This window comes from Thalia democratica, unplaced genomic scaffold (assembly GCF_965202585.1).
Source record: "Thalia democratica unplaced genomic scaffold, ktThaDemo2.hap1.1 HAP1_SCAFFOLD_127, whole genome shotgun sequence".
NCBI classification, from domain to species: domain Eukaryota; kingdom Metazoa; phylum Chordata; class Thaliacea; order Salpida; family Salpidae; genus Thalia; species Thalia democratica.
This window is the reverse complement of record NW_028139281.1, coordinates 385-72,473: the sequence shown is the minus strand read 5'-3', so window position 1 is coordinate 72,473 and position 72,089 is coordinate 385. Positions and strand designations below refer to the sequence as shown.

Here is a 72,089-nt window from a genome sequence, read left to right as displayed (position 1 = left end):
ATTACAGTTAAGATTTATATTATAATTAAGTTAGTTAAGATTAATATATAATTTATATTACAATTAAATTACAAATCATATAAAACAAAGTGAGAACTTATGTAATAACAAACCTTGAAAAAGATGGTGGAAATGAACTTTTCCTACTGCAGCACTGGTGGGGGATGTTCTGATGAAAGTTATAACATTATAAAACATGATCAAGATTAATTATAAATAAAAAAAATTTGTAAATTAGTTTGATACAAATCAATCTATCTATCAAGTTGCAATTAAGCAGTACAAATAAAACTAACCATGTCTGGATGGTATGGTGTTGTGGTTTTAAATCAAGTGTCCATCATGATTGTTGAATCATAAATAATTTAACTATGTACTGTACAATAATGTGTAAAAATAAAAAATAAAATTATATGTGATCATATTATTATATTTCATTATTTTATGTTTGTCTTAAAGCTAAGATATAACTTAATACATTCTAAGCGTTCATAACAAAAATTTATTTTGGGTTAAATATTTACTATAAATTATAATTAGTCCAGTATTGTTGAACACTATTCTAGATTTTAGGGACAAGTTAATCCCAACAGGCTTTTTACAAATTTCATCATAGTTTTATGATTTCTTCCAGTTTTATCTATTAGCAAACTTTCTTGTGTCATTTAACTTAAATACAATTAATACTACTTAAAGTATACTTGACAACAAATTAAATTATTTTGTATTAATATATTTATCAAATGTCACAACTATCTACAACCAAAACTTTATCTGAATTGACTAAGATTCTATGTTGTTACTCAAATTTAAGGGTTAACTTTGGTTTTAATTTGCTAAATCAAGTTTAAAAAGTGGGTCATGAGCTGCAAAGAGGCCATGTGGTGGGATGAGGCAATAAGGGGGTTCTTGGGCCAAACATTGAAATTGGACATTTGTTCAAATTCAATGTTTTCCTGTATTCTGGGTAAAATATACATTACTAAACTACTCAAAATTAAATAGACAGGGTAACACATAAAAATGTAATTGTAGACATAAATAACAATGTGAGCTTTTGTTTTTGCTTTTCCAGAAGCATTAGTTCAGATTCAACATACATCATACTGTAGGTTACCATAAAAAAAAGTAATGTACAGGACTATCTGATCAGGGCTTTGAAGTTTTATTAGTCAAAAAATCTTACTTATGTAAGTATTTTAGAGGTATTTATTGCAAATAAAAAAATTTTTATTATTAAAAATAAAATTTTATAAAACTTTTAATTATATTAGTATAAAAATGACTGAAAAACTTCAGTCTAATCTAATCCACAACAATTTTAAAACTATTTTCGTTAATTTTTACTGTTATTTGAATAACTTGTTTTCATTATTTCGTTCTAAATTGAAACGTTCGTTTGTTTTATTCCTTTCCATTTTTTATTAAAAAAAAAAAAACTTATTAATGACTAAAACTACTTATTAATGACTAAAACAAACTTAATGTTTTAACTCAAGCTTTAAATTTAAATTTTTATTTTTGCTTTTTAAATAGACAAAAAGATATATTCTTACAACCAAGAGTATATCTAAACTTAACACTTACAGCTGCTAAATTTTATAATTAATAATTCTTAAAGTATTTGAACTTTTATATTAAAATTTCTAATAGGATAAAGAAAATAATTCTTAAAATACAACATATTACTTCTATAATCTCTTCAAGAGCGTAAAACTAGAAAAATATTCATGAAATAAATAAAAAAGACAAACATATGTAATACATAAAAAGTTTTTCAATGCTCATAACATAAGATAAATGATAATACTATTAAGGTGTTATAAATAAAAGTTTTTTTAACATGTTAAGCTTAACAAAAAGATATAAAATATTATGTTGTCATTTTGAGTTTTAGTCAAAAAGTTTAAGTAATTATCAAAAAAATTAAGTATTTGAACTAAAACTGCAAAAATAAATGTTACAAAATAAAACCAATTAAAGTTTTTTTTATTTCCTTTGAAACATTTAACTTTTTTTCATTTAAAGTGTGTTTAAAAATAAAGAGTTACAAAAATTTGATATTATAATAAAATAGAAATAAATTGAAGAATTTTTTTGTTATATGATTAAAATATGATAGTATAAATTTTGAACTGGTATAAACCAGTACATATTTTACAATGAAATTAAAATATAAGCTTTGTTATAACCGAGTGTTGTATATAAATTTGTAAAAGTATCTTATATAGTTTGGTATGTAAAAAATCAAAATGCACTTAACATTGGTTCAATTTATATAAACGTTTGATATAAAAAATATTCATTAAATAATGTTTTATCAAAAAGCTCATTATTTTATTTCAAACTTCTAAAAACTTAAAGCTTAAATTATTTTCATTTTTAGTAAATAATAATGATGATAATTATAGTTAAAATTTAGGTGTCTGCAGTTTTTTGTAAGTAAAGATTTACTAACAAAAAACCTTTATTTTTATTGTAGCTTTAAGGATTATACTCAAAGTTTTTAATTCTACTAAACTTTTTAAATATTTTATAATACTAAACAAGAAAAAAAAATGCTAGTAGCTCTTTGCTATTTGTATTTATAAAGATACAAAAAAAGTTTGATTTTTTAACACAAAAAAACTTAGATTGACAATCAGGTTCTAAATTATAAAATATAAATGTTGGTAAGTTGCATTTATATTTATCAAATAAAATTTCGAAATAAACTTAGTAAGTTTATGTTTGTGTTATGAAGCTATTTTAAATCAATTTTTAAATCAAGTTTCTTTTAAATATAAATATTTATGCTAATAAAATTATATTTATTATTTCAAGACTTTATTATGCAAAATAATGTTCGGTCAAAGTCTAAATGCAAAAATAAAATTTAGATTTGCAAAAACTTTAATATTTCAAAAAGTTTTATTTCTAATTTTATATTTTACAGCAGATACACTTGGTTTTTCACTTAAAAATTTAGTCATTTTATGTGTAGTTTTAAAAAATGTTCATTAATTCAAATGTTATTCAGAAGATGTTTCCGCATAAAGCAATATAAGATTTAAAAGAAGTTTTTTTAGTATTGTCATTTGGGGTTACAGAAATAGATTTTGAATATTTTTTTATTATAAATAAAGAAAAAAAGTTTGTTTCAGTATTGCGAGTTTTAAATTTATAAATAAAGTTGAGAAATTGTGGTCCAATTTTTACTCACAGAAACTTTTGACAAAATTGCCTATATCAATAAAATCAATTTAACTTTGTAGCTCTTAAACTTTGAATTTTAAAACGAATAAAGTTGTTGATAAAAGGAATAATCAAATTCAATTACCTTTATTTGCGATTCCTTATGCTAAACATTATAATTTATTGACATAAACTTAGCTCAAAACTATATGGTAAACTATTTCTTGTAAAATACCTATTAAAAAGTTTAAAAAATTTTAAATTTCAAAGTAGTTTTTGAATTTAGTTTGTCTTAGTTGTTATTTGTGTAATTCTGAATTATAAATGTTATTTGCTCAGTAAACCATAAAAACTTGTCCATTCTTGCATAAAAAAAATTCATTTCTAGCAAGACAACCACTACCTCTAAGGTAAGTAGAATATATATAGTAAAACTCCTGGTTTAATGCTTAATGTTTAATATAAGTGAAAAAAATCCTATATAAACCAGTAATAGATAGTGGTCTGGGTCATTTTAGCCACAGCCTACCGCAGGAAGCATGTTATTCCAAAATAGACATTTTATATGTTTAATTTTGTTGTGAACGATTATTTTTTAATGTTACTTCTTTAAGAAATTAATTTTATAATTTAAGGAGTTATTACTCATTTCAACTTTAAAATTCTCAAAGTAAAAATAAAACACTCAAAGTAAATTATAAGCATAAAGTGTTTTATTTTTACATCGTCCTTAATAGTTGTTAGTGTTTGAAACTGTTCTTTATACAATATGTAAATTCATTGTCATGCCTAGTTTTATATAGAGTAGCCCTAAGTAGTATTCAATGTTAGTATTAGTACAAATTAGGTTTAATTTGAAACGGGTTTTAGTTTTGTTGTGTACCTAAGTATGACCTTGGAAAGTAATAAATTTATTAAATTTTCTTAGTTTAATTCTATATAGTTATTTGCCTTAACTAAAAAAGAATGCTCAATTTACTGGGATGTAAAGAGCTTATATAAATAGATTTATGCAAATTTTATATTTTATTCGCGACCGGTTTCGGTGGCAAGAGATTGCGACCTTTTCAAGCAAAAACAAAATATGAAACTGCATGTAACAATGTTAGTTAATTATACTGTTGTTTAAAAACTTATTCATGCGTGAAGAATATAAACAAAAACAAAAATGTTGCATATTCGAAAATTCAAGCATATCAGAGTATATTTAGGTAAAATTGGTACTAGTTGTTAAAAAAAAGATTGAATTAATATTAATATAATGAGTCAAATAAAAAAACTGAATCCAGAGCTTTTCTTAAAAAAAATAATAATAATAAGATATTTATACCTTTTCTTAAAAAAAAAAAAAAAAAAAATAATAAAATGTTTATACCTTGAAATTTATCTAAATGAAATTAAATATTGTCTAGAATTGTGGTTTTAAGCCAAGAGTCAACAAAACATTAATAAAACTCAAAGTCGCTGAAGGTTTCAAAATCTAATTTGTGCTAAGTTAACATAACAGTCAAAATTTAAACGGATTTGATAACTATCTAAAAAAAAAAAATTCTAAAAATTTATCTAAGTTGAATTAAGAACTGTTTAAAAAAAACTTTTTTTTTTTTTTTTTTTTTTTTTTTTTTTTTTCCAAATTAAGTCAAATGTCAACAAAAACTCAATGAAAAAATCAAGAAAAATGACCTATTTTTTACTATAATTATGATTTGGTTTAAGTTTTGTCTGCTTTCCAGTTTATTAGTAAAAATCTGTTTCTGTGTCTGCATGAGTTCATTAATTCCGTTCTTTTGTTGATGCAATTTTTACCGGATTCAAGGATTAGTAAAGCTTCTTTTAAGCACAACCTGCATGTCATAATTCCTGGTTTTGTTTTTTTCTCCCTTTGTAATATTTTCCAATTTATTTTGTATTTCTTATTTTCATTTTTTAATTTATGGGTTAATTTTGAGAGTTCAGTTGCTTGTTTATACTGGAGGTAGTTTTTGTCATTTGGATTGCTTTTTATTGTTGTGTTGTGTGTAGATATGCGTTTTTTTAGTTGATTACCACTTAGTCCAATGTATATTTTTGTTGAATTATCTGTTTCTATTGTTGCCTGGTAGATTACATTTTCTGCCCTACATTCTCCTCCTTCAAGGGGGCAAGTTTCTTTCTTTCTGCAGTTGCATGATTCATCTTTGTTTACATTATTGTTGTTTATTACTTTTTTGTTGTGGTTTTTTATTATTGTTTCAATGTTTGACATGCAGCTGTAGCTTAATTTTATATTGTTTTTGTTTAAATATTTTTTTAACTTACTATTTTCTCCAAAGTGCTTGTTAACTATTTTTAGAAACTTTTTACCTATGTTTGTTTTTACTGATTTGCAATATGGGGGATTGAACCATATAATTTTTCTTTTCCTGTTTCTTTTTTTATCTTTAAATTCTTCTGTATAGTTGATTTCATAATTGTATCCGTTTACCTTTAAAGCATCATTATAGTCTTTTTTTATGTTGTTGAATAGGTTTTTGTTAGTTGAATTATTAGAAAGTCTGGTCTCTACCATTTTTGGGATTTGTTTAAGTATGGTTGGTGGATGGTTTGATTTTGAATTTATGTAACTTATTTTGTTGTTGTCTTTTCTATATGGGTAGAATGTATGGTTCAGTAGGTTGAAATTTAGGTCTAAGTAGTCAATCTTCCAAGAGGGGTTTTCTATAATTATATTTATGCCTATGCTTTTAGTGAATTTGTGTAATTTTTTCTTAATTTTTTCTATTTCTACATTGCTCAATTTTTTTTCTACAGCTATAAGTCCATCATCTCTATATAATCCAATTATTAAGTTTGGTAAAATGTCTTTTAATCCCTGCAAAATGTATAGCCCAATTAATTCACAAATTTCTGCCCCATGCTTTCCACCCATTGTGATGTCAAAAAGTTTGTTTTCATCTTTGTTATTTTTTCTTTTTATCCATGTTTCTTCTTGGTTATATAAGACAGATTTTGTTGCATTAAAGATTATCTTTTTTTCTTGTGTTGTAATTTGTGTGGTTTTGTTAGCAAAATTTAGAGCATCTTTTAATAATTTTTCTGTTATTGATGGGTAAAAATTTTCTATATCAAATTTCATTAATTTGTATTTGTGCATTTCTAGGTTTTTGTACCATTTGATTACTTCTTGTGTACTTTTCCATTGGTTGCATTGGTTTGTTTTTCTTAAGTTGTTGTTGATTTTGTCTATGATAATTTTACTTATTTGTCCTATGTCAGAATAACATGGATTTATTAGTCTGGTTTTTGGGTTATTGTTAAAGTCTACTTTGTGGTCTTTCAAAGTTATGTCGCATGAATAAGTTTTTAAACAACAGTATAATTAACTAACATTGTTACATGCAGTTTCATATTTTGTTTTTGCTTGAAAAGGTCGCAATCTCTTGCCACCGAAACCGGTCGCGAATAAAATATAAAATTTGCATAAATCTATTTAGTTTAATTCTAATAATAAACAGTTCTATTGTATAGTTTTTTCATGTTGTGTAAAAATGTTAATTTTAATTTATTTATGCTTAACAAACCTAAATAAATATTTTAATTCATACAATAAGACTTTTTAACTATTAAACGGAACATATCCAGAAAATTTAAGGTTTGTTTATCAAATATTTAAGCGAAAGAAGAATTTCTAAAGGTTTATTTAAAATTCAAATACCACAATAAAAATTTCGGAAATTTTCTACAAAACTGACTACATGTCAAAAATTATATATATTTTTATTCATAATAAAGCAGCTTACAGTATACAACTATAGATTTTAGGCAAGAGTTTATGTTATATGTTCTAAAATTAAATGTTGGACTTCTTTGTAGTATTAATTAACTCACTAAAAACTTTGAATTTTAAAACGACCAAAGTCGTTGATGAAAGGAATAATCAAATTTAATCACCTTGCTTCCTTATGCTAAACATTATAGTTTATTGACGTAAACTTAGCTCGAAACTATATGGTAATTTATTTCTTGTACAATACCTATTGAAAAGTTTAAGATTTTTTAAGTTTTAAAGTTGATGTTGAATTTAGTTTTTCTTAGTTGTTATTTGTGTAATTCTGAATTATTAATGTTATGTGCTCAGTGAACCTTAAAAACTTGTCCATTCTTGCATAAAAAAAACTTTATTTCCAGCAAGTCAACCAATACCTCTAAGGTAAGGAGAATATAAACAGTCAAATTCTTGATTTAATGTTGAATGTTGAATGTAAGTGAAAAAAATCTATATAAACCAGTAATAGATAGTGGTCTGGGTCATTTTAGCTACAGCCTGCTGCAGGAAGCATGTTATTTCAAAATACACATTTATATTATTTGATTTGGTTGTGTACAATTTTTTTAATGTTTCTTCATTAAGAAATTAATTTTATAATTTAAGCAGTTATCACTTATTTCAACTTTAAAATTCTTAGTGTAAAAACAAAAACACTCAAAGTAAATTATGAGCATAAAGTGTTTTATTTTTACATGGTCCTTAATAGTTATTAGTGTTTGAAACTGTTCTTGAATACAATATGTAAAATCATTATGATGTCTAGTTTTATTTAGAGTAGTTCTAAGTACTACATAATATTAATATTAGTGTAGTTTAGATTATAACTAACTATGGTTTTAAGTGTGGTTGTATACCTAAGTATGACCTTGCAAGGTTATAAAATTTAGTATTTAAGGAGTTTTACTATATAGTTTTTTTATAATTTATTTGACTAGTTTGTATGTATTATATTAATTTTTTTTAAGCTAACACACAATTAGTGTAAATCTACATGTAACATAACCTTTGTACTTACTACCTTCATAATATTTATAATATATTATAATACTATGATTTAGCTTGCTGATGTTCAAAAAAAATTATAACAGTGATAGGCAATACTTTGCGAGTAGGGAAACTATTAGAAGAAATCTTTCGCATATTGGATTGTTAAAAAAGGCTACAGGTCACTTAATTTTGTATATTTTAACACAAAACTTGTAGAAACTCATTAAAAGCAAGTTTGTAACGGATAAACAGTATAATAAGTGCCAGTGTGTAATAAAAATTAAACGTTAAGTACATATCTAAGTGTTTTCATTATCTAAAGCTCAAAATTAATAAAACCACCACGAGATACTTTAACGAAAAAAAACTTTGCCATATGAAAAGTTTTTGTAAAAGTCATACGTCGCCCAATCGGAATTTATAATCTAACTTTAGTAAAGATGTTTAAAACAAATAGGCTTAGCAATAAAACTAGAAACTGCTGTTTTATCCAAGTTCACGCTCATATACTAGTTAATTGGTATGTATAAAATTAGTAGGCTAATTAAATTTGCGGATAAACTAAAATAATTGTGCTGACTAGGTAAAAATAAAAGCGGTTAAAAACAATTTAAAGCGTTTAATGCAAAAATAAAATGTTAAATTGAGTTGTAAACTTTTATAATTGAGTTCTCTTAATATTTGATCTTAAAATTTAACACTATTTTTTACTAAAACTATAATTACTTTTTGGATTTCTATTGTATATCTAACCACATCATTCTAAAAAACATCTCTTGAAAGTTCGTTCAATATTTCAGTTTAAGTTTTGTTTTTAGTTTTAATACTAAACTAAATTACATATATTTTAAATATTTTATTTAATTAACATCAAATAGTTCAATTATCTTTACATAACTGATAAAAACATATAGCAGTTTAATTACTAATGACATTAAAAAAAGTATCCAATAATTAACATATACACTAAATATAGTTTAATAAAAGTGTTTTAATACATACTAATATTGATATTTACATCTGAAATTGTACTTCTAAACACAATATAAACTTGTTATTTGCTTTTATTAATTTACACTTTAACATGTTATCCTAGCTTAAGCTTGTTTTTAAAAATGTTCTTAGCCGCTTTAGTAAAACACTTTGTACTTTTATGATTTCTTCACAAAACATTAACCGAATTCAGTTTATGTTAAAAAAAATCAAAGTAAGTAGTTGGCTTCATTTTAAATAGTGTTTGAAAAATTTATTAAACATTTTAAATCGTTTCAAAACTAGAAAATAAATCAAAACTTATATTATGTACCTTTGTCTTTAGATATAAGAAAAGTGTCCTGTATAGTTTTAGTGTTAACCAAATAATATGAAAATAAAGCTTTTTTTACATTATTATAAAAGAATATTGATTATAGCTAATACTTTGTAAACTAATGTGTTGCATACCTGACTGTGACTCATGTTAAAAAAAAGTAATTTGCCCAAAACAACCACAGTTGATTTAGTTTTCAGTTATCAACAGTGCTAGTTTAAACTTACCAAACTTTAAGTTTGCTTTAAAAGTTTTAAGTATTTATAAGAAAAGTATAATAAGAAAACATATTTTGATATTACCAAAAGACTTTTTCTGGCAGGATTGTATAATATAAACCAGAATGTACAAGTTCCTAATTTAAAAAAAATGTAGAGATGGTATAATACACTGTATATAAATTAATTCAATTTATTTTATTTATTCAAACATATGCTTTAATGTTTGAAACGTCAAACATTAAATTAAGTTATCTTTTAATTTATGACGAAAACTTGTTATTTTTATTAATGACTCGATAACCGAAACGTTTTTCTTACTCCAAATCCAAGCTCTTGAAAATTTTTGGTCGTAAAAAAAAATATAAGACTTTTGATATAATGTCAACTGATTCTTTAAAAAAATTGAAAGTTTAATTTTTAACACAGTCAAGAGAAAATACATTAAGTTTATTATTACTTAAAACAACTTTGTGGTAAAACAAAATGTTACAAAGTTAAAATTTTAAAATTAACATACAAACATTAGCTGAAAATATAAGTTGATGTCAAAGTTAAAAGCTATAACAAAACTCATACATACACATATTTTATCAAAAATTAGATATTACTTTAACAAAACAAAAACTTATTTGAAACTTATAGTATACCTTAAACTTATTGTAAGATGTGTTCTGTTTTACATCAGTCTAAAATACCCCAAGCATGCATTCAAGTCAGTGTAGAAAGAAAAATTACTTTTTATTCATTTTTTTATAGAAAGTTTTTACTTTTTTGAAATTGATACTTAACTAATAACTTAAGATGTAAATAGTTCTTGTTCCTATTGTATTTTAGACAGCCTTTCTTAAGTGTTCTAGCAACGCTATTAATATGTTCGGTACTTCAGAAATTTTTAACTTGTTTAATTTCAACAATTTAATAATGCTTTGCTCAACATAAAAAGATATATTCCAAACTATAGCTTTTATAAAGTTCTTTGAGTTTTTACTTGATAAGGAAAAAGCACAATTTAGTTTTCTTTTCTAGATTTATTATTATTTTTTAATTTTCAGTTTAAGTTACATTAGAAAAGGACTTTTAATTCTCCTAATAACTCAATATTACCTATAAGATAATTGGAAAACTACTAACGTTTGGTTATAGAATTCATTTAAATATTAACTAGTTCTAAACAACTGAAAATTATTTATTTGCAAAAAATATACAAAAACACACTATGCTAAATAAATAACCTATAATTATGGTATAAAAACAATAATAAATTACAACTTTTCTAATACACATTGTTTTTTAAATTTTCTAAGGCTATGACACCATTTAGCACTGAGAACGCATACTGTTCTCATTCATCAACTTTTCCCCGGTTTATAAATTTTAAGCTGGTTTATATCAGCTCCAAATTAAAGCTTCAAAACTAAAGTTGCATTTTCTGTTCCTTAAGAAATTTCTTATTTTTGTTTTTATTTGATAAAACATTTCTTTTTTTAAACAACCGCTCCGTCATTACAAACTTCAAAAGTATTAAATTTTTTACAATTTTTTGCTGAAAAATGTTGTGTACACAAATTGCGCTACAAAATTAAAAAAAATATTCTTGGATTAATACTCAGCAAAATCAGTTCACTTTTTTTTTAAATGAAAACCTAATCTAGTATATAAATGATAAATTTTTTATATAGTATTGCACTTGTATTGTTTAATTTCAAACTTTATATAGTTGAAATAAGACCAGCACGAATTTGTTTAAATATATAAATTATGCCAGTTATCTCCAATCCTATATAAAGATTATAAGGGAAGGCTTTAAATATTCAACTTACACTTCAAGCTTGTATATATTTTGTCCTGATTATTTTTATGTTAAAAAGTTATGTACTTAATTTTAGTAAGTTTCAAAAATAAAAATAATTTTTTTTTCAAAATATATTAAAGTTTTTTTGTAAGATATAGAAAAAAACAATATATTTTTATTCTTTTTGACTGTAGAAAGGTTTTTTGTTGTAAGTCTTTTCAATTTTTAAAAAATTTTTGGACTCATAGAAACTAGCTAAATTAAAATTATACAGTTATAACTGTTTGGTAATTAAGAGGATTCAAAATTGTCTATATAATCAGTTTACAAACAAAACTATCAAACTTTAACTGCTGAAACCAGGTCTTAAAGGTAAAAACTAATTATACTTTAGTATTAGCACTTTTTGAGCAATATTTAATTCAAGACTTTTAAAAATAACAAAACTACTATCGAGATTTAATACAAGGTGATTAAAACAAACTTATAGATCTAAGACATATCTTTTAATTTTAAGTTTGTTTAAAAGTAAAATTTAACTTAGCATTCAGCTTTTATGTACTAACTAACATTTAAAAAATAAAAATAATGAACACTATAAAATAAAATAACAAGATACTTTTAACTTAGTTTTAATTTAGTTGTTTCTAATAAAAGTACAGAGTAGAGAACTTTGAGTTTATATAAAAAGTAAAACTTTTTTATTGAGATTTATATTTACCAAAAAATTAAAATTTGTATATTTGGTGATGTTGTTGAACTAAATAATATAGTATAGTATTATATATATAATAAAAAAAGTGGCAGCATTTAATATTTATTTAGCATGAAAATAAACAAATCACAACTAGTAAATAATCACAAAGTTGAGGAAACTCCTATACATATTTTCATGGAAAAAAGTATTCTCAATTATCTACTAATCAAAATACTTAGTTAGCTGTGTTTAAAAATATGAAGCCGTTATTCTTTATAAATCAGAACTGATGAAAAAAAAGGAAGCATTAAATAAAACAGTAAATAAATTTAATGGTTTTTTAAATTATACTATTATTAGTTCATTTCTTATAAAGCTGCTGAATTTTAAATATGCATTTAATTAAGCACAAGAAAACAAAAATCCAAAACAAAAGTTAGTTGGGGTAGTTTAAAAAAATTAACATAAATTACTATGTGATAAAAAAAGGTAACTCAACATTAAACTATAAAGTTGAACTAACTGTAATATAAGAAACAATAGAATTTATTTTAAATTTATTGTTATTACAACAGTATCTCAGATTACTTTTGTATTCAAAAGCAAGATATTTAATATAACAAACTTATTAGGCTTTGTTTGCTACATTTGGAACTGTACATTAAATGAGTTTAAATAACATTTAATGATAATTTGAGAAAAATTTCAACATTTTCGATAATAGCAAAAAGTAGCTGAAGAAATAGTAAGTTTTTAAGTATTATGAATTTAAAACAAATTAAAGAAGCTAGTAACTTATTTCTTAGTTAGTTTTTAGATCATGCTTATTTATAAGCGAAAAACTATTAATTGAAAAAATATTATTTTTCTGTACTATTAAAAACTCACTATGTTTCACAATAAAATGAATTTAAATTAATACTTATATCAAGTAGTTATTAAAACTAAATTTTTTAAATTTGTTTTGCATAATCATTTGCCTTGAAGCTCAAATGGAAAAAAAAAACAAAAATACAAATAAAAATAAGCAAATTAGAAAAAAAAAAATAAACGAAGTATCACAATTATTTATTAATAAAATAATAGGAAATAATGTTATAAGAAAATAAGATCGATTCATCCTAAGAAAACAATAAGGTTTGCAAATATTATATAAGTTACACAAAGGACTTAAAACTTTTCACCTTACAAATTCACATATTTTTATGTATGTTTATAAATGTTAAAAAAACAGCACTTTATCAAACCTAACTTAATGCATAGTCATAAGAGCAGTTAAAAATAAATTTACTAATTAATCTTTACTCAACTTAAGTACTAATAACTTAATTTTCATTACAAAAGACCTCAATATAATTTTTTTCAATAATCTTAGTAATTTATTACTGTATATATTATATAAATCAAAATAGTTTGCCTAAAAAGTACCGCACAATTTTTTTTTTTAATTATAACATGTAAGGGACTATAAATTAAATCTTATAATTATCTTTTTCTAAATATATTTTTCAATGAAAAAATTCTTTTAAGACTTGCTATCACTTAAAGTACATTAAAGTCAGTTTAAGCCCCAACATCGTATATAGAAAAAAATCAGAATATTAACAAAATAAGATGTGAATCTAGCACATTCACAAGATAAAAGATACCTAGTATTTGTACGATGAATAATACGATAGATACTTTTTTTAAAAACTAATACTAGTCAAACAAAAGGAAAATGCCATCGAAAACGTAAAGAAAACAACTTTAACAAATAACTGCACACAAATTTATACTTCTAGACAATCACAAGTTAAACATTCAGGAACTATTTCATCATATTTCTACCAAGTTCTCTCTTCATACTGCTTTGAAGAATTTTCTTTTTTCTGTTTATAATTATTTATCTGGTGATAATTGTAAGGATGGTGTCTGTTGTTGTGTTGGTGTTGTTTTGCCGCCTGTGAATAATTCACAATAAAAGTATATAGAAATAATAAAAGTATAATAATTGATATCCTAATTATTTTCAAGTAATACTTGAAACATTTTATTGTTGTACTGATAATTTATATTGTTGCGCAGAGTGGAAAATTGTATAACAACCAAATAATCAATAAAGATTATTAACAAACAGTGTGAGTCAAAAATTATTTTGTTACGGGCATTTTTCTATGGCTTATAAAGGTGATTCCCGTGTTGTAGCGTCAAAAAGTAAATATAACGCGTATTTGAAAAAGGTAAAAATGAACGTCAAGTTTTTGACTTAATGGCACGCGTGAGTCATAAGTTTATTTTAGTTTTTTTCAGATTATTTTTAAAACTTTATTTTGATTGACAGGTTAAAATATAACGAAAAATTAAGTCATAACAGCTGCTTGTGATCACATACGATTAAAATACTAATCTAATAAAAATATATTAAAAATTTTTGTTACTCTTATTATAGGTCAGATAAAAAACAAATAAACTTTAACTTTATAACAAAAAAATAGTCAATTAAATTATTTTTAGGTAATTTTTTTTGTTATATTTTTTAAGATAAAATTTTGACTAAAGAATTTTTGGGTTTTACATTATTTTTCCTTGTTCAAAAAAAATGTTTTTAACTATGGAGGAAAATAAACAAGTGCTATTACTGTTAAAAGAACTAAAACTCAGTGTGTACAACTAAATTCATATATATGTTTTTATTTACCAACTTTCTCCTGCATTTTTTGGTGATTTTGGTCCATTAATTGCCTGTCGCTAAAAGAAACAAAACATAAAACATCATTAAACAGTTAACTTTTTTCTGTTGATTTTGTGACAGAAATTCAAAATTGTTAATAAAAATCTTAACTAATTTAATTTATTATTAATACAAAATAACAAAATACCGCTTCTTCGTAGAATTTTTTTTCAAGTTGCTCACGCTTCTGCAAGTAGAAACAAAACAATATTAAACTACTGAATGTTTCCGATTATTTGTGGCAGATATTTCAAGTAGAAACAAAACAATATTAAACTACCGAATTTTTCCGATTATTTGTGGCAGATTTTTGAAGTTAAAATATAATATTTATTACAATAAAACATTTAATCAGATATGGTTTTGGTGATTTCACTGGAGATTCTCAAGTTTTTAATGAAACATTTTTTTTATTACTATCAAACAAATATTTTTGCTTCTGATGATTTTGTTGCTGTTATAAGATATAAAACATATTAAAACATTTAATTACCTTTTTAAAACGCTTGGTAAACTCGAAGTTGTTCTCCTTCAAATTTTCCAAACATTTCAGCGAATCAGAAGGTAGAGGGTCTTTCCAGAAAAAATCGTGGTTCAAAGCCTCGTCGGCGTCAATTCTCTGTTGAGTTTTGTATTAGTTGTTTATTTTATCAATTTTATATATGTTACAGTATTCACTGAAATATTTTAAATGCAAGAAACATGTTTTTGTAAAAATCAGTAATAAAATAAGTTCACATAATTAATATGCCAAGCATTAAAGGTACCTACCAAACAAAAAAACAAGAAACTATGTGAATTTTGATTAACAAACTTAAGCAAGAGCTTAAATTTTCATATTAATATATTCTAATTAAAACTACTAGTAATTTTTTTTATACATATAAAGTTTGTTAACCTTTTTAGGATTTAAACACAACAATTTGTCGATCAAATCAAATCCGTCCCTATCTCTTATTTTATACATCAGTCTATCTTTCAATACCCTTTTCCTGTTTAAAGTAAATAAATGTTATTAAAAAATAAAGAAAACTATGTGTGAGAAAAAGTGATTACGTCACACTAGTAAAGAAAGTACCAGGTTTATTTTTTACAAATAAGTGTAGTTAGATAAAAACATATGAGTTGGTATTTATAAGATATTTTGTTTTATTTCAAAGTTGGAACATAGCTTTGTGTACTTAATAAGCAAATTAGAGCAAAGTATTTTTGTTGAAAATAGACCCTGAAGAAGGTTTCATGCACAAATCACTTAAACACATTCTAATTATTGCCTGTTTTGTTTAGTATATAAAGGTGCAAATACCTATTGAAAGCAAAAAAAATACTAGCAAAAACTTATTTTGTAACATTTATTAAGACCTTTTTAGTCGTCTTTTCTTGTTTAAGCTAAGTAAAAATACATGCATCTATCTGCTCACAGCTCTTGTTAAAAGTAAACAACATTTATGGTTTTTTTTTCATTGAGACTCATCATTTTAATTAATCAAATTTCTCAACAACAAAACTTCTCAACAAAATTTACCTACTAATAGTTGTTAAAATGTTGTGATGAAATAACAATTAATTTTATAATTTAAAAGCGTATGAATATATATAGAACTATTTGTAACAATAAAAACGTTTGATAAGCTTTCTCAAGATAATTTTCTCAGTTTCTCAAAACAACATTGTTTATTCGAGGGAGGTAATTGTTTTTCAATGAATACGTAAAAAAAAAAGTTTTCTTTGCTTTTGATATAAATAAAAGTAAACAATATTTTGAAAGTTATGAGCATTCGGTACATTAATTTGTAAGTAATTGGTAAGCTAAAGTTGAGCTTTAAACAATTATATTTAAGTACTAATGCTCTCTACTTAAGTTCAAAGATACTTATTAGTATTTTATAATCATTTGTATTTAACTGTAGTTTTAGTTTAGTGTGATGCAGTTAAAATGTATCTTTGTATTTTTTAGTTCATTTTTTAGTTAGATAAGTTTTGTTTCGCTTGTTTTTATTAATCTTCTATAACTTATTATTCCCTATAACCCTTAATAATAACTAACCTTAATAAGTACTAATGCTCTCTACTTAAGTTCAAAGATACTTATTAGTATTTTATAATCATTTGTATTTAACTGTAGTTTTAGTTTAGTGTGACGCAGTTAAAAATGTATCTTTGTATTTTTTAGTTCATTTTTTAGTTAGATAAGTTTTGTTTCGCTTGTTTTATTAATCTTCTATAACTTATTATTCCCTATAACCCTTAAGAACCTCTATATTGAGATAAAGTATTATGTGACCTGTTATGTTGTTTTTTATTATCTACAATTTTATCTTAATGATGTTGCAATCTTTCAACTCCAAACAATAAAAAAATTTAAAACAACCTACTTTTCTATTTCTAAAAATATAGTCTGGAGATTGATGTAGCTCTACAGAAAAAAGAATACGTTTTTATCATTAAAAAAAATAACCTGTTATTTAGTTTTTTATCATTCACAATATAATGTTGATAATATTGTGATTTTTCAACACTAAATAAATCTACTTATTTTTTATATATAACCTGTTATGTTGTTTTTTATCATTCACAATATAATGTTGGTAATGTTGTAATTTATCAACTCCAGGCCAAACATCTGGGGTAATTGATCCGCACAACTTTGTTATCAAATCAAGTTGGTTTTTTTCCACATTTCCCTGAGGAAGTAATAATTATATTTAGTAGTAACCAAAATAGTAATAGATATATAAACATATAACTGTTATAAATTTAGTATTTAGTGTAACCTCAAATTAGTAATTTAGGTTACTATTAATTATAAATGTTGTCAAATTGTCAGGGTTTCCACATGTATTAAGATATTTTATCCAGAATATAAGAAGTTTTTCCGTGTTTTAAAAAGTATACGTTTCGATAGTTTTAGTTTAAAGTTAAGTTTAAGGTAAAAACTTTGTAAAATAGTAAAACGACATTAAAAAGATACCATAAAGCTTCTTTAGATGTGTTATTTAATAAAAAGACTTGGGATTACAAAAATTATTTATCTATATGACAAAATTTTTGTGTCAAATCGAAATTTCACTGCTTAACATGTAAAAGTTATTAAAAATTCCAGGTTTTTAAGTAAATTTTGTTCACAATTCAAGTTCTTTTTAACCTCTTAAGTTCCAGGTTTTTCCAGGATTCCAGGTTTTTTTGCAACCCTGATATTATTTTCAATGTAACTAGAAAAAACTATACAAACACTTTTAATTTTTAACAATGTAATTAAAATTAAAATAATAATAAACTAACCAAACCTGCATTAAGGCATAAAAAAACACTAATTACTTTTTACCTATATAATTGACTAAATACAAACCTGCATCAAAGGCACTCTGGTCCACAATTCACTCATAATACATCCGGCACCCCAAAGATCAATTGGTGGCCCGTAGTTTCTTTCGCCTTTTATAATTAAGGTAAACAATATAAGATAAACAGTGTAATAATAAAAACAGTAATTTTTATTACTTCTAAACTATTTATGTTCATTGCTATATTATAATTACAATTAATATAATTTCTAGACAAAAAACGAGTAATTCTTTTAACCTTCAAACAGTAATTAAGATGTATCAAAAATACTAACGATTTTTAAAGAAAGTATATAATTACTCACCAAGTAAGAGTTAAGGTATATATGACATAAACAAAAACAAGATAACTTTGTTAAATAAAAGCAATTTACATAACTTAATCAAACATCAGATATAAAATATAAATGCAAAACAACAATTGTCTTCATATTCAAACTAATAAAAATTCTCACCAAGTAATAATTCAGGGGGTCTGTACCACAAAGTGACCACTCTGTTTGTATATTTGTTCGATTCTCCTTCCTTGCGAACTGTGAACGCTCTGAAAGAAAAATTATTTATATGCATTGCAAATTTTCTTGTTTACTTTACTTATTTTGTTTTGTTTTTTTAATTGTGTATTATGCTTTTTTAAGTTATATAAATATTAATAAATATAATACACAAATGTCTAAATGATAATGTTAGCTTTTTTAAACTACAGATTGTGAAAATTAAATTTTAGAACACTACATCATTTCAGAAAAACCAATTGATTGATTAATCATAATCAGTGTGTAAGTTTAATTTGCAAATTCTGCTAAATAGTATTACTTACAACACTTACTTAATATTAACAACTTAAGTTTTGTTGGTTATAAGTGTTAGTTTTAGTGAAAAATATTTGTTCTAGTTGTTATATTGGCATTACATAGGTGTTAGTAAATTTATATTATTTTTTTTATATCAGAAGAAATGAACTAGTAACAGTTTTATACATTTTAGGTACTGAGATTGGAGTAACACTATTAAACAAACTAAATTTTAATATCTTGGTTAATAACTTAGCGACAAAATTGAATTAAACTGATTATAAAACGTTTTTTTAAGTCTAAATAACTAGTTAAAGGTGAATCCATAACTGTATTTATTTTTATCTCTGTTCATATTAAATATTTTATTCACTTTAAAATTTTAACAGAAGGCCATAGCTATGAAAAATATAACTTTTTTTTGTCAATTTGTACTGGTTTTTATTAATTAAAACTACTACAAAAACTTTTTAAGTCATCTGCTCGAATTTTATCACTTTTGTGGATATTTTAGTTACTTTTACAAACAATAAAAATCTAAAATATAACAACCTAAAAAATTTTTTTTCAGAATTTTTTCAACTCATTACTTATTAATCATTATAACTGTTATAAAACAAAAATAACAAATATATATTTTTGTTATTATTTACAATGTTGTTACTTTTTGCTTTTTCGATGTTAGAGGTTTTTTGAATATTTTCGTGTTTTCTTTTTCACAGATATGTAAAATTTTCACAAAAACTTAAAGAAATATCCAAAAAGCACTTTATTTAATTCAATTGATATTAAACATGTCTGATTGTAATAAATGTACATAGAACTTTTAATTAATTGTTTTTTAACTTTTTTTATTAGTTTCCATTTTTTTCTATAGTTTTAAATGTTTAAAAATTGATAAAAAAAATTCAAGTATTGGATTAGGGTTTAAAATAAATTATAATTTGATTTTTTTAAGTTATTATAACAGCTTTTAATATAAAATTATAATATTAAATTAGCTGTTAACAATTTTCAGGTAAAAGATAACAATAAACATTTAGCAAGTTGTTTTTAAGTAAAATAACTAGTCTGAGTTAGATTTTTTAATTTAAAAAATTTTTGAATGTAACAAGAACAAAATTCGAAAAAATAACAGTTTAAAAAACTTTAAAACTTACAATATTACAATAATAACAGAAAAACCTTACAGAAATCAACCACAGATTTAGGAAACACATCAGAATTTTCCTGAGCTTTGCAAAAAACTTAAAACAGGGCTGAGATATTACCTAAAATTCAGACTAGCCTGAATTAGCCAGTTTTTAAGGCTAATTGATTAATCATATAACAATTTTTTGAAAAGAAATAGTTTTTAATAATGGTATCAAAATTATAAAATAAGTTTTTATGGGGTTTAACTAGATCGCTGATTCAAAAATAAAAAACTCATCTGACGCTAACAACTTAAGTTTATTTTAAGTTTAATCATAATTATTTTTATAGCTATACCCTCCTAAAAGAGTAAACTTTATCAACTCTAAAGTTAGGCTGATAAGTAAAAGTATTAACCTAGCCAACCAAACCTACAATTTGAAAATCAATTTAAATTTATTTTCGTAGCTATAACCTTCTAAAAATATGTGTAGAGGTATTAATAGTTTAAAAATTAAACAAGCTACTCTGTAATATTCTAACAAAACAAAATCGACTAATAATAACCTAGCTAATCCAAAATTAGCAAGTTTTATTGAGCCATGTTTTGTAAAAATCATCTTACTTGTAAATAAACAACTAATTATAACCTAGCAAGGCCGAAATCATTATATTGTAATGACCAATAACTTTTTTTTTTTTACTTTTTCCTAACCTAGCTTAAAAAAATCAGCGAGATTCAGTATTCCGTCTTTTGTAATGACCAATAACTCATTTTTATATTATTAATTTTTTCCTAACCTAGCTAATCCGAAATCAGCAAGTTTGAGTGTTCCATCTTTTGTAATGAGAACGTTTGCGGCTTTCATATCTCGATGTATCACTTTATTGCGATGCATGTAAAACAATCCTTCAAATAGTTGGTACATTATCTGTTGAAATAACAAAAACTATATGTTTATATCATTCTTTTACCTATAATTGTTATAATGCAAGTAAAAAACTCCTTCTAGTAATTAGTACATTATTTTTTTATGTAATTTAATTAAGAAGTTCATCTGTATTTAACATTATTCAAATTATTTATCAACAAGCATGTAGAATAGAATAATCCTTCTAATAGTTGGTACATTACTTGTTTATGTATAAAATAAGAGTTATGTTTATGATTATTGTACATTTATCTATCAACATTAGAATACTATTATTTTATGTTATTAATCTATTATTTTAGAATAATTAGAATAAGAACTTTGTTACATTATTCATTTTACATATACAAATATATAATAGTAAATATTATAACTTATTATTATAATACTTTTCTAGAGTTCCTTATTAAACTAAATAGTTACAACTAAAGTTTTGTAGTGCCAGTAATTAGTGTGTCTACACAAGATGTTTAACTAAAATTGATGTGAATTCCTAAATTATTAGCAAACTTTAAATAATTTTAAAATTAAGTTTTAAACTACTTTATTTTTACTTATTTCTGTTGCTTTAAAAATAATTCTATAAATCCAAGCTTATCACTGTCATTTTACAAGCTACTAGGTGTATATCAGTTAAAATTATTCATACAATTTATAATAAATAGTTTAGAACGCCAAATGATGCATGCTTTTTCACATGGGGTGCAAAAGGTTTTTTGATTTTCTTCCAAGTTTATAAAAAACAATTTTTTGGTTTATTTTTCTTATAAAGTTATCTTAAGTTAAAAAAGTAGTTTTAAATAGTATAGCAGCATAGAAAAGATACTGTAAAGTTACTTAAAAGGTATTGTTTACTAATTGAAAGTTTTAAGTGACACAAACATTTTAATATTTATGATGAATTCTTTTGACTTTGTGGAAATTTCGTTACTTAACATGTGAAAATAGTTTAAAAAATCTAGGGTTTCCACGTATTTTATTGACTTTTGTTTAAAATTCCTTTTTTCAGTTATTTTCAATGTTTTTAGGTTCTTAGTTTTTTTAGGTATTTTTGCTTATCGAATCTCATGATTTTCTGCAACTCTACATACATAATTTATAATTTAATATATCTGTTTATATTACCAAGTGAAAACTTGTAAATATACTAACCTTTTTAATTTCTCCGAGTAAAAACGTTATGTTTTTATTGCAGAGAAGACCTGCCAAATCGTGTTGACAAAATTCCAACACCAAAAAAACGCTTCCGAATCTGAAGGAAAAACGTATTGTTGATGATAAAAATACAACAGTATAAGTAGTTTGTCATTAAATTTATTTTGTGTATTAGTAAACTCAAAACATTTTTATGACACACACTTATTTGTAGTCAGTAAAAACATGTATATATCTAAAAAAACATGTAAACAAATATTTTTGGCAAATTTCTTCTAGGATTTTTAAATTTCACGTCTTTGGGTCTATTTTTAGTTTAAGGCAAAAAACCATGTTAAATGTATATCTTTAATGTTAAATGTATATCTTTAATGTTAAATGACATTAAATGGATATCTTAAAGCTTTATTAAATGTGTTTTTAATAAAAGAAAATCTGATTCTAATTTCTTTTTTTTATCCTTACGATCGATTATATGTGTCAAATTGAAATTTAACTACTTAAAATTTAAAAGTTGCTTATAATTCTAACTTTTTCCAGGTTTTAGTGACTTTTGTTCGAGTTTCCAGGTTGTTAGTTTAAAATTTTTTAATTTTATGTTTTTCTAGTTTTTTTCACAAAAACTATCTATTCCAGGTTTTTCTAGGATTCCATGTTTTTTTTTCACTCTTTAATATTTATTGTGGCTTCTACTACCCACTACTACGTAAATACTACACTAAATTTCATTAAATCGTAACTTTTTAGGTTGATACAAAAAAAATTATTAACAAATTTCGCAGAATACAATTTTTTTTATATATCTGACATATAGGTTAGCTGTCTAATTTGCACAAGCTTAAAGAATTGCACAAGGTTACTAAATTGCACGAGGGTACAAAATTACATGAGGAAACGAAACTGAACAAGTACACAAAATTTCACGAAGACGACTAATTTGCAAGAGGGCACAAAATTGCACGATGATAAAATTGCACAAGTTTACTAAATTGCACGAGGAGACGAAACTACACGAGTGCACAAAATTGGACGAAGACTAGTTTGCTAAAGGGTACAAAATTGCACGAAATTAAAATTTCACGGAGGAAAACACTTTTGCACGAAAGGAATTTTTATGAAGACTTTTTAATCACAGCAGACAATTTTGCACGAAGAAATTTTTGCACAGGGTTTTTTTTTTTAATTGTTGTATTAATTTTTTTTTTAGTTATTTTTTTATTCTTTACTATTATTTTAACCCTAACCCTCGGTCGGTAATTTATATTTTTTTTTTCACTCTTGTGCAAAATTTACCATTGGTGCAAAATCGTCTTCTTGCAATTTTGTTCCCTAGTGCAATTTAGTAACCTTGTGCAATTTAAACCCGTTCCCCTGACATGTTATTCTATGTTAGTAGGTGCAGGTCAAAATGTAATCAATTTTACATTTACAAATGTTATCAATTTATTGAAAGTCAACAAAACTAAATAAACATACTTGTTTAGGGTTGTAGGTTTAGATCTGACAACTTCAATCAAATCCACCACATTCTTATGATGGAGAGCTTGCAAGATTTTTATCTCCCTCAGAGCAGTAATTGGAAACTGTTGTGAAAAAAAATCCTTAAATTATGTTTTCCGTATATATTCATATAAGAAACATAAAAAATTGCTTATTCTTAGAGAAAGATACACAATTGCATGACTTTTATCTCTCTCAGAGCAGTGATTGGGAACTGATAAACAAAAAAGAAGAGTATACAAAATTATATTTTCTGATAATTTAAACTTTAAGGTTTACTAGATTTTAATCGTTCTCAGCGGAATTATGAGAACTGTCAATTTGATAAAATAAAAATAAATTACTAATCTTAGTTGTGTGAATACTAGTTTAAAATCACCACAACACTCATTTACTTTTCATTATTAGTAGTTAAATATTATAATAAACTAATTTAAAATAAAAAATAAAGTATTCATAGCAAGTAACTAAAATTAAAAAGTTAGGTAAAATTCTGTGTTAAGCAGTATAAAAAAATTTTAAAGACACTGTAAAGCTACTTCAAATGTGTTTTGAAAAAAATAAAATTGATGATGATAAAAATTTATCATCTACATGATAGATTTTTGGTGTCAAATCAAAGTTTTACTAATTGATATGTAAAAATTGTTAAATGTTTCAGGTTTTATAGAAATTTTGTTTAAAATTCCAGGTTTTTAAGTTACTTTTGTTTAAAATTTCAGCTTTTTTAGTGATTTTGTTCAAAATTCAAGTTTTCTTTTCGAAATTCTCAATTCCAGGTTTTAAGAGGTGTTTTAGCCTAAATTGTTAAATTCCAGGTTTTTCCAGGATCCAAAGTTTTTTTGGCACCCCTGTTATAATTAAACTAATACCCTTTAAAGCAGTTATAGAAACTGATGATTTGATAAATTTATAAAAAATGCTTACATACTTTACTTACCATTTTAAAAAAAAAGTAAACTAACTAAAATAAATTTTATTTCAATACAGATGTAATTTGTAAGTTAGTTGAATAATCTATAGTTAGAACACTGACTGCTGAATTATTATATCTCTTTGTTACTTTTAAATGTAATTTAAATCTAAAATCAATATTAAAGTTTTCAAATTTTTTAATAGTAAAATAACATTATAAAACAAATAGAAAATACTTTAATCATTAGGACAATACTAACCCTTACAATTTGTATAAATAATTATTACCAAAGATTTAAAAAAAATTTAATTAGTTAAAAACTAAAAAAATTAAGCTTCCTAACCATAATTTATTACTTTTTAATCTTTACTACTTTTATTTTTTAATTAAATTTTAACTAAACAAATTATTTTCAATAATAATACCACCCCTTTTTTTATTCATTATATTCTATTTTCAAACGCAAACACTTATTAAAGAACTAAAATACTAAACATAAAAATATTACAACAACACTAATTAAAATAAAATAATTGAAAATATAGAACAACCTAAAATAAAATAACTAATTACAATACTATTAAATATAGTCAATGTATTTTTAACACAAACCCCTTCTTTTTCATTTTCCAAGACAACTTTTTTCAACGCTACAACATTTCTAGTTGCTTTGTCCCTTGCTTTGAACACTACACTGTTTATTTAAAATAACAAACGTAATTTCTGTTAAGCATATTGTTATTATTTGTTAATATATACTTTCTTTGCCTTGAATTTTTCTAATTCTATATATATGTATTGGGTTGCCAAAAGTTTTTTACAATAAATCATTCCAGATTTATCTAAGAACAATGTTTTTAGTTTATTGTCAGTATATAATTATATTTAAGTTAAAAAAAATTCTTGAAAAGAAGCTTCAAAGCCACTTTTAAAGTGTTGAAAAAAAATTGTGATATTTTTGATTCATAATAGAATTTTGTACATAAAGAAATTTCTACACTTTACATTTCAAAATTATCTAAAGTTTCTTGTTCTTCCAGGCTTTTTTCAAAGTTTCTTAAGTCCAAGTTTCTTATGAAAGTTGTTAAGTTGGTTTTAATAATTTTTCATAATTATACTCTGCTCTCATTGAAAATGATCATAAAATACCAAAAAGAAATATGATGTTACTTTAGAACTGCAAATAAGAAAATCAATTGCAAATTCTAGTATGAAATACAACCAGTGTAAAGAAACGCCTGAAATTTGAAAAAAAAAACTTTAACTAACCCGAAAGTGCCTTGTCCGATCTTCTCAATTTTTTCATAACAGTCCGCTGGTCTACATCCAAGCATTTTGTTTGTTTACTTTACAATGATAGCTGTAGATAATTATTAAAATATTAGGTTTGTCCGTTTTTATTAAATTTGTTTGCTCGATTAAGTGATATTTAATTGTTTAATGAGGTCTGTATGTAAGTATAAAAGTATTAGATAATTAAACTTAAAAGTGTGTAAACTAATTAGGCACATAGCTAGTTATTGTGACTAATAAACTCAAAGCAGACATTTTATGCAGCCTGGCATCTTTTGTTTTTAGTAAAACAAAATATAACTAAAATAATAATTATATAATAATTATATATGCCTGTAAGCTCCTAAAGTGCCTAAAAGCTCCAGGGGTAGATTACAATTTATAAATATAACTGTGGTCATTATTTCAAAATTTAGATGCTGTACAACAAATTAAAAAAACATTAAAATGTACTTTTGATATATGGTTATGTGCAACAAAGATAACATATTATCACTAGAAAGCTTAAATGTTTTAATAAAAAAATATCTGATGATAGTTTATATAAAAATTATTAAATAAATAAACTATTATTCAAATATATTGGCATTACATTACTATAAATAATAATAATACATAACATACATTTGTTAGTATTTAAGTATAAAATCAGACATTTATATTTATAAGATATATACCTCAATACACTATAAGCTATAGATATTGGTTAATAACATATAATAGTTATTGTATGTTAGACAACCATACTAATAAGCACAAAAAATCACATTAAATTTAATAGTTATTAACTACATGATTACCAAGATTTTTTGAAAACTTTCCCCATGTTTTCAAAATTTCCTTCAAGTTTTTAAACGTAAAATTTTGGGTCATTTTTTTAATTTAAAGTTAAGTTCAAGGTAAAAACCTGTGTTAAATAGTTTAGGAAAAAATAAAAAGGATACTCTAAGCTTCTTCAAATTTGATTTTAAACAAAAAAATATTTGTTGATGACAAAAAAAAACTATCCTTAGGATAGATTTTCGAGTTATATCAAAATTATACTACTTAACATGTTTAAATTGTTAAAATTTCTGGGTTGTTTAAGATTTTTTTCAAATTTTTCCAGATTTTTAGCCTAAAATGTCAGATTCCAGTTTTTCCCAAATTTTCAGGTAAATAATACTTGTAGCTAAACTATAAAAAGCTAGGCATAATAATGAATGAACATATATTGTATATTAAAACACAGTTGCAAATACTAACAAACATACAAAAAACACCACTTTAAATGTGGTCAAAACTTTTACACAAAAATTAAATCTAACAGGAATATATTTTAAGAATATTTAAAATAATATTATACTTTTTAACTACTTATGAGTAACAAAATAAAAGTAATAAATTAAAAATATCTTTACAATAGAAACAAGAAATACAAATATCTTCATGTTAGCAGCAGCAGGGCTTGAAAGCTTGCACTGCCAAAACTCAATATACATAAGGCTATAGATTAAGATATATTTCATCAGATTTATTTTATCCTGACTTTAACTTTGTTCCACAAAATCAAGTACTTGGTGTAGATGTTACTTAAATAATAAACTTACAAGGTTACTTGAATGGTAACAATATATATCACACCTACAAAATAAACAAAAATTAAGTTTTACTTATACTAAATGTTGATATTAGAAGATCTTTTATGGTAACATTAAGGGTTATCTTTTGTATGTAAACACTATAATTTTTAAATAAGAAGAAAAATAATGAAAACTGGTAAAAAACTTAAAGTGTACTATAACATAACTTTAAGGGTCATAGGGTGATCCTAATTTTTCTATAACTAAAGCTTGTTTTTATGAAAGCTTAAAGTAAGTTTATACTACTATTTTTAGAACAAAAAAAAAAAAAACAATTGCCTCAACACAAAATGTTTTTATTTAATATTCCATTAAACTATATGATATTAAAGTTTTTTATGACCAATTTTCATAGAGTTCTGACAAGTTTATTAGAAATATACCTTCTTCATTAAACAAAATAAACTTCAAATTTTGTAATAAAAGAAATGTATTTTTAAATAATACTAACAGTTTGTAGAAATATATTTTTTTTAAACTTAATTTATGAATTTTTTTGATTATTTTATTCATTCTTTTTCCTGCATATTGTTAAAAATTTTATTCTTACTACACTGAGTAAGTTTTAAAACAATGATCTCAAAAACAGAAAAAACAGATAAAATTTTAAAAACAGACCATTTAGCCTTTTTATTTGGGCTTCTTATAAAAACTGTTTAAACTTTCTAAACTTGTTCAATTGTATTTCATAAATTTTTATTTTCTTATTCAAAAAAAAAAAATTAACCAATTATTTTAGATAATGTGCTGTTTTTGCAGCAAAACTACCATTGAGTGTTTATTTTATTTACCAAACTCTGTAAGTTATGAGATTTTTGTAATTAAATAAAACCAAGCAATACAAACTATAAGAAACTTCTCAAAAAAAACTTTCCAGTTAAATGGCACATAGTTAGCTTTACCCACAGTTTACTAAACAATCTTTAAATCTTTTTAAACATTGCCACTGAGTTTTAGTTTTAGTTACTTTTTAGTTTTATCAAATCAAATTTATTATACACTATACATTAAGTCTATAATAGAATAATTCCAAGTGCTTCCACCACTTTCTGTGGTTAGTTTATATACAGGGTTATAATTTTATATTATGTTTTTATACAAACTTATAAGCTTATAACAGTTAATTAAGTACAAAGATTATAAATTAGGGACACATACTATTCACTATTTAGTTTTGAGAAACTAATACTAAAGCAATATCAGGTGCAACCATTCCAAGTACTTCCACCACTTTCTGTGGTTAGTTTATATACAGGGTTATAATTTTATATTATGGTTTTATACAAACTTATAAGCTTATAACAGTTAATTGAGTACAAAGATGATAAATTAGGGACACATACTATTCACTATTTAGTTTTAAGAAACTAATACTAAAGCAAACATGTTTGTAAAGTGCTCTTTAGTACTTCTGTTCTCATACTTTTAGATTTCCTTTTGTATGGATATTTTAAGTATGCATTTATTTATACTCTAATAACAGGTGTTTACATAGTAAGTAAATAATTTTTTTTATAATCAATTCTGTTTTAAATTTTACTTACTTTATAACAACTTACACCTTGTTCAACCTTTTGAACAAACCACTTACAAACATAAATTTACAATAAGATTAAAAATAAATAAAACATACTATTAAATACTGTTATTCAATTTCATTGCAGAACTTATAACGATGTGATAAAACTATATTACTTATATTTTACATAACTAATTATTGTTTATTAATTTATCATTATTATTAGTTAATATGTACCAATTTGACAACTGCAATTTTTTTAAGTAAAGTTTAAAAAACTAAAGAATCAGATTTTAAAGTACCTTACTTCTAGATTAACATTTATATAACCTCATTTATACATTTATTTTTCAAGTACTTGTTTAAAATGCCTATGATTGACTACAATTAAACCATTAAGTATGTATACTTCTGAAAGTTCTATAAAATAAAAATAAACTTTGATGTCAATAAATTCTCCATACCATATAACAATATTGTACTTGAATATTATTTAAATTTGATGGAAAGTTTTGAGCTATAAGCACTGTTCATTCAAGCGTTTAAGAGAAAGCTCACAAGGTCATGTGATATTTTGATGCAATATAATTACAGTCAAAATAAGGAGAAAAAAAAAGTGAATATAAGAATTTACTAACATAATGTAGCATAAATTTAAGAACGTAGCTATATAAACTAGCCACAGAAATTGGTAGAATATTCCAGCCATAGTCTGCTGCAGTAGATATGATATTCAAGAATAAACATCTATATTGTTTGGTTGTTTTGTATTAACTTTTAAGTTAACAATGTTTTTATCTAATAAACATGTCTATATTCTTAGTTTCAAGCAGTTAATTTTCATTTTAATTTAAACATTCTCAATGTATAATTAACGTTAGATCTAACTCTTGTGTAAAAGTTTTGAACAAATTTAGAGAATTTTTTAAACTTGATTTTTTTTTATATATTTGTTAGTGTTTGCAATTGTTCTTTAAAACAACAGTTCATTCATTGTCATGCCTAGTTTTATATAGAGTAGCCCAAAGTATTATTAAATATCGGCATTAAGTATATGTTAAGTTTATTATTTAAGTTACCTACATCCATAGACTACAATTAATGGTTCAATAGGTTACATCGACATTTCTAATAAAATTAATATAAACACCTTACCTTTAAAACAGTGTTTTCCAAAGTTATTCAAAGGGAGACCATATATTGAAACTCACCCTAGATATTCTAGAGCTGATAGACTAGAGCAGAAAATAATAATTAGGGGTATTTTAGGAAATTACACTACATATTTAGAAAATGTTTTTAAAGTTTATGGGGTCACAAGCTGAAACAATAGAAAGCCATGAGGCCTTACTTTTACTAGATGATGGAAAAAGAAGAAAAAAGGTTTTTGGTATATTTAAAACAAGTTTTAAAGAATTCTTGCTGGAGGTGGCCATAGCTTTTTATTTTTAAAATGGGGGCCTTATGAAAAAAAGTTTGGGAAGTTTTCATCTAATGTATGTAAATTTTTTAATTAAGTAAATTAAAAAACAGTTTGTATAAGGATACTCTTTTGCAAATGAAATACTGAAAGAACTTCCTTCATAAAACGTGCTTCTATATTCAAAAAACTTCTATAAACGGGGGTTTTCCTATGAGCGAAAAACTAGACCAGGGATGTTTTGTTTGCTTCACAATTCGTACAACAACTCTTGTGGAACATCACCGACAGCAATCAAAGTAACGGAAAAGATTTTGGCAAAAAATTAGTCAAAATGATGGAAATTTAAATTTTACCATGAAACGATTGAACTTATACAAAAACTTTTTGTTAACAAAGGTATTAATTACATTAACCTCTCGCATATTTACGCACTCGTGACGTTACGCATTCTCGTTTAGTTACGCATTTTAGAGTTCTAAAACAATAAAAAAAATAAAAAAACGTTTTCTTTTAAATTGCACAAGTAGGTTTATTGTATTTTTTAATTTAAAATATGTTTTTCAATGCTAACTTACCTTTCTATATCTTTAGACTAATTGATAAACATTTAGTTATATCTTAGTAAACCAGAAGTTTTGTTAACAATAAGAGATTAAATTAAAATTCTGAAAGAAATATGACTGTGTTAAATGATTAAAGTATAATGAAATAATGAGAGTTAAAACACAAATAAATAATACAGCATTTTTATCCTATATATAAAAAAATCTAAAAAATAAATCTAATGAAACTTCCTAGCAAAAAATAGCAGTTATACTTAATAAATATAGAGCTTACACTTAGCACAAATCTCAATTGTTTTTTTTTTTAGTAATCATATCACTAGTTAAAAAAAAAGAGTATAAATGTTAAGTACCAAATATGTCATATATAAAAAAAGATAAAGATAAAATTAACTTATCTAAATATCGTAAAATTTTTACAGTAACCTCTCGCTTATTAACGAAAATTGTGTCAACAGAAAAATGCGTAAAGATACGAGAGATCGTAAAGATACGAGAGGTACCAAATATACCTACTATTATGGCTGCTTTTTTATATTGCTTCTAATAAAGAGCAGACTGGAGACTTCCACACTTTTAACAATTTGTTTATTTTATTTATATATATGAAAACAAAAGATAAAACTGTTCAAATATAAAAAAAGATTAAAAGCTTATTGAAATAATAATACTTGTAGAAAAAGTTTACGATATTAAGATAAGTAAATTTTATCTTTATCTTTTTTTATATATGACTTATTTGGTACTTAACATTTATATTCTATTCTTCTAACTAGTGATATGTTTACTAAAAAAAAACAATTGATATTTGTGTTAAGTGTAAGCTCTATATTTATTAAGTATAACTGCTATTTTTTGCTAGGAAGTTTCATTAAAGTTCTTTTTTAGATTTTTTTCATATATAGGACAAAAGTGCTGTATTGTTTATTTGTGTTTTAACTCTCATTATTTCATTATACTTTCATCATTTAAAACAGTCATATTTTTTTCAGAATTTTAATTTAATCTCTTATTATTAACATAACTTCTCGTATACTGAGATATAACTAAATGTTTATCAATTAGTCTAAAAATATAGAAAGGTAAGTTAGCATTTAAAAACAAATTTTAAATTAAAAAACACAATAAACCTAATTTGTACAATTTAAAAGAAAACATTTTTTTATTTTTTCTATTGTTTTAGAATTCTAAAATGCGTAACTAAACGAGAATGCGTAACGTAACGAGTACGTAAATATGCGAGAGGTTAATGTAATTAATACCTTTGTTAACAAAAAGTTTTTGTATAAGTTCAATTACGTTTCATGGTAAAATTTAAATTTCCATTATTTTGACTAATTTTTTGCCAAAATCTTTTCCGTTACTTTGATTGCTGTCGGTGATGTTCCACAAGAGTTGTTGTACGAATTGTGAAGCAAACAAAACATCCCTGGTCTAGTTTTTCGCTCAAAGGAAAACCCCCGTTTACAGAAGTTTTTTGAATACAGAAGCACGTTTTATGAAGGAAGTTCTTTCAGTATTTCATTTGCAAAAGAGTATCCTTATACAAATCGTTTTTTAATTTAATTAACAAATTTACATACATTAGATGAGGACTTCCCAAACCTTTTTTCATAAGGCCCCCATTTAAAAAACTGAAAAGCTATGGCCACCTCCAACAAGATTTCTTGAAAACTTCTCTTAAATATACCAAAAACTTTTGTTCTGCTTTTTTCACCATCTAGTGAAAGTAAGGCCTCATGGCTTTCTATTGTTTCAGCATGTGACCCCATAAACTTTAAAAACATGTTCTAGATATGTAGTGTAATTTCTTAAAATACCCCTAATTATTATTTTCTGCTCTTCACTATCAGCTCTAGAATACCTAGTGTGAGTTTCAATTTATGGTACCCTTTTGGATAACTTTGGAAAAAAGCTTTTATAAAGGTAAGGTCTTTATATTAACTTTATTATAAATGTGTTATGTAACCTATTGTAGTCTATGGATGTATATAACTTAAATAATAAACTTAACATATACTTAATGCTGATATAAATAATACTTCGGGCTACTCTATAAAAAACTAGGCATGACAATGAATGAACTGTTGTTTTTAAGAAAAATTGCAAACACTAACAAATATAAAAAAAAATCAAGTTTAAAAAATTCTTTAAATTCGGACAAAACTTTTACAGAAGAGTTAAATCTAACGTTAATTATACATTGAGAATGTTTAAATTAATATGAGACTTACCTGCTTAAAACTAAGATTAAAAACATGTTTATTAGATAAAAACATTGTTAACTTAAAAGTTAATACAAAACGACCAAACAATATAGATGTCTATTCTTGAATATCATGTCTACTGCAGCAGGCTATGGCTAGAATATTCTACCATTTTCTGTGGCTAGTTTATATAGCTACGTTCTTAAATTTATGCTACATTATGTTAGTAAATTCTTGTATTCACTCTTTTTTTTCTCCTTATTTTGACTGTAATTATATTGCATCAGTATATCACATGACCTTGTGAGCTTTCTCTTAAATGCTTGAATGAACAGTGATTATAGCTCAAAACTTTCAATCAAATTTAAACTATAATCAAGTACAATCCTGTTATATGGGATGGAGAACATATTGGCATCAAAGTTTATTTTTATTTTATAGAATTTTTAGAAGTAGACATACTTAATGGTTTAATTGTAGTCAATCATAGGAATTTTAAACAAGTACTTGAAAAATAAATGTATAAATGAGGTTATAAAAATGTTAACCTAGAAGTGAGATGTTTTAAAATCTGATTCTTTAGTATTTTTAAACTTTACAAAAAAAATACAGTTGTCAAATTGGTACATATTTACTAATAATAATGATAAATTAATAAATAATAATTAGTTATGTAAAACATGAGTAGTAGAGTTTTATCACATTGTTATAAGTTCTGCAATGAAATTGAATAACAGTATTTAATAGTAAGTTTCATTTATTTTTAATCTTATTGTTAATTTATGTTTGTAAGTGGTTTGTTCAAAAGGTTGAACAAAGTGGAAGTTGTTAACAAGTAAGTTAAATTTAAAACAGAATTGATTATGAAAATTATTTACTTACTATGTAAACACCTGTTATTAAAGTATAAATACAATGCATACTTAAAATATCCATACAAAAGGAAATCTAAAAGTATAAGAACAGAAGTACTAAAGAGCACTTTACAAACATGTTTGCTTTAGTATCTGTTTCTCAAAACTAAATAGTGAATAGTATGTGTCCCTAATTTGTCATCTTTGTACTTAGTTAACTGTTATAAGCTTATAAGTTTGTATAAAACCATAGAATAAAACTATAACCCTGTATATAATCTAACCACAGAAAGTGGTGGAAGCACTTGGAATGGTTGCAACTGATATTCTGTTATAGACTTGATGTATAGTGTATAAAAAAATGATTTGTTAAAATTAAAAAGTAACTAAAACTAAAACTCAGTGGCTATGTTTAATAAGATTTAAAGACTGTTTAGTAAATTGTGGGTAAAGCTAATTATGTGCCATTTAACTTTTGAATTTTTAAAATTTATTAGAGTTTGTATTACTTTGTTTTATTTAATTACAAAATTCTCATATCTGTCATAGTTTACTTATTACAGTATGAAAAAGAATGAATAAGAAAAAAAAATATCATAAAGTAAGTTGTATGTATTATTTAAAACTACAATTCTTTTATTACAATATTTTAAGTTTATTTTTTTTAATGAAGAAGGTATATATTCATAAACTTGTCAGAACTCTAAAAAAATTGGTCATAAAAAACTTTATTTCATATGTTGAATGGGATATTTCAAAAAACTTCTTGTGTAGAGGTAATAGTTATTTTGCTCTTTAAGTAGTAGTATAAACTTAATTGCTTTCATAAGAACAAACTTTAGTTATAAAAAAGTGTTGGATCACCTTATGACCCTAAAAGTTATGTTATAGTATAGTATACTTTAAATTTTTCACCAGTTTTTATTAGTTTTTAATTTAAGAAAATAAAGTTTTTATACTTAACAAAGCCTCAATGTTTCAACAAAGGTTCACTTAATATCAGAATTTAATATAGGTTAAGTTAAGACCTAGTTGTGGTTATTTGTGTAGGTGAGTTATATATTGTTAACATTCAAGTGACCTTGTAAGTTATAATTTAAGTAACACTTACACAAAATAAAAAGTGTAATGGAACACCAGTTGCATTTAATTTAGTTGAATACTTAATTATCTTGAAAAAACTTATAATAAGTCTGATGAAATATTTTTTAATCTATAGCTATATGTATACTGAGTTTGGGCAGTGCAAGCTTTCAAGCCTTGCTGCTGCTAACATGTAGACATTTGTATTTCTTGTTGTTTATTGTAAATATAATTTTAAACATTGTTATTCCTTACAAGTAGTTTTTTTTATTAAAATTTTAAGTAGTTAAAAATTTAATATTATTTAATATATCCTAAAAATATATTCCTGTTAGATTTAATTTTTGTGTTAAAGTTTTGACAACATTTAAAGTGGTGTTTTTTGTATATTTGTTAGTATTTGCAACTGTATTTTAATATAAAATATGTTCATTCATTATTATGCCTAGTTTTATAAAGTTTAGCCACAAGTATTATTTACAAGGCTGTCAAAAAACCTGAAAACCTGAGAAAAACTGGAATTTTGCAATTCAGGCTAAAATTCTGGAAAAACCTGGAATTTGAGAAACTTTGAAAATAAACCTGGAATATTCTAGAAGTTTAAAAAAATAACTAAAAAGTCTTGAACAACCTGGAAATTTTATTAATTCAAACATGTTATCTAGTAAAGTTTTAAAATGACTCAAAAAGTACATCCTATAGATAATTTTTGTTTGTCATAAAAATATTTTTTTATTTCAAAACAAATTTAAAGTAGCTTTACAGTATCTTTTCAATTTTTTTTTAATTACTTAACACAGGTTTTAACCTTGAACTTAACTTTAAACTACAAAAAAGATCTAAAAGTGTACTTTTAAAAACCTGGAGGAAATTTTCAAAACCTGGGGAAAGTTTACAAAAAATATTTAGTAATCATGTATTTAATATCAGTATTATTTAAAGGTGATTTTTTTATGCTTATTAGTATGGTTGTAAAACATAGTATAACCATTACAAGTTATTTACCAATATCTATAGCTTATAGTGTATTGAGGTATATTTCTTACAAATAGAATGTCTGCTTTTATACTTAAATTTAACAACTGTATGTTATGTACTATTATTATTTATAATAATGTAATGCAAATATATTTGAATAATAGTATAATTATTTTATATTTTTTATATAAACTATCATCAGATATTTTTTTATTCAAACATTTAAGCTTTCTAGTGATAATATGTTATCTTTGTTGCACATAACCATATATCAAAAGTACTTTATAATGTTTTTTTAATTTGTCTTACAACATCTTAACTTTTAATTAATAACCATAGTTATATTTATAAATTGTAATGTACCCCTTTACCTGGAGTCCTGGAAAAACCTGGAATTTGACAATTTAGGTAAAAAAACCTGGAAAAATCTGAAATTTAAGAAATTATGAAAAAAACCTGGAAAAGCCTGGAATTTTGAACAAAAATCCTGGAAAAACCTTGAATTTTTAAGAATTAAAACATGTTCAGTAGTAAAATTTCGGTTTGACTCAAAAAATTTATCATATAGATAAAAAAAATGTGTCATCACCAAATTTTTTTTTACTTAAAAAACACATTTAAAGTAGCTGTATAGTATCTTTTCAATCTTTTTATACTATTTAACACAGTTTCTTACCCTTAATTTAACCTTAAACTAAAAATAGACCGAAAATGTGTACTTTTAAAAACCTTCAAGAAATTTGAAAAAACGAGTGGCAACCCTGTTTTAAGCACTTTAGGAGCTTATAGGCATATATTATTATTAAATTTTTCATATTTTGTTTTAATACAAAAAAAAGATGCCAGGCTGCATAAAATGTTTGCTTTTAGATTAGTAATCATAATAACTAGCTCTGTGCCTGATTAAATTACACACTTTTAAGTTCCATTATCTAATATTTTCATACTTACATATAGACCTCATTAAACAAATAAATATCACTTAATTAAGCAAACAAAATTAATAAAAACTTACAAACTTAATAATTTGATAATTATCTACAGTTATCATTGTAAAGTAAGCAAACAAAATGCTTAGATGTAGACCAGCGGACTGCTATGAAGCAATTGAGAAGATCGGACAAGGCACTTTTGGGTTAGTTAAAGTTGTTTTCAAATTTCAGGCGTTTCTTTATACTGGTTTTGTATCATACTAGAAAGTGCAATTGATTTTCTTATTTGCAGTTTTAAAGTAACATCATATTTTTTTGGTATTTTATGATCATTTCAATGAGAGCTGAGTATAATTTTGAAAAATTATTCAAACCAACTTAACAACTTTCATACAAAACTTGTATTTTAGAAATTTTGAAAAGAACCTGGAAAAATAAGAAACTTTAGATAATTTTTAAATGTAAAGTGTAGAATTTTCTTCATGTACAAAATTCTATTATGAAACAAAAATATCATACCGAAAAAAAATGGTTTTAAATAAACCTGGAATAATTTATTGTAAAAAACCTTTGGCAACCCTTTACATATATATGTATAGAATTAGAAAAGTTCAAGGCAAAGAAAGAATTTATTAACAAATAATAACAATATACTAAACAAAAATTACGTTTGTTATTTTGGATAAACAGAGTAGTGTTCAAAGCAAGGGACAAAGCAACTAGAAATGTTGTAGCGTTGAAAAAAGTTGTCTTGGAAAATGAAAAAGAAGGGGTTTGTGTTTATAACACATTTACTATATTTAATAGTATTATAATTAGTTTTTTTATTTTATGTTCTTCTATATTTACAATTGTTTTATTTTAGTTAATATTGTTGTAATATTTTTATATTAACTATTTTAGTTCCTTAATAAGTGTTTGCGTTTGAAAATATATTATAATGGTTAAAAAAAGGGTGGTATTATTTTTGAAAATAATTTGTTTAGTTAAAATTAAATTTAAAAAAAAGTAGTAAAGATTAAAAAATAACAAACTATGGTTAGGAAGCTTAACGTTTTTAGTTTTTAACTAATTAAATTTTCTTAAAACCTTTGTTAACAAAAATTATTTTTTAAAATAGTAAGGATTAGTATTGTCGTAATGATCAAAGTATTTTTTATGTGTTTTATAATGTTGTTCTACTAATAAAAGATATGAAAACTCTAGTTTTGAGTCTAGTTTTAAATTACCTTTAAAAGTAACAAAGAAATATAATAATTCAGCAGTCAGTGTTCTAACTTTAGATTATTCAACACACTTACAAAATACACCTGTACTGAAATAAAGGTGTTAATTTTATTTTATAAAAAAATATTATAAAGTTACAAAAGCTATTAGTGAGTCAAAACTATTCTGTTTTAGTTAATTTTCTTTTTGTTAAAATGCTATGTAAAGTATGTAAGCAGTATTTTATAAACTTATCAAATCATCAGTTTCTATAACCGCGTTGAAAGGTATTAATTTAATTATAAAAGGAATGCCAAAAAAACTTGGAATCCTGAAAAAACCTGGAATTTAACAATTTAGGCTAAAACACCTCTTAAAACCTGGAATTTAAAAATATTCGAAAATAAAACTTGAATTTTGAACAAAATCACTATAAGTCGAAATTTTAAACAAAAGTCACTTAAAAACCTGGAATTTTAAACAAATTTCTAAAAAACCTGAAACGTTAAACAATTTTTACATATTAATTAGTAAAACTTTGATTTGACACGAAAAATCTATCATGTAGATAATAAATTTTTGTCACCATCAATTTGATTTTGATCAGAACACATTTAAAGTAGCTTTACAGTGTCTTTAAAATTTTGTTATACTACTTAACACAGAATTTTACCTAACTTTAAACTAAAAACATTACCAAAAACAAGTACTTTCAAAAACCTAGAAGAAGCTCAGAAAACCCTGAAGAAAATTCTAAAAAGTATTTAGCGACCCTGTTTAACAACGTTCAATAGTTATAACTAACCATAACATTTTTAAACTTTTTAATTTTTGTTATTTGATATGAATACACTAATTTTTATTTTTAATTAGTTTACTATAGTATTTAACTACTAATAATGCAAAGTAAATAAGTGTTGTGATAATTTTAAACTAGTATTCACACAACTAAGATTAGTACTTTGTTTTTATTTTATCAAATTGACAGTTCCCATAATTCCGCTGAGAGCGATCAAAATCTTGCAAGAGTGTATTTTTTAAATAAGTAAACCTTAAAGTTTTAAATAATTTAGAAAATACAATTTTGTATACTTTTCTTTTTTGTTTATCAGTTCCCAATTACTGCTCTGAGAAAAATCAAAGTCATGCAATTGTCTATCTTTCTCTAAAAATAAGCAACTTTTTATGTTATATATATATATAATATATTTTAATGACTTTTTACACAACAGTTTCCAATTACTGCTCTGAGGGAGATAAAAATCTTGCAAGCGCTCCATCATAAGAATGTGGTGGATTTGATTGAAGTTGTCAGATCTAAAACTACAACCCAAAACAAGTATGTTTATGTAGTTTTGTTGATTATAAATAAATTGTTAACATTTGTAAACCATGGCAATTTGTTACGCTTGTGCAAATAAGACAGCTAACATATGTCAGTTATATAAAAAATGTAGGATTCTGTGAAATTTGTAAAAAAAAATATTTGTTTAAGCCTAAAAAGTTACGATTTAATGAAATATAGTGTAGTATTTACATAGTATTGTGTAGTACAAACCACAATAAATTTTAAAGAGTGCAAAAAAAAACATTGAATCCTAGAAAAGCCTCGAATTGATAGTTTTTGCTCAAAAAATCTATATAAACATAAAATTTTACAACCTGGAAATTCGAACAAAAGTCACTAAAACCTTGAAAAAGTTGGAATTATAAGCAACTTTTAAATTTTAAGTATTTAAATTTTAATTTGACACATATAACCGATCGTAAAGATTAAAAAAATAGTTAGAATCAGATTTTCTTTTTTTGAAAACACATTTAAAGAAGCTTTAAGATATCCATTTAATGTCGTTTAACATTAAAGATATACATTTAACATAGTTTTTTGCCTTAGACTAAGAATAGACCCAAAGACGTGAAAATTAAAAATTAGAGAAGGAATTTGCCAAAAATATTTGTCTACATGTTTAGTTATTTATATATATACATGTTTCTACTGTTTACAGATAAATGTGTGTCATAAAATATGTTTTTAGTTTACTAATACACAAAATAAATAAAATGTTTACATTTTTATAAATATATATATACATGTTTTTACTGACTACAAATAAGTTTGTGTCATAAAAATGTTTTGAGTTTACTAATACACAATAAAATTTTAGTGACAAACTACTTATAGTGTTGTATTTTTATCATCAACAATACGTTTTTCCTTCAGATTCGGAAGCGTTTATTTGGTGTTGGAATTTTGCCAACACGATTTGGCAGGTCTTCTCTGCAATAAAAACATAAAGTTTTCACCCGGAGAAATTAAAAATGTTAGTATATTTACAAGTTTTCACTTGGTAATGTAAAAAGATTTGTTAAATTATAAATTATGTATGTAGAGTTGCAGAAAATCATGAAATTCGACAATTTAGGCAAAAATATTTAAAAAAACTAAGAACCTAAAAACATTGAAAATAACTAAAAAAAAGGAATTTTAAAAAAAGGCAATAAAATACATGTAAACCTTAGATTTTTAAACTATTTTTACATGTTAAGTAACGAAATTTCCACAAAATTCAAAGAATTTATCATAAACATTAAATCTTTTGTGTCACTTAAAAGTTTCTTTTATTAAAAAAATACCTTTTAAGTAGCTTTACAGTATCTTTTCTATGCTGCTATACTATTTAAGACTACTTTTTTAACTTAGGATAATTTTATAAGAAAAATGGACCATAAACTTGTTTTTTATAAACTTGGAAGAAAATCAAAAAACCTTTTGCACTCCATGTGAAAAAGCATGCATTATTTGGTGTTCTAAATTATTCAATATAAATTGTATAAATAATTTTAACTGATATAAACCTAGTAGCTTGTAAAATGACAGTGATAAGCTTGGATTTATAAAATTATTTTTAAAGCAATAGAAATAAGTAAAAATAAAGTATTTTAACACTTTATTTTTAAAATTATTTCAAGTTTGCTTATAGTTTAGGAATTCAGATCAATTTTAGTTAAATATCTTGTGTAGACACACTAATTACTGGCACTACAAAACTTTAGTTGCAACTATGTAGTTTAATAAGGAACTCTAAAAAAGTATTATAATAAGATAGTTTAATATTTACTATTATATATATGTATATGTAAAATGAATAATGTAACAAAGTTCTCATTCTAAGTATTCTAAAATAATAGTCTAATAACATAGAATAATATTATTCTAATGTTAATAGATACATGTACAGTAACTGATATAAGTTTCTTTATTTTATACATAAACAATTAATGTATCAACTATTAGAAGGATTATTTTATTCTACATGCTTGTTGATAAATAATTTGTATAATGTATAATACAGATGAACTTTTTAAATAATTTACATAAACAAATAATGTACTAATTAATAGAAGGATTTTTTTACTTGCATTACAAAAACTATGAACAAAAGAATGATATAAACATATTGTTTCTGTTGTACTTATATAAAGATATACTTATTTTTTTTTGGTCATTAGATAATGTACCAATTACTAGAAGAACTGTTTTGCACGCATTATAACAAACATTGGTTCAATACTATAAACATAATGTTTTTATTATTTTAACAGATAATGAATCAAATGTTTGATGGATTATTTTACATGCACCGCAATAATATAATACATCGAGATATGAAAGCAGCCAACGTTCTCATTACAAAAGATGGAACACTTAAACTTGCTGATTTTGGATTAGCTAGGTTAGAAAAAAACAACTAATATAATAACTAAATTATTGTTAACTACAAAAGATGCAACGCCCCAACTTTCTGTTTTCGGCCTTGCGAGGTTATTATTAGTCGATTTTGTTTTGTTAAAATATTACAAACTTTAAATTTATTTTAATAACCCAACCTGACTAAGATTTCTTATTTTACCTAAAAACAGTTTCTTAAATGCTTATTGTTATCTTTTATCTGAAAACTATTAACAGATAATTGTTATATATTAAAATTTGTTATAATAACTAGAATAAAATCAAATTACAATTTATTTTAAACCCTAATCCAATACTTGAAATTTTTTTAAATCAATTTATAAACTATTAAAAACTAAAAAAAAATTGTGGAAACTAATACTATAAGTTTAAAACAATTAATTAAAAGTTCTATGTACGTTTATAACACTCAAAATGTTTAATATCAATTGAATTAAATAAAGTTTTTTTTTTTTTGATATTTGTTTAACTTTTTATGCAAGATTTTACAAATATGTGAAAAAGAAAACACGAAAATCTTCAAAAAATCTCATACACCGGCCACTTATCGAAAAGCAAAAAATAATAAATTGATATTTATAGTTTTATAAAAATTATAATGGTTACAAAGTAATGAGTTTCAAAAATTCTGTTAGTAATAAAAAAAATTATTAGGTTGTTTTATTTTAAATTTTTATCGTTTGTAAAAGTAACTAACATACCCACAAAAATTTTAAATTTCAACTAGATGACTTGAAAACTTTTTGTTGTAGTTTTAATTAAAAAAAATAGCACAAATTGACAATTATAAAGCTATATTTTTCATAATTATGGCCTTCTGTAAAACTTTTAAAGTGAATAAAACATTTAATATGAACAGAGTAAAAAATAAATACAGTTATGGATTCACCTTTAACTAGTTATTTAGACTTAAAAAAACGTTTTATAATCAGTTTAATTCAGTATTGTCCTTCAGTTATTAACCAAAATATTTAAATTTAGTTTGTTTAATAGTGTTACTCCAATCTCAGTTCCTATAATGTATAAAACTATTAGTAGTTTATTTCTTCTGATATAAAAAATAATAATATAAATTTACAAACACCTATGTAATGCACATAAAACAACTAAAACAAACATTTTTCACTAAAACTAACACATATAACTAGCAAAACTTAAGTTCTTAATATTAAGTAAGTGTTGTAAATATGACTATTTAGCAGAATTTGCAAGTATGATTAATCAATCAATTTTTTTTCTGAAATGATGTAGTGTTCTAAAATTTTATTTTCACAACTTGTAGTTTAAAAGAGCTAACATTACTATTTTGACATTTATGTATCATTTTTATTAATATTAATATAACTTATAAAAGCATAATACACAACAAAATAAGTAAAGTAAACAAGCATATTTGAAATGGGTATAAATAATAATTATTTCAGAGCATTCACAGTTCGCAAGGAAGGAGAAAAGAACAAATATACAAACAGAGTGGTCACTTTGTGGTACAGACCTCCTGAATTATTACTTGGTGAGAATTTTTATAAATTTGAATATGAAAACAATTGTTGCATTGCATTTATATTTTATATCTAATTTTTGATTGAGTTAGGTAAATTGCTTTTATTTAAGAAAGTTATCTTGTTTTTGTTAATGTCATATATACCTTAACTCTTACTTGGTTAGTAATTATACACTTTCTTTATAATCTTTAGTATTTTTGTTACATCTTAATTACTGTTTAAAAGTTAAAAAAATTACTTTTTTTTATCTAGAAATTATATTAATTGTAATTAATATTTAGCAATGGACATAAATAGTTTAGAAGTAATAAAAATTACTGTTTTTATTATTACACTGTTTATCTTATATTATTTACCTTAATTATTAAAAGGCGAAAGAGACTACGGACCACCAATTGATCTTTGGGGTGCCGGATGTATCATGAGTGAATTGTGGACCAGAGTGCCATTAATGCAGGTTTGTATTTAGTCAATTATATAGGTAAATAGTAATTAGTATTTTATTTGCCATTAATGCAGGTTTGTTTAGTTTATTATTATTTTAATTCAGTTACATTGTTAGAAATTAAAAGTGTTTGAAAAGTTTTTTCTAGTTACGTTTAAAATTTTGTAAATTTTTAGAAAACACTGGTGCAGGTCAATACATCAGGGTTGCAAAAAAAACTGGAATCCTGAAAAAACCTGGAACTTGAGAAGTTAAAAAGCATTTGAAGTTGTGAACAAAATTCACTAAAAAACCTGGAATTTTTAACAACTTTTACATGTTAAGCAGCGAAATTTCGATTTGACACAAAAATTTTGTCATATAAATAAATAGTTTTTGTCATCCAAAGTTTTTTATTAAAAAACACATCTAAAGAGGCTTTATGGTATCTTTTGATACCATAAGTTTTATTTTTAACAAAGTTTTTTACCTTAAACTTAACTTTAAACTAAAACGACATCGAAACGTATACTTTTTAAAACAATGAAAAATTTCAGGTATTCTCGATAAAATATCTTAATACAAGTGGAAACCCTGCCAACTTGACAAAATTTATAACTAATACCAACCTAAATTACTAATTTGAGGATAGTTTAAAAGTGGTAATTAGAATAATAAAAGTTTACAAGTTCAAAAACAAATATTAAAAAAATACATATTTATAATAATTAGTTTCAATGGTCTTTTACTTATACTAAATTATATGAATGTTTCCCTAGCCTGTAAAAAATTGATAGTAAAACTTAAATCTATAACAGTTAAATATTTATTAATATTTTAATTACTACTGAATATGATTATTACTTTCTCAGGGAAATGTGGAAAAGAACCAACTCGATCTTATAACCAACTTATGTGGATCAATCACCCCAGGAGTTTGGCCTGGAGTTCAAAAATTACAACATTACCAATGTTTAATTGTAAATGATAAAAAACAACATAACAGGTTATTTATTAAAAATAAATATGTTTATTTGGCGTTGAAAAATAACAATATTATCAAATTTATATTGTGAATGATAAACAACTAAATAACAGGCTATTTTATTAATGATAAGTACGTATACTTTTTGTTAAAAAATTACAACAATATCCAGACTATATTTAAGAAACAACACAATAGGTTATATCATATTTTTTATAATTTTGAGTTGAAAATTCGCAACATCTTTAAGATTATATTGTAAATAATAGAAAAACAACATAACAGGTTTGTTATTACTTTATCTCAATTAAAGGTTCTTAAAGGGTTTTAGAGAATAGTAAATTATAGAAGATTATTGCAACAAGCGAAACAAAACTTATCTAACTAAAAAATGAAGTAAAAAAAATAAAAAGATACATTATAACTGCATCACACTATACTTAAACTACATTTAAACATAAACGACCATAAAATACTAATAAGTAACTTAGAACTTAAGTAGAAAGCATTAGTTCTTGAATCTAATTGTTTAAAGCTCAACTTTAGCTTACCAATTACTTACAAATTACCGTGCCGAATGCTCATAACTTTCGAAATTTTGGTTATTTTATATCAAGAGCAAAGAAAACTTCTTTGTTCTTACATATTCATTGAAAAAAAATTAACTCCTTCGAATAAACAATGTTGTTTTAAGAAACTGAGAAAAATCTTTTAAGAAAGCTTATCAAGCGTTTTTACTGTGACAAATAACTCCATACTTATTCACATGCTTGTTGATAATAAGTAAATTTTGTTGATAATTTTTGTTGTTGAGAAATTTGATTAATGAAATAGATGAGTCTCAATGAAACTAAATACCATAAAATGTTGCTTACCTTTAATAAAAGTTGTGTGCAGTTAGGTAAATATATTTTTAATTAGCTTAATGAAGAAAAGAAAACTTAAAAGTTCTTACTATTAGTTTATTACAAAATAAAATTTTTTGATTAATTTTTATGGTTTAAACAGGTATTTGCACATTTATTTTTTAAACAAAACAGACAAAAAATAGAATGTGTTTCAGTGCTTTATGCACAAAGAATTTTCTTCAGGGTCTATTTTCCACAACAAATACATTGCTCTAACTTGCTTATTAAGTACACAGAGCTATGTTCCAGCTTTGAAATAAAACAACATATCTTATAACTACCAGCTCATATGTTTTTATCTAACTATACTAATTTGTAAGAATTGAACATGGTACCTTCTTTACTAGTGTGACGTAATTAGTCTTCCTCACACATAAATTTCTTTATTTTTTAATAATAATTATTTATTTTAAAACAGGAAAAGGGTACTGAAAGATAGACTGATGTATAAAATAGGAGATAGGGACGGATTGGATTTGATCGACAAATTGTTGTGTTTAGACCCTAAAAAGGTAAACAAACTTTATATGTATAAAAAAATTACTAGTAGTTTTAATTAGAATATATTAATATGAAAAACAAGCCCTTGCTAAAGTTTGTTAAACAAAATTCACATAGTTTCTTGTTTTTGTTTGGTAGGTATCTTTTATGCTTAGTATAATAATTTAGTGAACTTGTTTTATTACTGGTTTTTACAAAGACATGTTTCTTGCATTTAAAATATTTCAGTGAACACTGTAATATATATAAAATTGATAAAATAAACAACTTATACAAAACTCAACAGAGGATTGACGCCGACAACGCGTTGAATCACGATTTTTTCTGGAAAGACCCTCTACCTTCTAATTCGCTGAAGTGTTTGGAAAATTTGAAGGAGAACAACTTCGAGTTTACCAAACGTATGCAAAAGGTATTTGAATGTTTAGATTTTTTTTATCTTTTTACAGTTTTGAATATCTGCCACAAAATCATCAGAAGCTAATGTATTTGTTTGATAAAAAAAAAGTTTCATTAAAAATTTGAGGATCTCGAGTGAAATCACCAAAACGATATCTGATTAAATGTTTTATTGTAATAAATATTTTATTTAAACTTCAAACATCTGCAACAAAATAATCGAAAACGAAAGGTTCTAAGCTTTCAACTTAAATAAATGTTAAACAACATTTAAAATATCTGCAGCAAGTTAATCAAAAGCCTATTTTTTTTGTTTCTACATACAGCGTCGTGACAAACTTGAAAAAAAGTTCTACAAAGAAGCGGTATTTTATTGTTTTGCATTGTAAATAAATTAAATTAGTTTTTCTTGACAGTTTTATTATCAGAAACAAATGGTTTTGAAAGAATTACATTAATTTATTTTTAATCAGTTTGTGTGTTTTCAACAAAAGGTGTAAGCGTAGATATTTTTTGTTAACAATTTCGAGTATCGAGTGTTTCAAAATCACCAGTAAAAAAGATAATGATGTTTTTTTTATTGTTTCTATTAGCAACGTGCAATTAATGGACCAAAGTCACCAAAAAAGACAGAAGAAAGTTGGTACTTAAATATATATGTGTTTTTAGTTGTATTGAGTTAGTTTTTGTTATTAAAGTTTTGAACACCTTTCGTATTTTTTCATCCAAATTTCGAAATATTGTTTTCGAGTAATGAAAAATATCTGAAGTTTCGAAAATTTCTTAGTTCAAATTTTATATTACATAAGTATACCGGAAAAACTACCAAGAAATAAATTTTCACTAACAATCAATGCTAATCTAACTATTTGTTATAAAGTTTTCTGCCGCTTACATTTTTTATGTGACTTAATTAATATGTTTTAAATAACGGGAATACAAATTTGTATTTTATTAACTTTGCTGTGCTATACATTCAAAAACTCACACGCACCCACAAAATTTTTTTTGTTTTTTGCTCTAACACTTTTTTATTGACCTGCAGTTAAGAAATTACTCCTTGATATGAAAGTATGTAAGAAATAGGATGAAATAGATTATTTACTCATAGTGTTTATTATGGCTTTTTATCATTATTACTTCGCAAAGCATGATCAACGTGACAACAGAGCTCACCTCTAAACTATATTATTAGTAAATACATTTTCAAAATATGCCTAAACTAGTTTAGTATCACAAATGCTATCATAAATGTTTTTTTTAATGTTATAATAACTGATAAGGCCGCAAAACAGTATCAGCATAGTAATTGAAACCGTCCATATGATTAAATATTTTTGATATTTTAAGTAATTAATTTTACATAATCTTAGCTATTAACTTTAGTTGCTTTTTTATTATTAACTAATTTCAGGCGGCAAAACAACACCAACACAACAACAGGCACCATCCTTACAATTATCACCAGAGAAATAATAATAAACAGAAAAAAGAAAATTCTTCAAAGCAGTATGAAGAGAGAACTTACTAGAATATATAACATTAACAGTGTACTTGTGATTGCCTTAAAATAGCTGATTTTGTGCAGATACGTTTTTAATGGCATTTTTTTTTTTGACTATAGAAACTAACATTTTCTTTTATATTGTATTGTTTACTATACAAACACTTGGTATCTTTTATCTTGTGAATGTACTAGATAATGATTTAATTTTGTTATTATTCTGAATTGTTTTCTTTATACGTTGTTGGGGCTTATACTGACTTTTGTGTACTTTGAGTTATAGCAAATTTTGGACTTATAAGATTAATTTAATTTGATTTTTGATTTTTTTTTTTATTGACTGTAAAGCTGATTTTTAGGACGAATGCTTTTTATTTTAATATTCAGCATCTTTATATGAAAATGTTGATGAAGTTTTGTACAATAAACTTATAGTTTATATAGTATATATAATAATTTTTTTTTAGACTTAATACAAAATATATACATATTGAAGTCTTTTGTAATAAAAATTTAGTTATTAGTACATAACTTGATTAAAATTTTGTGTTTTATTGTAGATTTGTTGTTAACTGCTTTTACGGTTATGTTTGTTTTTAAATTAGTTTTTTTAAGTGAAGTGTTTTTTACACTTTAATAGATAAACAAAAAAAAAGTAAGGAAGCTTAAATATTTAAAGTCCTTTGATTAACTTTAAAATATTTGGCTACGTTTAAGATTCTTTAAATGAATACAATTTTCAAAAAACAATAAATAATTCTGAAATTTGGTCTTTACTTATAGTTTTTCAATGCTGCTTTTGTTTATATGTGATAAATGATGTTATTGTTATTTTCAAAAAAAAAAAACTAAGTAGAAATTGTGAAAGTTTGTTGTAAACTATAACTATATGGTTTAAAATTAAATAGATTTAAAGTTCAAAAGTTGAAAATTAAGTTATTATACTTAACTTAAGTAAAAATTTAAAATTAAATAGTAAATTATTTTTTACTGCTCTTATGACTATGCGTTTTGTTAGGTTTGATGAAGTGCTGTTTTTTTTTTTTTGAATCATTTGATACAAAAAAAGTATGTGTATTTGTAAGGTAAAATGTTTGAAGTCTTATGTAATATTTGCAATCGTTATTTTTTTAGGATGAATAGTTCTTATTTTCTTACAACATTATGTCCTTTTAAATTAACAATAAATTATTTTGAGACTATAAAATAACTGCTACAAGTAATAAGATTTAATATTTGTTCTATTGTGAAATTGTGAGTTTTTAAAAGTCCAGGAAACTAAATTGTTTTTAAAATAATAACTTTTCGTTTAAAAACAAGCATGATCTAAAAACTAACTAAGAAATAATTTACTAGCTTGTTCAATTTGTTATAAATTAATAATGCTTAAAAAATTACTATTCTTTAACTGCTTTTTGCCATTATCGAAAATGTTGAAAGATTTCTCATATTATGATTTATGTAAACTTTTTTAATTTACTGTTCCAAATGTAGCAAACACAGCCTAATAAGTTTGTTATGTTAATTATCTTTTTTTTTGAATACAAGAGTTATCTAAGATACTGTTGTAATAACAATAAACTTTTAATAAATTCTTTTTTTGTTATATTACAGTTAGTTCAACTTTTTAATGTTTAATATTGAGTTACTTATTATTTTATCACATGGTAGTTTTATGTTAGTTTTATTTTTAACTACCCCAACTTAAATTTTATTTTGAATTTTTTTTCATGTGCCTTATTTAGTGAATTCTTAAAATTTAGTAGCTTTACAAGAACAGAACTAATAATAGTAAAATTTAAAAAAACAATTAAACTTATTTACTGTTTTGTTTAATGATTCCTTTTTTTAGTTCTGATTTTCAAAACATAACAGCTTCATATTTTTAAACACAGCTAATTAAGTATTTCGATAAGTAGTTAATTGCGAATACTTATTTCCAACTAAATTAGGGGATATGTTTAGAAGTTTTCTTAACTTTGTAATTATTTACTAGTTTTGATTTGTTTATTTTCATGCTAAATAAATTTCGTATGCTTCCAATATATATTGTTTATTTTATAGACAAAATTATAGTGTATTATTTTGTTGAACAACATCAAAAAAATAAAATAATATTTCTGGTGAAAAAATTCTCAATAAAAACAAGTTTTACTTTTTCATTTAAACTCAAAATTTTCTACTCTGTAGTTTTATCAAATATAACTCAATTAAAACTAAATTAGAAGTATCTTGTTTTTTATTTTTTAGTGCTCATTATTTTTGTTTTTAAGATTTTAGCTAGTACTTAAAAGCTGAATGCTAAATTTAAAAACTTAAAAGTAAAAAATAAGTCTTAGGTCAAAAAGTTTATATAAATCACCCTGTATAAAATCTCGATAGTAGTTTTGTTATTTTTAACAGTCCTGAATTCAATATTGCTCAATGAGTATTGTTGCTGAAAATTGAAATTTTATTAAAAGTTTAAACCTTCAAGACCTGGTTTCGACAGTTAAAATTTGATAGTTTTTTTTCGAAACTGACATTATAAATAGTTAAAAGTTCTGTCAATCACTAAACACTTATGCTTGTATAATTAATTTAGCTAGTTACTAAGAGTCAAAAATGTTTTGAAAGTTGAAAATACTTGCAATAAGAAAAACCTTTTACAGTTTATAGAATTTGTATTTAAAGTTTTGTTCTATGTCTTGAAACCAACTTCAAAATTCCCTGCTTTTAAATACTTTATATTTGAAAATTACATTATTTGAAGTAGAAAAAAATAATCAGATCAATATGTTTACAAGCTTGAAGTGTAGGATGGATATCTAAAGCTTTCCCCCATTACTTTTATTTAGAATTTGAGACGACTGGTAAATGTTTATCTTTAAAGAAATTCATACTCGTCTTAAGTGAATTTTTTAAAGTTTGATATAAACTAGTACAAGTGCAATTTTGTATAAAAAAATAAATAATTATTTCGTAGTTTAAGTTTTCATTTTACAGTAACCTCTCGGATCTTTACGCACTCAAGACGTTACGCACTCTCGTTTAGTTACGCATTTCAGAATTCTATAAAATTAAGAAAATAAAAATTTTAATTTTTTTTAATATTGCACAGATTAGGTTTAATGTATATTTTTAAATTAAAATATGTTTTTGAATGCTAACACACCTCTCTATATCTTTAGACTTTGTAAATTAATGTTCCTTGACTTATTGATAAACATTTAGTTATACCTCAGTATATCAGAAATTTTGTTAACAATAAGAGATTAAATCAAAATTCTGAAATAAACATGACTGTGTTATAATGAAAGTATAATGAAATAATGAGAGTTTAAAAAATAAAGAAATAATACAGTAATCTTGCCCCATATATCAATAAACACCATTTTATAAATGTAATAAATGCTTAATTATAAATTGAATTTGCTAAGTAGAATAGAATATAAATGTCACATATAAATAAAGATAAAAATAATTTCTACTTGATATTAAAATAGTAAAATTATTTCTACTCGTATTATTTTAAATAAAGTCAAATCCTTTTTTTTTTTTAATATATGTATAGTTTTATCTGTTGCTTTCATATTTATAGTTGTAGTAAACAAATAGTTAAAAGTGGGAAAGTGCCCACTCTACTTTTAACTAGAAGCAATATTAAAAAACAGCCATTATAGTGAGTTTATTTGGTACCTATCGTTTCTTTGCGATTTCTCATATCTTTACGCACTTTTTCTGTGGACAAAAATGTGCGTAAATAAGCAAGAGGTTACTGTACAACAAACTTTTGACTTGACTTTTAATCAAACGATATGTTTTGCAAATTTATCGCCCAACTTATGTACACAACTATTTTTAACAAAAATTTATGTAGAAATTTAACACTTTTCAAGTTTGTAGTGACGTAGCAGTTGTTTAAAAAAAAAAAATGTTTTATCAACCAAAAACAAATACAAGGAGTTTTTAAAGTATAACTGCCACTTTAGTTTTAAAATTTTTATTTGGAGCTGGTACAAACCAGCTTGAAGTTAGTAGACCGGAAAAAAGTTAATGAATTAACAATATACGCTCTCATTGTTAATTAATATTATAGCGTTAGAAAATTTAAAGAATAACGTAAATTAGAATAGTTCTAATTTATTAAATCTAAACTAGCATTATGGGTTATTCATTTAAACTAATTTCGTTTTTGTATATATTTTGCAAATAAACAAGTAACGGTTGTTTTACACAAATAGATATTTAACTAAATTCTGTAATCCAATGTTAGTAGTTTTCCAATTATCTTACAGGTAATATTGAATTATTAGGAGAATCAAAAGTCCCTTTTTGTTGTACTAAATTTATTTAAATTTAAATTAAATAGCTAAAGAAATTAAGTCTATAAAACAAAAGCTAAATTTTGCTTTTTGCTTATCAAGAAATTTGCTAGAAAAACTATAAAAGACTGGTTGGAATATAAAAGCAACAAGAACTTAATAAATCTCTAGTTGTTAGTGACGTATCAAACATTAAACATTAAAAACCTTATATATATATAAAAAAAAACAAAAAGTATTTTTTTTATTTATGTTGACAGTACGCTTCGGGTGTAAAACAGAAGACATTTGACTATAAAATTAAGATATACTATAACAATTTAACAAGCTGTTGTAAAGCAAAAGTAATATCTGATTTTTGATAAAAGTTTGTGTCCTCTTTAATTTTTAAATATACATGATAGTTTTCTTAAGCTAAGTACAGGTACTTAATTCTTTTATTAAAATTAATGTTGTTGTAATCGTTTAGAAAAAAAATTAAATCTATGAAATTGTACTTAGTTTTGCTATTTCTTTAGAAACTACAAACATAGATCTAGGGTCTATATAGGCTCTTCATAAAAACTTTCGTTTTCATTACATGTTATTTTTGAAATAAGATTTTTTGTTATAGCTTTTAACTTATACATCAATTTATATCTTTTAGCTAACTTTTGTATGTGAATTTCAAAGTTTTCTGAGCTGATGTAGAAATTTTGTTGAATAATAAAAATAAATGTTTGTTTTTAGTTTATTACATTGAGACTTAGATTTTATTTGAAAATTTAAGTTTTATAGCTTTTTTTGTTAACTATCAATCCAAAAGTAAAATCATACAATTAATTCGGAAAAAGAGAACTTTTTTAATAAAAATTTGCACAAAAAAATTATACATCAAAGTTTTGTATTGACGTATCAAACAGTATAGAGTTTGTTTCAATAAATGAAATAAATTGAATTATTTATATATAGAGCATTATAGCAACTCTACATTTTTTCAAATCATGAACAGTCTTCTTTAAATAACACAACTGTCAGAAAAAGTCTTTCAACGGTATCAAAGTATTTTTCTCTGTTTATTTACTTTGTTATATCATATTTAAACCGAGCTACCTCAATGTGGTTTTTCTTGCGTAAAAACTTTATGTTATTAGCTTTAGATTATTCAAAAACTTATAAACACTACTTAAAACTTTTAAAGCAAACTTAAAAGTTGAATAAAATAAATTAACTGTGGTTGTTTTGCGCAAATTACTTTTTTTAAACAAGAGTCACAATCAAGTATGCAACACATTAGTTTACCAAGTATTAGCTATGATCAACATTATTTTATATTAATGTAAAAATAGCTTTAGTTTCATATGATTTGATTAACACTAAGACTGTGTACGACACTCGTTTAATAACTAGAGACACAGTTAGATAAGATAAGCTTTGATTAATTTTTTAGATTTGAAATGGTTTTAAATTGCCAAATAAATTTTTCAACTTTACTACTTACTTTTATTTTGTGCTACATAAACTGAATTCTGTTAATGTTTTGTGAACAAATCATAAAAGTACAAAATGTTTTACTAAAGCAGCTAGGCTTATTTTTAAAAACAAGCTTAACCTAGGATAACATGTAAAAGTGTAAGTTAATAAAAACAAATTACAAGTTTGTATAGTGTTAAGAGATACAATTTTAAATGTAAATACATATATCAATGTGTTGTTTAATACTTTTATTAAACTGTATTTAGTATACTAGTTAACTATTAGATCAGTTTTTTTAATGTCATCAGTAATTAAACCGCTATATGTATTTGTCGATAATGTAAGGATAATTAAACCATTTGATGTTAATTAAATAGAATAATTAAAATGTGTATAGTTTGGTTTATAATTAAAACTAAAAATAAAACTTAAACTAAAATCTTGTACGAAAAATAAAATTTAAGGGATGACTTACAATTTTTTAGAATGATGTGGTTAGATATACAACATAATTCTAAAAACTAACTATACTTTCAGTAAAAAAATAATAATATATTGTAATATCTATTATTAAGAGAATTCGATTATAAAAATTGACAACTAAAATTAATATTTAATTTTTGCATTAAACACTTTAAAATGTTTATAATTGCTTTTATGTTTACTTAGTCAGCACAATTCTTATAACTTTACCCGCAAATTTACTTAGTTTAAACTTTTATATATACTAATTTACTAGTATATGAGTTTAAACTTGTATAAAAGAGCAACTTTTTGTTTTATTACTAAGCCTATAAATGCTGTTATACATTATTAGCAAAGCTTAATTATAAATTAGGGTTGGGAGATGTATGACTTCTACACAAACTTTTGGTGTGCGATTTTTTTTTGTTAAGTATCTTGTGTGCACCATTAAATTGAGATTTAGATACGGGTAGCTGTCTAAATTGCGCGAGCGTACAAAATTGCACGAAGATAATTTTGCACGAAGGGATAAAATTGCACGGAGATACTTTTTCACGAAGGGTCACTTTTGCACGAGCAGACAATTTTGCACGGAAACAATTTTGCACGGGTTAATTTTTTTATTTTATTTTTTTTTTAGTATTATTTTTATTTTATTTTTTTATTTACTTTTTTTTTTAGTTTTTTTCTTACTACCACTGTAACCCCTAACCCTTACCCTTGGTCGATTTTTTTTTTTTATTTTAAGAAAAAAAAAATTATTTCTTTATCTTTTTTTACTATCACTGTTACCCCTAACCCTTACCCTTGGTCGGTAGCTCTTTTTTTTAATTAGTTTTATTTTTTTATTTATTTCTTTTTTCTATTATAACTTTTATTAGCTATTGTTTTGTTTTTATTTTTACTATCACTATTACCCCTAACCCTTACCCTCCGTCAGTAACTCTTTTATCATTTTTTCATTAAATATATATTTATTTTTTTCTGTTTTTTTTATTTTTATTTTTTTTTAATGTTTTAAGTCTCCAGAAACAATTTAATTGCATAACTATTTCATCCTGAAACTAAATGCTCCATTTTTAAATATTTTGCTGTTAAAAAACTTACACTAAGTTCAAAGATATTACCACTTAATTTGGTTTAGGTAGCTTTGAAACTTTTATCATTACGGAAGAAGACTACTTAGAAAAATAGTCCAGAATATTAATGACAAATATTCTTAATTTAGACACCCAAAAAGGACAAAAAAGCTACAAAAAAATAACAAATAGTTTTAAATATTTTATACAACTAAGATGAATCGCTCGCATTTTGCTAATACTTTTCAAAAGTTTTGATTTTTAAAATACTTAGAAAGCATAAATTTTAAAATAAAGCTATTTATATTTAGTTTTTCCTTATATTCTATGATAAACTAAATTCCTCAAACTTAATTAACTTAATACTCTTAAGCTTAAGTTAATTAAAAATTTCAATTTATCAAATTATATAGTCTTATTTAGTTTAGACTTAAAATTAAAAATAACTAACAATTTTAAACCTATTGTGCAAAATTTAGTTGTAATATTCTTTACAGTTCTCTAAAAATTAAATATACAGTGTAAAAGTTATAAAAATACATAATATTTAAAATTTGTTTTATTTAGAAGAAACTGTACTAAGAAATTACGTCAAAAAGATAATTATTTATTTTCAGCCGCATCATATGTTTAAGATTTGAAGAAAACGTAGTTAAAACTGTTGAAGGTTTCAGAATTTTTTTTAATAATTAACAAAATAAGTAAAATTATCTAAGAAATTATGTTTTTAAAAATATATAACATATAATTGACCATAAGAAATTACATAAACTTCATTTACGATCACTTAACCTTCATCAACTAGTTCAACTTGTATATGCCTGTTATTTTTCTACTTATTATCATTTTCATGTTTAAAACTTTTAATTTTGTCATCACCACCTTCAAGAAGCTTCCGTTTTCTACCAGACGATTGCTTGAATAGTAAAGCAGTTTGATGCTTTTCAGGAGTTTTCGTTGCATCAGCTTTTTCATCTTTATTGATTTCATCAGCATATTCTAGACTTTCTTCATCAAAATTGAGCCATTTTTTTACATCATCAAGGGACTTCCTGTCATACTTTTGCTTTCTATTGGCTGATTTTCTTGTTGATGAGTAATTGATTCGAGCCATCTTTGGAGTTTTGAACAAATCTACCGGCATGTCTTTGCTCTCTCCACTGACAGCTTCGATTTTGTCAGTGTTTCCTGATGTAGAAAGATTTGATGCTTGATTTGGAGAAGTTGAGTCTGCAGAGTTGGTAGCATTTTTGTTTAAATTTTTGTTATCATTCTGCTGAGCCAAAAGCACTTTTTTACTTTGATGCTCTTCATCAGGTTGTAGAGAACTTTCGTCTGCTTCTTTTTCAACAATACCACCAACAACTGAACCAAGTGAAACCTCATTATCTTGAAAAACTGATTTTTCAACTGAAATAGTATTAACAGTTTCTGCATTGGCCGATCTGTTAACTGTATCAGTTTGGGAACTTTTTTCAGAACTGACTGAAGACATGACTTTGAGCTTCGCTAACAAGTTTAAGTTATTTATATATGCTGAAAAAAAAACATGATAGTATAGTTTATGCTTTTTAGTAGCTCAAAAGTTTAAATGCTAATAAAAGTAGGTGACTAACAATAAATAAGATTAAAGCAACTCAACCATGATAAAACTTTGAGCTACAGATTTGTAATCTTTTTAAAGACTATCAATAAAGCATGGTATTCAAGTATACGTTAAGGAGAAAATAAACAACTAAAAAATTAAGTTCAAAGACAAATAAGCTTTTTAGAGCATTACTATTTAGATGAAGTTTTAGTTATCCTATTTCATATAACAGTTTCAAAGCCAGGGTAAAATAAAATTAGTATACTTAAGTACTAACTTCAAATAAATAATTATTTTTTCTCTAAATCTCAAGTTTTAAATTTTCACAATATTTTGCTCAAACACAAGCTACATAACCGTCTGTAATTTTTTATTAACTTTCTGATTTAATATATTTTATACAAACTAGAATTGTTAAAGAAGAAAAAATACTTAAATAATAAATTCACTACATCTTAGCACAGTTTAACCCTAATAATTATCAAAAGCTTTAAAAACTAACACATTGTTACTGAGAAATAGAAAGCAATAATCTATATTAAGTTAGTGTAAAACCTTAGATTAGAAACTAAACTTTACTAAAGCTTTACTTTACTAAACTTAACTTTTCGATACTAAGTCTAAAGTTAGGTACATACTATAAGTTTCAAAAACTTGCAACAAAAAATAATATATCGCTTAATAACTGTTTCAAACTACTAACAAGAAAAAAAATAAAACATAAATGTACTTAAATTTTTTTTTACTTCTGTTAGCTATTTTAAGTATCAAAAAAAAGTTTAGATTTTATCTAAACTTAATAAATTTTCTTTTTTTTAATAAATTTTTTGAAATTATTTGAACAACAATCAAATTTAATTAATAAAACTTAATGTTAAAGATTTTTTTCTTTTTTATTTAAACATATAACAGTATATAAACAATATAAAAAACAAATTATTTTTAATTCCAAAGCGTAATTTTAAATCTTTGGTGCAAAAAAAAAAAAACTTACAGAAGTAGTTTTTATATTGTTGACCAAAGAAAGTATGAAATTAAAAGTAAACACATATATATAAATGATAACAAAAAAATTTAATGATACTGGGAAGCACTAAAAGATACTGAAAAAGAAACAATATAGCACTTTGTATACAATAGAACATGAGGTCATTTACAAAAAATAAAAATAGTAAAAAGGTACTAGTATTAAACATATTTTAAATAAATTATTCCACTAATTGTAAAAATCTGAACAGCTAAATTACGAAACTTTCTTGTTGTTAAAAACAAGTTCTAACAAAACCATAAAAAAATCAAAAACCTAAAAACTATTTCTATACCTTTTATTATAAAAAAAATGTGAGTTTAGTTGATCACCTGTTAAAAAGTACAAAGCTTTTTTTGAACAATTCAACTTCTATTGTTTCTACTTTAAGCTTTTAAATAAAAAAATTCTAATTTTTTGCCAATAAGCTTTAATGTAAGCTATACAAAAGCAACTTGTCATAATAATCTGGTCTTATAAAACTTAGCAGTTATGTATTACAAGTTGTGTAATATAAACTATCAGACAGTTCGTTTATCACCATAAACAATTGCATCTAGATAAGTAAACTTGTAACATAAACTCTATTAATTTATAAGCGTGCTATCATGTTGTGTTGTTCTTATACCAAGCTTTGTTTTTAAAACAGGCAGCTAGTTTATAGATTATTTATCAAGCATAAATAAAACTTAAACTTTTAGTTAAATTTGTTTGAATTAGATTGATTTGAAGTTTTGTATAAATGTAAATAAGTAACAGTTTTTAAGTTCTTAAATAAAGTTTCCATAAATTTTGATTTTAAATTAAATCAACTTGAAAATAAGTAACAATTAACTTAATGCCTAATATTTATCAAATTAAACTTGTATTTTGTTATCAACCACATAAAGCTATACATCAGAAACCAAAATAAAACATTTAAAAGATTTTTTTGGTATTTTTTCTTCTAATTCATTTTTAGTCATTTAACTCTAGTTATAAAATTCGTTTTTATTTAAAATAAGGTACTAGTAATATGTGCGAAGTATTTAACACTTCATATTGTAATTTATCTAAATATATTTTAAATATGCTGGTATATATTTGATTTTTATTATAGTTTAAGAATTTAAAACGCAAATTAAAAAAAAAATCATCTTTTTTAAGTGTGCAGGATTATTATTGTAGAAAATTAAATATAAAGTATTTGTAAAGTTTTGATTTATTACAATTTGAAGAAAAAGAGACAACAACTTTAAAAATCAGTATTTCTAATTTTTTAATAAAATAAGTAAACTTTAAAAAGATATTAAAACTAATAGTAGAACTATTTTTAATTTAATTTAAAAAACTATGAAAATTATTGCATAAACATAATTTACTAATATGTGATGAAACATATAACTTGAGAAAAAAATATATAATAAAGTTGGTTTTAAAAAACCAAAAGTAAAGGTTGTCTCAACTCTTTAAAAAAGATACAGCAAATTCAGAAATCTTTTGTTTTATTAAAACATACTCAATTGCGCTTATTTAAATAAAATCTTTATTCTACCTATCGCTATTCTTTAAACTAGCTTTATTATATATTCAAACTTTTAAAGCTGTCTGAAACCAATTGTTGTTGGTGGCCCAACATCCAAAGGTTCATTTACCCTAGAACATTTAAATTTAGGGCTAAATCTAAGAGTTACTTTACCATTGGGATTTGACATAATTATAACTTTACCCTAGACTAAGTATAACTAGATAATCAATAGATAAAAAAAAATTAAACTCATTTTATTACTTGTAAGTTATTTTATTTCTCATAATTTAAGTTTATTGAATTTTTACTTTACAACTTTTAATTATGTATGCTAACAAATCAAAGTATTTCTTATAGAGCAAATACGGAGTAGCTAAAACAATAATAAAACCTAAAAGTGCCTCTTTTATATTATACTAACAGTTGACTATTGTAAGTTGTCACAAGCCAAAAAGTGTTATATTTTATATACCAACGCTGTAGTAGTTTTTGATTGTCTTAAATAAGCTTTATTGTAAGATTGTTATATGCGAGAGGTTACTGTAATGATGTTTATTAATTCTGAAGTTGTTTTTCAGGTTCAACTTTAAATTTGTAATTTTCTGTAAAAAAATTAAATGTTTTATTTACATTTTATTAATAAAGGTATGTAAAGTATGAGTAATGTAAAAAAAAAGGTTTTCTGAACTTAATTTAAAAAATTTCAATGTTTCTGTGAAAACTTTAAAGCCTTCAATTTTTAATTATTCGACGATATTGTTTATAAAATAGTCGAATTTATATTTAACAATAGTTTAAAGAATTTTTTTAAATAGTTGAATAGGGATTTTACTAGTAATTAATTAATAATTTTATGTCTGCTTAAAAAAATTTTTCATTTGATAGGTTAAATATTGTTTTTTAAATGTTCTTAAAAAATTATTAATACTTCATTTTTGTTGTGCCAAAAATAAATCATAACTCTTAAATTTTTAGTAGTTTGAAGTATTCGTTTTTTTTTTGGAACAATATAATTATAGATTAAACTTTAGCTGTAACATACTTCAAAATTAAAATATTTTTTGCTTTTATAAAAATCTATGAGTTGTTAGTGTTTATTAGGCTTACGGTTATAATATGTTTTTATTTATATTTTATTGCATTTTAGTTTAAAAGTTCAATACGCTTTTAAATTAAGATAGTAGAAAAGATATTTTGAATTTCTCAGCTAAGCATGAATACTTAGTGTGCTTAATATACGTACATCATAGTAGTTAAATATTGGTTTAAAGTTTTATTGTATTAAATGTCTATAGTACCACAATATAAATCTTATTTGTATTTAAACAAATATTTTTTTTAAAACTATTTTTTTACTGTTTTTTATAAAACACTAAAGCGTATATATTTATAATTTTTAGAATTTTTTGTTGAAAATTTTAGGCTGTATCTTAAGTTTTTATATTTTTCTTCTATATGTTACCATTGTTTTCTGTAAATAGTTTATTTTTTAGTTTTTTAACAAATTAAATACATTATAATGTCATAAACTATTTTGTATATTCGTTTCTTAAATCGTAAAGAACAGTAAATGAAATTAAAATGTATAATCTTTTTTTTTTCAATTATTATGATTTCTTTTTATGTAAAATAATACAAAATCTAGCTCATTATTAAACTTTATTTAAAATAAACAAATAATTTTATCTAGTTTTTTCTAAAGATTTTCAAATTAGTAGTTTGCACCGCTGGTAATTCTTCCTAAATATTTTTGTTCGAATGTTTTGTTATTTCTTAATTCTACTTAATTAATATAGTATACTTAGTTAATATGATATTTATTTATAACTCAAGTTAAAATAATTTTGTGCAAAATATTATCTTTCTGTGTTTACCAAAAAAATACTTAGGTTTATTTTTAAGTTTCGCTTTTTTCTATAAATTTATTTAGTATGAAATACTTTCAAGTGTATTAAAATTGGCTTATTATCAATTTTTAATCAAAAAATTTTAATAAATTAGTTTACTTTATGGTTTTTTCTATTCTTGTTATAAACTTTTAAATAAACAATATTTTACATAATTATGTTTGTAATCTTAGTTTGAATGTTCAAAAATTTAAATCATAGAATATATAAGGATTTTATTTAGAAAAAAAAATATTTTAAATAAATTTAACGGCGACGCATGGAGTTTGGATTTAAAGAAGCTTTGGCACCTAAAAATAAGAAAATGTATTTATATCACACATAAGCCTACGATATAAATAACAATCTGATGCTTTTAAATTTAAGTTTTAATATACTTTCACTGCAAACCATCAGAAACTTGCTGCAGACATATGAAGTAAAATAATAGCTTTTTAAATAAAGACAATAAAATTTAAAAAACTACTTAAGTGATTAATTAGATTGCTGTATATAAAACCGATCAACATAAATCGATTTTCATACTTTTTAGGTTAGTCTAAAATAGTAATTATAGTATAGAAAATTTTTAAAACAAACAAAGACACGTTTAAATGTTAAAGAAACTATAGTTAAACTCTTTTTACTTACATAGTTCAGGTTTACTTAAAAGTATTTAGATTGCTTCTAATTTAACCAAATCAGTGGATTTCGTACAACTGTTAATAACCTTAAATCTCGATAAATCATATTTTTTGCACAGTCGACGTTGTTACCCAGATGTTCTGCTATCGAAGACATTTTTGTTACATTTACAACAGCTTTCGTCTTAGTATTATTTTTTTAAAGTTTAACACACATTTAGGTATATGTTCATCCACTCTCGCTTGTAGATGCCTAGATGTTTGTGCATTTGTTTTAGGTAGATTTTCAATGTTTTCTATTTACCCCGTGTATGCTTTCTCCTCATATAACAAATCTAACATGTTTTCCGACTTTAACTGGTTTTGTCTAAAATATCTAAATTTTTTTTTTATCTGGAATAAGTATATATAACAGTTTAACAATAATTAGTAATATACTAAAAAAGGTAAAGAGTAGATTAACAGTTTAATGTTACGAGTTTATAAATGCGGTAGGCTGTAGGCATTTAGACTTTGTGAACATTCAAAAAGCATTTACATTTAATTTAGTGTACATTTTTCTAGTATTTATATTTGTAAATATTTTTTTTTTAAATTTGTTTAGCCATTTATATCTTAACTTGATCTATATTTTCTAATATCAATTTATCTAACGATATACAAACAAATTTTACCAATTTTCTTTTTTAACTAATTGAACTACACTTTATAAAGAAGCTTATTGTATACAATTTTTTAGTTTTATCGTATATCTATTAAACTTTTATAAATCACAATTGCACAATACATTTTCTTCGAGTAACAGGTTAGTTAGTGTAGTATAATACTAGTATTAGATTACATTTAAGTAAAACATTTTGCAGTAAAACTATGTTGTAGAAATATTTAAACCTTTTAAAATTGATAAATCTTTAAATAAATATACTTTAAAAATATAATAATACATTTTTCTCAAAGTTACATACATTAATTAGAATTGAGTTTGGTAACATAGACCTAGAGAAAAAACAAAATTTTAATGAACTATTACGTCACAATATATCATATTAGTGTATATAAACTCTACAAACCCTTATACTTTGTGAGCCTAGCTAGCTCAGTCAGTAGAGCATTGGACTTATATGATAAGGTGTTCAATTGACCTGTCAGATTTCTTTTTAAAAAAATATATGAATGACAAAGTTATTATAATATACTTAAAATGGTTGTAAATAAAAAAACTAAGATTTTTAAAATTAAATATAATACGTTATCTGTTTTTATTTTTGCATAAGTGCTTGATTTTATTTTAAAAGCTTTTTTTATCATTTTTAGATGCTTTTGTTTATGTATATAAAAAATAATTATTGCAAGCATTAACTTTGTTATCAATTTGTATATAAAGAACACATAAACGACAATATTATAAAATGTAGTAAACAAATGTATAATTTTACTAGTCGAAAAAATAGTGAGTTAAACTAATAAAGCTGTTTAAACTCAATGAAATTACGTTAATGATTTTTCGTATGTATACATTTTTTGTTTAAACAATAATAATGAAAAAGTTTATAAACGCAGAAAAAGTTAATTTTTTCAATTCACTTTATTAGTAAATTACCAAAAACTATATTAGTTACAAGTTAGAAATTAATTAACACCAAAAGTCCTTTAATTTAAATTTCATTGTCAAAAATTATGCGCTCAATTGTGTAAATTACGTTTAAATTAGGCCATTTCAGCACATCCATATAAAGCGAAATTATAGATAGTCGCATTAGTATACTAGTATCTATGAGACAGTAAGCATAAATATTGTTTCTTTTATATAGTTTAGTTGTTACTTATGTTAATTTTTACATCTAGCATTTAGTGTAAGGTTCTTTTAATGTAGTTTTAGTTTTTATAGAAAACAATTTTGTTTATGTAAACTATCAAAATTTGAACTTAGTAGTTTAAATTTTGTTTTATGACTAATAATTTGGTTAATAACGTTTTTAATACAGATAGTTATAAGTATTTAAAAAAAAATTCTAGAAATTTAATAAAAAGGACCTACTTTGAAAAAAAACGCTAAAATTTTTTTAACAAATGCTACACCACATTCATTATGTTTTATTTAGAAATGTAAGTAAAATTTAGATAAAAGCTTCAAAACATTGGTTTTTATACTAAAGTATACATTTACCAAAAAATAAAAAACTTAAATTTATATAAACTAAAAAAAGTACATTATAAAATTTAGAAAATTAAACTAAACAGTGATATGTAGGTTCAAAAACTTTTAAATACGTTATACATAAAATAAAAATTTGAAGGTTAAAATAATTGGAAATGTATGAAAACATACAAACTTTTGCAAGCTTGTTTTTTTTTTTGCTTGTTAATTTTTTAAAAATTCTTAAATATGAAGTTGTTTTGTGTCCTTTTTAAATTACATGCCTATTGTTTTTACTTCAGTTGTCTTGAAATATAATCCTAACTTCTTAATATTTTATCAAATGACCATGTTAAACTTTTTCAAAGTTGTATTACGCAATTGATTTATTTGAGCATTATATGTTGTCTGTCGTTGAGTATAAATATTTTTGATTTGAAAAATTGTTTCTCTAAATTAACCTTATAATAAATAGTGATTATGTAATAAATTATATAAGTAATAACCTGATATATACTAAGTCAGGCTTTATATTTAGATTTTTTTTTAGAAAGGTATATTTATAAAAACAACTTTAAGCATTTTCTTGTATTATTGAAAATTAAGTGTATAACTTTTAATAAAAAGTTTCAAAACAGATTTTGTTTTCAAACAACTAAAACTGTGAGTAGTAACTTTAGATTTTTTTTCCAACAAAAAACTACTATAAAGTAAAATCGCTAAATAGATTTAAAAGTGTTAACTTACAATAAGAATTTTATTTTTATCTTAAACTATAATAATATTTTAAGGTAATTTAAAATACAGTAGTCCCAATATTTTATGATATTAAATGAATAGTCATCAAGTAAGTTTAAGAGATTTAAAAAGGGGCGATAATTAGTAAGGTAACAACATACACTTACTTTAGATATTCTAGGGTTTTTAATGAATGGAGGAAATTACTTTAAAATATTTTGAAAAGAGAGCGATTATGAAAAAGATATTGAGTAACCTTAGTTTAGATAAACATTAAATAAATTATAAAAAGATAAACAGTTACATTAATACGGAAATGCAATAAAACTTATAAATAAAAAAAATAAAATAGACTATATAAAATATGTATTTTAATTAATTGTAAGTTAGAGGTTAATTAACATTTACAATCTTACAGGGAAAGCTTAATTACGACAATTTTGCGCTAAACTTTGTAAATTATTTTGTTAATTTTCTTTAAATTAAGCCATTTTATTACAAAAAAAACTTCTTACAAATGCATTAGTAAGAATTTTATGATCATCGATATTACACAAAATAAATATGTTGACTTGTTGATACTTTTTATTTTCAGATTAAGACTTAAGTTTTTTGCTTTGATTTATTAGAATTTTTCAAACAAAAGAGATTGTTTAGTTTGATAGTCAGATTGTTTAGTTTAGTAGTGTTTTTTTTTTATTCTAACTGTTGTTTTAAGATTATGATTTATGACAGAATAGTTTTAATTTTCCAATAATTTAGCTGTGTAGAAATTATAATAAATAAAAGTATTAATACTTTTCTTATGTCATAAAGAAGCAAAAATTGAATTAATTTAAAACTGAAAATGTTTTTAAATAAATTTAAAATAAACAATAAAACTTAATTTTTTTTTTAATAATATAGCAATTAAGTGTTAAGTGAACCAATAACTTTCAGAAACAAGACAAAACAGAAACATTTTTAACAACAAATAATGCTAATAACGTTTCCATTAGGCTATTACATTCAAAATATGCATTTTTCTGGTCATAATTTTCTAGTATAATTTAAAAATACCATTTTAAAATTATACCTTTTCTCTTATCTAGATGTCTTTATAAAGTTTAAATACAACTACAAGTCGATGAATGCAGAAGTCTTAACTAATCATCTAATTGACGTTTAAAAGCATATAGTTTAAATAAGTTAGCAAAAAAATTTGTTATATATTACAACGAAATACGCGTCTTATTTTTTAAATTAAATACAAACACATGAAATCCGTTTAAGCTACATAAACTTTAGTACTAATTTTATAAGTACTGAACCAATTAGTTTTTTTTTTAATGTAATGTTTTTATTGTGATGTTTTCTCTTTAACAGTTGTTTTTAACTTGTTTAATCACGAAAACTTTCAACAGAAAAAACTAACAAAACCATGACACTAAGTAACTTGCTCTTAGCAACGATTTTTATTCACATCGGAAATTTTCAATGCAATGCGGTAGAGAGTGAGTTATTTTTGTTCTAAAATTTCTATATAAAAAAGTAGTTAACAAGTTTGTTAATAGATTAAAAAATAGAGCATTCATCTTAAGCTACTATTTATTAAACTATAGACTTTAAGTATATGTTGCTATGGTAATTAATTTTGTACTTTAAATTTAGTCTAAGATACAAAAAAAAAAATTAAAGTAAGAATTTTATTATACAGTAAAAGCTTATATACTTTAATACTTCTACTTTGTTATGATTTTCAGTAATATATTAAAAATACTAACTAAAATTAATTCTTGCTTCAACTTAGAACGTAGTTAAGAAATATTTTTTTTAATTACAACTGAGGCTGAACATTAATTCAAATAAACTTAACGAAACATTTTCGAAAATAAAAAGTAATAAACACATTAACACCTAAACAAGTTTAGTGTATAAATATAAATTTTCATATTATTTTTTTCTAAAAAATTTCATAACTTAACTACCACATTCTATAACAGAATGCGACATAAAAACAAACAAAGTTTGTACTCCATTTACGTACAACGGAAAAGAATATGACGATTGCAAGTTTGAAGCAATATCAATGTTTAACCCCACTCCATACCACTGGTGTGGAAATAGAAATACTTATTGTGGCGAGTGCGTTGCTACTAAAAAGCCTGAAACGAAAGATACTGATGATTACAGTTATTATGCTGCAAATTATGTAGTTTATACTGATTACGATCTTGACACCACAGACTACACTACTGAAAACATCGGTTTCACAACAACCAACTTAAATTATATTAATAATTCTACGATAAAGCCTTTTACTAAATTTATTACAGCAAAAACTGCTGACTCTACCAATAAATTATATTCAAATTGTACTACAAAAACAACCGCTAATTTTACTACAAAACATACTGATTTTAGTCCTAAAAGTTACGAAGAACATATTTCTTCAAATGAAAGCAGTGTTTCTAAGCAAGACCAGTTAAAAATTTCAAGTTCTGGTAATAATGATGATACAAATTCTAATGATGATTACTCCTTTTCTACTTTTATTTGTGGATATAGTAGTAATGCGAAAAACAATAGCTCTACATCAGAAAACAGCACAAACTATACTGAAAAGCATACCAATAATTTTACTAACAATTCTACCAAAAAACAGTATAGTGAATTTACAACTGAAAATTATGCAAAGTATATTACTAATAGTAATACCAATTTTACTACTAACATTTATGTTTATTCAACTGCCTATAATCACACTAATTCTACTACTTATAGTAGTCAAGACTATACATCTACGATAAATACTGGTGTTATTTATCCTGAGCATAACATTACTGTACTTCAACAGTATTTATTTGAAAACTCAGAAACGGAACCTAATAACTACAATTCAACTAATGATTCTTATTCTATTTCTTATAATGATACTTCTGAATATAGAAGAAAATTAGAAAACAATCATTTAAATACACACGAAACTAATTATACTACAAAAAGTATTGACGCTAACACAAGATATTATATTAAACTTGCTACAAAACCTTATGTTTCTAAAACTAATCATTATAAAGCTACTGGGTCGTTTAAATCGGGAAATTTAGAAACGAATCGACTTAGGGTAGAGCCAGGTTATGGCGCAGAGGTAACCTCAAAACCAAACGAGAAAACAACCACATACAGTTCTATTGAAGAACTAGGTTCAGGAATAAATAAGTCTAATGAAACAACAACTACTTTTAATTATTTCCAAGAACTTAATTCAGGCATAGAATCAGGGTCAAAACTAAAAGAAGAAACAACTGCTTCTCAAAAGAAGTTTGGCACCGAAACTTTAAAAACTCCTGCGTTATCAACAACATACAGTTCTTTTAGAGAACCAAGTTCTGTGTCAAATGAAACTAATGCGCTAATAATTCTAGACAATACTTTTGAAGAATTAAAGTTTGGTTCAAATGAATTTAATTCGACAGCAACAACAAACAGCTCTCTCAAAGCATTACCTTCAGATTCAAATACAGCTATTGAAGTGACAACGATTAACAATTCTATTGAAGAAAAAGATTCAGTCTCAAATAAAATGGATGAATTAACAATTATATACAATTCTATTGAAGAAATAGCTTCAGGCTCTAGCAAATATAATGAACCAACAATAACATATAACTCATTTCAAGAAGTACAATCTGGTTTTAACAATTCTAATGAACCAACATTAGCATATAACTCTTTTGAAGAAAAAGGTTCCGGATTGAACGAATTCAATAAAACAACTGAAACCTACACCTCTCTTGGAGAGATTAACTCAACGTCAAATGTAACTAGTAATGAAACAACCTCTTACTATTCTTTTGAAGAAATAGGTTTTGGCTTAAACGAAAAAACTAATGAAGAACCAACAATATACAGTTCTTTTGAAAGATTAGGAGTATACTTAAACGCAACTAATGAAGTCAAAACTTACAACAGTTTCGAAGAATATGGATCAGGCTTAGACAAACTCGAAAAAATATCAAAAACTCACAGTAATATTGGAGAATTAGGTTCTGGATCGAACAAACTATATAACGAAACAAAAGCTTACGACTACCTTGGAGAAGTAGGTTCTAGATTATATAAACCTACAAAAATAACAAACAGTTATAACTTTCTTGAGGAACTTATTTCAGGGTCAAGTGTGTTTAATGAAACAACAACAACTATCAACTTTTTTGAAGAACCTAGTTCAGTGTCAAGTGTGTTTAATGAAACAACAACAACTATGAACTTTTTTGAAGAACTTAGTTTAGGGTCAAGTGAGTTTTATGAAACAACAACAACTAACAACTTTCTTGAACAACTTAGTTCAGGGTCAAGTTTGTTTAATGAAACAACAATAACTAACAACTTTTTTGAAGAACTTAGTTCAGGGTCAAGTGAGTATAATGAAACAACAAAAAATTACGATTTTTTTGAAGTTCTAGGATCAGGCTCGTACAAAAATACTGAATTAGCAATACAAAATAATCCTTTTGAGGAGATAGATTTAAATTCAAATAAATCAAATAAAACGACACAAATTTACGATTTTAATGAAAAGTTAGGTTTGGGCTTAAATGAACTTAATGAAATAACAACAACGTACAGTTATCTAGAAGAATTAGATTCAAGGTCAGAAAACTTTTATGAAGTAACACCTTACAGTTTTTATGAAGAAATGGGTTCAGGCTCAAACAAAACTGTTGAAGTAGCAAATACATACAATTACCTTAAAGAAATTGGTTCTGGGTCAAATGTGTCAAATGAACTAACAAAAAATAATAACTATCATGAAAAACTAGGTTCTATGCTAAATGAGTCTAGTCAAATAACAACTGACAGTTTTGTTGAAGAAACAAGTTCAAACAAAACACATGAAGAAACAGGTACGTATAGCGCTAAGGAAATACAACAAAAGAAGCTCGAAGAGATATTTAAAGAAGATACATCGACTGAAAAAAAGATAGAAAACACAACAACTATTTCAATTGACACCATTACTAATCAACAGCCTAGAACATCCAAAAGTTTAGTTACAGTGAAAAGTATTTTGAAAGAAAATGTAACTGAAATTTTTAATCACGTCACAGCACACAGACCTAATGATAAATTTAACAAAGTTAGTAACACAACTAAGTTTGAAAGGGTTTATGATAGCTTTTCATATTTAAGTCCATCATCTAAAAACTATTATGTTGATGTTAAATCTGAATTTGTAAATGTTACAACAAATGCATTTTTCAATAATGTTTCATCAGTAAAAGCAACTACAAATTCAAATGGTACAACTAAATCTTTATACGGTAGAATTGTAAAATTGAAACCAAACAGTACCACCAAATTTGTTGAAACTACAACACCTAAATATAGTACAACTAACGAAGTTAGAACTCAAGGAGTTATTACAACCGAAAAAAATTCTAGACCTAAAAGTAGCAAAACTATAACAATAGCAACACCAGAAAATAGTGAACCTAAAATATTTGCAACATCGGCAGTTGGTATACAAGAAAATAGTATAAACAAAAACAATACAAATTTAAAAGGTAGTATCCATATAAAAACTTCAGTACCAGAAACTAGTACAATTGTAAAAAGTACAACAAGAAAAGTTAGTGAAAGTAGTAAAGCTACAGCACCAGTACTTATTAAAAATAGTAATAGCACCGTAGTAACAACTAGTGCAGTTAGAAATACTAATACACCAAAAAATAGCACAATTAGAAATACTAGTACACCAGATATTAGCACAATTAGGAAGACTGTAACACCAGAAATTAGTGCAATTAGAGATACTAGTACACCAGAAACTAGTGCAGTTAGAAATACTAGTACACTAGAAAATAGTTCAAATAAAAAAACTACTACAAAAGAAATAAATGAATTTAAAAATACTTATGATGAGGAATATATAGAAGATGACGTTAGAACTTCAAAACTCCCGGAAGATATCACAGCTAAAAACGTCACTTTGCAAAATGACGAAGGATCAGCTGCTGGAAACAATGATGACATTATTTTTAGTGATGACGAGTGTCACGATTGTGATGACGTAACAAGTCTTTCTGGCTTAATTACTACTGATGACGTAAACTCTTCTGATACTGCAACTTTAATTGAAGCAATAACTACTACATCGAGTTATGACGACATAAATAAAACTGATGCTCTGTTTTATGACGTAACTACTTCCACACTTAGCCTTCGTGACGTAACTACCACTTTCGATAGCATTACTTCAAATAGTTATGACATCTTAACCACTGGTACTACTAATGACAAAGCAACGCATATTGCAACTGTAGATGACGTAATCGAAACTAATGTTCTTGATAAAAACTTTTTTACAGATTTTACTGCAAACAAATCGTTATCTACTAACGATCGTAGAACAACTACTCCTATTGCTACTATTAACAACAGCATTAATTATGACGTAATCAATTCTGCTCATCTTTTTGATATAGTAACTAATAAATTGCCTGAGGTTTCAACCATCAAAAGTGAAGCCAGGAAAGATACTGAATTTGGTAAAAATAGTACCAATAATTTTGACCAGGTCACTTCTTTGTATGTAAATACAGCCTTAAATACTACAAAAATGCCAGGAATCACCAATAATAAAACAAATGGTTCGAGAATAAACGATGCACCTGATTACAGAGTCACTCAAGCATACGATGATCGAACGAACACATCTTATCATAAAATTACTACTGTTAAAACACTAAAAAGTAAGTATTTAAGTTGTTTTTATAACACTTTAGTCTAGTTTTTGTGATTAAAATCTAAACTGGATTCTGTTTATTATTTATAATTTATATTGAAATAAACAAAAGTTTATTTAAAAGAAAGGTATATATAACCGCTTTATGTTATAAACGATATAAGTTGTTAAAAACTATAATTTAGTAAGACAAGTTATATCTGAAACGTAAAATTTTCTGCTTTACTTAGTTTTACTTTTTTTTAAACATTAACGTCTTTAAAAAATAGATGTGTATATAAAACTGTTTGTTATAGAAAATCGTTCCACAACCAGCATACTCGAAATTATAATTAACAAAAAGAACTCAAATAAAAACAAAAATTCTGGAGGTAGCAATCAAAAAGGTAAGAATTA

General features: G+C 24.1%; 2 protein-coding genes across 2 annotated transcripts; one reads left to right on the top strand and one right to left on the bottom strand.

Moving 5' to 3' along the window:
- Positions 1 to 13,814: 13,814 nt before the first annotated feature.
- On the bottom strand, positions 13,815 to 25,810 carry LOC145845684 (cyclin-dependent kinase 9-like). Its single transcript, XM_082952792.1, has 11 exons — positions 25,746 to 25,810; positions 25,089 to 25,170; positions 23,537 to 23,643; positions 22,058 to 22,157; positions 20,775 to 20,905; positions 18,501 to 18,589; positions 18,051 to 18,136; positions 17,252 to 17,385; positions 15,600 to 15,693; positions 15,195 to 15,320; positions 13,815 to 13,931 (listed from the first exon to the last, which is right to left on the bottom strand). Exons 1-11 carry the CDS (start codon positions 25,808 to 25,810, stop codon positions 13,815 to 13,817), a joined length of 1,131 nt encoding a protein of 376 aa, XP_082808918.1.
- An 11,278-nt stretch (positions 25,811 to 37,088) lies between these two features.
- LOC145845683 (cyclin-dependent kinase 9-like) lies at positions 37,089 to 48,160 on the top strand. The gene is made up of 11 exons (XM_082952791.1): positions 37,089 to 37,153; positions 37,641 to 37,722; positions 39,389 to 39,495; positions 40,378 to 40,477; positions 41,760 to 41,890; positions 43,332 to 43,420; positions 43,784 to 43,869; positions 44,709 to 44,842; positions 46,148 to 46,241; positions 46,517 to 46,642; positions 48,044 to 48,160. Exons 1-11 carry the CDS (start codon positions 37,089 to 37,091, stop codon positions 48,158 to 48,160), a joined length of 1,131 nt encoding a protein of 376 aa, XP_082808917.1.
- Positions 48,161 to 72,089: the final 23,929 nt, after the last annotated feature.

Excerpts from the sequence above, each read along its gene's own strand:
- LOC145845683 (XM_082952791.1), top strand. The coding sequence starts at position 37,089 with ATGCTTAGATGTAGACCAGCGGACTGCTATGAAGCAATTGAGAAGATC. Across the intron at positions 39,496-40,377 it reads AAAACTACAACCCAAAACAA|ATTCGGAAGCGTTTATTTGG; the intron begins GTATGTTTATGT and ends TTTTTCCTTCAG. Across the intron at positions 43,421-43,783 it reads ACCTCCTGAATTATTACTTG|GCGAAAGAGACTACGGACCA; the intron begins GTGAGAATTTTT and ends AATTATTAAAAG.
- LOC145845684 (XM_082952792.1), bottom strand. The coding sequence starts at position 25,810 with ATGCTTGGATGTAGACCAGCGGACTGTTATGAAAAAATTGAGAAGATC. Across the intron at positions 25,171-25,745 it reads ATCGGACAAGGCACTTTCGG|TGTAGTGTTCAAAGCAAGGG; the intron begins GTTAGTTAAAGT and ends TTAAATAAACAG. Across the intron at positions 18,137-18,500 it reads ACCCCCTGAATTATTACTTG|GCGAAAGAAACTACGGGCCA; the intron begins GTGAGAATTTTT and ends TAATTATAAAAG.